This window comes from Cryptomeria japonica, chromosome 7, assembly GCF_030272615.1.
Source record: "Cryptomeria japonica chromosome 7, Sugi_1.0, whole genome shotgun sequence".
Classification (NCBI taxonomy): domain Eukaryota; kingdom Viridiplantae; phylum Streptophyta; class Pinopsida; order Cupressales; family Cupressaceae; genus Cryptomeria; species Cryptomeria japonica.
Genome location: NC_081411.1, coordinates 612,942,232 through 613,014,320, shown reverse-complemented (window position 1 = coordinate 613,014,320; position 72,089 = coordinate 612,942,232). Strand labels below are relative to the sequence as shown.

General features: G+C 35.3%; 2 protein-coding genes and 1 non-coding gene across 3 annotated transcripts; all 3 read left to right on the top strand.

The window, feature by feature from the left end:
* The first annotated feature begins 33,828 nt into the window (after positions 1–33,828).
* TRNAM-CAU (transfer RNA methionine (anticodon CAU)) lies at positions 33,829–33,900 on the top strand. The gene has a single exon. It is a non-coding gene; the product is annotated as a tRNA-Met (tRNA).
* An 8,942-nt stretch (positions 33,901–42,842) lies between these two features.
* On the top strand, positions 42,843–43,826 carry LOC131058827 (protein NODULATION SIGNALING PATHWAY 2-like). Its single transcript, XM_057992423.2, has one exon. The coding sequence runs from the start codon at positions 42,843–42,845 to the stop codon at positions 43,824–43,826; it is 984 nt and encodes a 327-aa protein (XP_057848406.2).
* Positions 43,827–69,564: 25,738 nt separating this feature from the next.
* On the top strand, positions 69,565–71,145 carry LOC131045043 (protein NODULATION SIGNALING PATHWAY 2-like). The gene has a single exon (XM_057978554.2). The coding sequence runs from the start codon at positions 69,565–69,567 to the stop codon at positions 71,143–71,145; it is 1,581 nt and encodes a 526-aa protein (XP_057834537.2).
* The last annotated feature ends 944 nt before the right edge of the window (positions 71,146–72,089 follow it).

The following is a 72,089-nucleotide window of genomic DNA, read 5'->3' as shown; positions in this document are numbered from 1 at the left end:
CACATCAGTGAATGTCTCCCAACACTCTCTTTCCATCATCCCACCATCCATAAAATTGTTAAGTCATTCATCCTCATGCACCCATCCTATTGCTCTTGGAAGCAATTTGGATGCCCAATCTAAAACGCATAAAGCTCAAAATCCACAAAAATCAAAGGATCAACATGTCCCCTCAAAACGACATGCTCAAAACAAAAATATGATCAGAAAGAAAGAAAAATAAAAAAGGCCACAAAGGCCCCAAAAGAAAAAATCAAAAACTATGTGGATTCCCAAAGAGGCAATGCATCCCAAAGCAAAATCAAAATTGGCATCCAAACTTGCTAATCCAAAAGCTCCATCCATTCATAAGTCCTCCAATCCTCCATCTAACACTCCTCCATCTTCAATATCCATTTTGGGTTCTTATGTCCCAAAATCCACCATCCGAACTCCATCATCCCCCTCTTCTATTTTGGGTCCACATTTCCCAAAATCCACACTTTATCCTCTATCTAATTCAAAATCATCTCCACCACCCTTCAAGGTGTGTGCCAATGTTGATCTTCCACAAATTCTTCAAAACCCCATCCATTATCCACCATCTACTTTTCACAATCCCATTTCGTTAGTCCAATCCTTTCCAAGTCCTTATCTTTCATTCCCTATCCATTTCATCTCCCCAATTATTGTTACCAACATCTATGAGCATACCTCCAGTTCAAAGCAATACTAAGGGATACCATCCATGGAGCTATATGCTTGAGTCCTCCCTTCCTCCCTCATGCATACACTATCTTCCATATCCACTCATCCTCATCCTCATCCTTATCCATCCAAACTATTCTAAAAATTCAAAATCAAAAATATAAAAAAATCAAGAAAAATACGAAAAAAAAATCAGAAAAAAGTAAAGAAAAACCATTTCATCCAATGGTGAAAACCACTCCTTGTGGCGCCTTGGGTAAGTACCATGATGAAACTTGGCAAACAAGCATCATGTGTAATTCCCTCCTTTTGCACTCTACACTTGGGGGCAAGCTTCACCCATGCAATCCTCCCATCCATCTACATCATATCTAAGTCCCTTCTCCTTTCCTATCTTTGATCTTGACTATCATATCCATATCCTCTATCTCATATCCCTCATCCTATCAAAATGAAACCTCCATTCCTATCTTTCGTCTTGATCATATAAAGGTAAAATAAGGTATATGCATGCATGCTTTGGAACATTCAAGCCTTAATCCTCTACCATCTATATCCATTACACATTATCCTTCCACCTCATACATCTTTATCCACCATCCTTGCATCCTTAATTCCACTACCTCTAATGTGGGGCTTTTCAGTCCTTTGTAGCATAGTCCTTGGGACTTCATCATCCTACCCTCCATCCTTTATTCCTCTATATCCTATACATATCTCCTATACATATCTATCCACTCCATCCAACTGTCTCCCTCCTTCCATTCATCCATTCTCTCACTAATCTTTGGTTCTCCCTTGTCATTGGTTCCAATCAATCAAATCATATCCACCAATCCACCCCATCCTATCCAATTTCTAATCCAATCCTATCTCATCCAATCATATTCTTCATCTCTTCCAATTTAATAAATAATCCCATCCCCAATCCAATCATATTCAATAATCCATCCCCCTTTTTCATCCTATCTAATCATTTATCCTTCTTCCAATCCTATCCAATCCATCAAACTGAGCTTTCCCCATCTACCCGAGCTCACATTAACTTGTTCCTAATCCAAGCACCCATCCATACCTTGCCAATCAAATCCAAGCAACAATCCTCTCATCTTCAGATCTCGCACATCCAGCTTGTCTTTTGTCATCCAAATCCATCACCTGCCCATTGGGATGTCTCCTTCCCTAGTCCGATAGTTTATCCAAATCCATGTCCTACTCTTGGCAAGAGATGTCAGTTGGTCATGTGCATGTTGTTTGCATGCTTGATCTTTTCGCTTTGTTTTCATCTTGTGTCCCAAGACTATACTTGTTCAAGACTGCCTTGATCATCCTATATATCTTGGTATGTCTTGGCTAGTGTATAATGAGGCATAGTTTTCATGTCATGGTGTGTTTGAAGGTCTTCCTTGTTTGAACCAGCAACCCTGCATTAGTGTTTATGAAAACTTGCATGATTGTGTACAAGGAATTCCTGTTTGACTAAGTGTTAGTCCACGTCTCGGATCTTCATATCATCTTGGTTCTTATAATCAGTGGTGTAGACTATCCATGGCAATATCAAATCTAGGTTTTCTCTCTATACTTGCTCAACGAGAAATCCAATCCATTTATCATTTCTTCGTCTCATTTCAGTCACTCCATCCAACCCATCCTAGTTCCCTCTTTCATTATCTTCATCCTTTCATCACTTATTCTTCTAATTCTTTTTGAGAGCACACCCATATTCTTCAAACTCGCATGTCCTCTCAAGGGGGCATATCACTGCTTCCTCATCATCATTTCACTACTTCCTCATCTCATGACTGGGGTATCATGCTACTAGTCCTTAACCTTTTCTTCCACTATGTTTTATTCTTCTTTGATATAACATCATTTCATGACGCTATATCAAAGAGGGGCAAAATGTAGACACCTAAAAATAATATTTAATTAATTTAAGCCTGTCAACATAATTAATTGACTTAATTGTGTTGTCCTTATTCTTCTCAATGTTAATTAAATCTAATTTAATTAATTCTGTCACTATTGTCCAATAATTAATTTATCAAATAAATTAATTATTCTGCTATTCTTCTAAAGTCCCCTCCAATAATTATTTCCTCGAAACCCACTTAGTTAATTAATAGTCATGTGATTCCTACAAATCATTTTTTCCTAATCCCACTTAACCTAATTAATCCTTCTAGAATCTCTCATAATCATGCTTATCATTATTCCTCATTTTTTAATTCTCACTCATGTCACATCAACATTAAGTCTCTCAAAGAAATTCAAATTTCTTTGAATCCCTCAATGCATCCTTATTTTGGAATTTTTAATTCCTCGTGTTTTGAGTTCAAATTTCTCCCCCCTTTTCCCAAGGAATTTTATATTCATGTTTATTTTCCCAAGGCACCCTTGATCCATTCCTTCTATCTCAAATCAATCTCAACCCTTCATGATCAAATCTCCATTGGCCTCCTCCATTGGCCTCCTCCAATTTATGAATTGGAGCCTCTTCTCCTCACAAATAAATCATCATCTTCTATGGCATTCTTATGCTGCTCTTTTATCCTCTCATCTCCTTCTAATTTTCCCTCTATCATGTCCTCATAATCCTCCATCGTACAAATCCAATCCAATAATCCACTTAACTTGTTGAGCATTTGGAGAGCATTCCACATCCATCAAGAAGGAGCCCATCCAATCAAGTTGAAGAAAGGCGCTATTCAACTCCACCGAAGGCTCAATCTGAGGGAGAGGTAAAATAGCAAGGTATAAATGATCTTTTGATGTTTTAGTGTTTTCTTGCTCATTTCATTGTGTTTTTTATCATTTAACCCTCTCATTCCATTTTCCCCTCTTCAGGCGGGATACACCTCTGGTGTGGGCTTCCACTTGGAGATGACAACCATTTTTAGTCATACAACATATTCTTTGTATTCTTTAAAATAAGCTTTGTAAAAAAGTGGGGTTAGAAATAAGCATCAATTCATTTTTTCCTCTCATTTTTATTTGTCTTTAATATTTTATCTAATTTTTATTTTAAAAAAATATTACTGAGAATTTCATTTTAAAATACCATTTAAAATGGGGTGTTTAAAAATATGCAACAAATTTTATTATCTACAGGGCCACCGACTCCACAAATTGCTGCTCAAAAAGCTGAGCAACCATTGTAAAATAAGCTAAGCAATTGCATAGAAGCATGTCCTAAGAGTAATAAAAATTAAAGTTGAGCCCACACATTATTCAAGATTTTCCTATCATATAAACAACAAATATATTTTATATGACATGAGGTTAATTAAGCATGAAGCATTTTAAAAATTAAATAAAATTATGAAGGTTGAGATTCGAGCAAAGAACAAAGAAACAAGATAGTATAAGGGTCTATGGGTGGAGCACAAATATTAATAATCTTATCCTTTTTTCATCTTCAAAAATGGTGATAGTGTAAGGGTGTGGAGTTGTACTAACAGCGTGATTGTATACTAAAAATTAAAATATTTAACAATAATTATTATTAACTTATCAAATCGATTTTCCAAGTGAAAACTATAAGACATTAAACAACTTTGAAAAATAAAAAGACCATAACCCTTTTAAAGGATGTTCTAGTGAATGTTTCACCATACTTGAAGTTTAATAAAATATTAATTTTATTAAAGTTATTTGAATCTTATAGCATGTTGGGTCTTGATAGAGAATAATTTGAGGCTCTTTAAGTAAATGTAATATAATTCTCCCCCTAAATGAGGAGTGTGGGACATTTAATCTAAAAAGAGGTCCCTTTATACTTAGTATGCTTGTTAATCTCTTTTGTTAGATGTCTGATTAAATCAATGGTCGAGGATAACCCTTCCTTGTTTGGATGGAATACAATTATGAGGACCTCCTTCTTTTGGGATGGAGGCCTTGTGAAGAAGATTGGTTTGCACTCTTGGATTTTTTTTACAATTTTTTTGTTGTATTTCACTTGCAAATATTGAGCATACTTTACAAGCATCTATTACTAATATTGGAGTATTCACACCTCCTCCCCACCTTTGAATAGAAGAAAATTTTCCCCATATTTGCACTTCATGTTTTAATAATCTTTGAGTATTTGATATTCACATTAGAGTTATCATAACTTCTTATCACCTTTTCCAATATAATTATTTATGGATTATATTCTTGTGTGCTCTAATTAGGTATGATTTATACACAATATAACATAGGTAAATGTTAAGTACCTCTAAAAATAATGTCCATTAATATGTTAATTCTCACTAGAAGTATGCATTAGATGAATTTGGGAGTTTTCTCCCAAAGGGTGGAAACAAATTCAGTATGTAATCCTTGTCTCATCTTTAGTCCATTCAAATGGGGATAAGATAAAAGTGTCTAGAGGTGGAATGGAGACATAAATGTTATTATCCTTGTTTCATCTTCAAATCATTCTATTGGAGATATAGTGTAAGGGTATGGAATTGTACTAACAACATGGTTATCTAAGAAAAGAAAAAAATATTGAATAAAAACTATATAAAAATTATTGAATCCACTTTCCAAGTGAGATCTATAGGACATTAAGGATTTTTTATTTTTTAAAGATGATAACCCTTTTCAAGGATGTTCTAATGAATGTTTCACCATAGTTGAAGTTTAATAAAATACATATTTTTATTATAATTATTTAAAACTTATAGCATGTTGAGTCTTGAATCCTCTTTAAATAAATGTAATAATTCTCCCTCCAAATGAGGAGTGTAGGACATGAAATATAAAATGAGGCCCCTTTATACTTGGTATGCTCTTTAATCTCCTTTGTTGGATGCCCAATTAAATTAATGATTGGGAATCACTCTTTCTTGCTTGGATGGACTACAATTATGCCGTCCTTCTTTTGGGAATGGATGCCTTATGAAGAAGACCAGTTTGCACTCTTGGAATTTCTTTAAAAATTTTGGTTTTGTTTCACTTGCAAAGATTGAGCATACTTTACAACCATTTATTACAAATATTTAAGTCTTCACACCTCCTCCTCACCTTTGAATAGAAGAAAAAAACTTCCATATGTGTGCTTCATATTTTAATAATCTTTGGGCATTTCTAATATGAGATGAGTTTATGGTTTTGAATTATTTGTGGATAGTATTCTTGTGTGTTCTATTACATTTATGTATAATATAACATAGGTAAATGTAACCTCTAAAAATGATGGCCATTTAAATGTTACTCTCACTAGAAAGATGCATTGAATGAATTTGGGAGGGTTTTCCACAAAGGTTGGAAATATAAATGATATTATCCTTTGTAGCATCATAAATTGTATCCATATATAATTTCTTCCTCACCTAGACCTCACCTTGGTGTTCTATCTTTCAATACCCGATGGTTGCTTTGATTCAACTCACACCTCCCACAAACCTTAATTTTCACTTGCCCTTCTATCTCCAATCCAAATGTGAGTCCCATTTCTCAAGACCAAGGCTAGGAGTGCCTTGGTCCTAGCTCAAGACCATGGCACAAAACTAACTTGGTCCTCCTAATCACAACCCAAATTTGGTCCTCACAACGGTCACATCAAGTGAGCACGAATTTAGGTCTTGTGTTGGCTTGCTCTGAAAAATTCAAATAGTTTTCAAATGGTTAATTATAAAAGAAGGCCCACCCCTCCCATTTGAAACCCAATGAAGTTGGATATCTCTCTCAATTACACTCTAGCGAATTCAATTCAAGTGAGCAAGTAGTCAAGCATTCATCAAGCATTGACGAAGAGATTTAGTCAAGTTTGAAGTATTCACGATGACATTTATGATCAAACTTCCATGAAGACATTTCTAAATGAAACCCGTGTGTGAGGATTCAAGAAAGCTTCATCAAGGTATACACTTCAATTACAAGCATTGAATTTTAGATCTAACTATATACACCTAAAAATTGGCTTGAGAGAATTAATTATATACAAGATATTTAATTAAAGCCTAATTCCTCTATCTATAAATAAATTCTTTAATTTATTTATATGATTCATGACATTTATTCTTCTTATTCCTAAATCATTTCCACGTCATTTATCAACTTATCTTATCATGCCATATCAAATTGCCACATCAACATTTGTCTCATAAATTCAATATTTTCAAATATTTAATTACTCAAATATCTTCAACAAACTTGTAAGGACACATAACATTTGCAATCGATTAGGGACACTTGGAATGCCCCTTTTCCTCTCCATCCTCCACATAGCACTTGTTTCCCCTTAAGGAAACATGATCCACATTTCTATCTAACTTCTCCATCTCCAACCCTCCATCTTCTCAAGTTGAATCCTAACCATCCATCTTTGCCACCTAGGACATGAACCTTGGAAAATCTATAAATAAACCTTCATTTGCACAAATAAAGGGCTAGAAGCTACAACATTATTTGCATAAAATTAAGAATTGAGCATTTTCCAACAATCTTTAAGCATTTCATAACATAGCATAGCATTATCATTAAGCATAGATCAATGAAGCATTTCATCATCATGTAGAATTAAGCTTGCATCTCATCTAGATTAATCTCATACAATTGTAGGAAGAAATTCTTGCATTTGCACTCAATATCAATTCTCTAGGTTGTCATTTTGAAAGCCACAAGTGCATGAATCTGAGAGCTAATATGGCTTGATAAATCTTTGAAGATAGAGGACAATGGGACATTCATAAGAAGGCTGAATTTGAATTTCTTTTTCTTAATTTGCTTTCAATTTAGTTTCATTGATGTGTTTGGGATTTAATTTGATTGACAAACATTTTGGTACACATTTTCTAGCGCCCACCATGGGGCTCTACCCTTTTTTTAAACATTTTCAACGCAGGTTTTTGACAGATACAGATCCGAAGTTCCGTTTTAACCTCTTCAACATAAAGTTTAGCACATTCAACATAAATTTTGGCGCATTTGATCTTTGTTATTGCACATTTAATAGTTTTTCTGGAACATTTGATAGATCTTATAGCGCATTTAATATTTTTTCTAGCGCATTTGATAGATCTTATAGCACATTTAATGGTTCTTCTAGCGCATTTGATAAACTATGTAGCACATTTAATGGTTATTTTAGCGTATTTGATAAATTTTGTAGCACTTTTAATAGTTATTTTAGCGCATTCAGTTTTTGTATTAGCGCATTTGTAATAGAGACCAGACTTTTCCTAAATCAATGTTTTTGTCTAGTGTGTAGGTGAAATTTTGACAATTAAGGACCAGATAGAGGAGAATTCAAACTACTAATAGTGTGCTGCAGGACCTAGCATGGAGATATTTTCAAAATAATTATTTATTTCTCTTATCCACATGCTTAAAATAGGCACATAGCTTAAGTAAAGGGTTAATTAAACATTGTCTACCGTGTTTGTAAAGTGATAGGAATATGCTCTCCCCTTTATTGGGTGACCAAAAAGCCAAACTCACTCTTTCAATTCATTGAATTAGGCTAACACCTTTTAAAAGGCATGCCCTCTCGAGAAGCCCATAAGGTCGGGTGAGAGGGGAACGACCTAAGTAGGAACGACTAAAGCTAAGTTATTCCAACCCACTATAATCAAATGTGGTTGTGATGAAAATCACCTCCAACAATAGTGTTCATCGATAGCCCTCCCCCAGTATCCTTATGATATGTAAATCCTAAATTGTTCTAAAGGTTGGGAGGCCTCTTGACGGAGTTTATCATTGACACACCAAACGAAAACCCTTACTACAAACAATAAGTGTAGAATCCAACTGAGTCAGTAACCAAACGTTATAGTATCATAGTGCAAGGGTGGGGAAGAATTTGCCCCCAAGATACTCACCATAAGGCTCTTAAGAAAATAATTCAATTGAGAAGAAATTCTCTTTGAGTCAACTTCTGGAAAAAGGCAAAAAAATGGGTGCACCCTAGGATGTGACATGCTTGTTTAAGTTGACAGAGATTCCAAGTTGTGAGTTGTGATATTATAATGACCCTTGAGAATAGAAGAGTCTAATTGATATGTCTTAAATTGTTCAAAACCTGTAGAAATCATTAGGATTTGAAAAGATCCTAGAACATACACTTGATGTTTAGATTAGCTAAAAAATCTACTGGTTTTTCATATGTGCTTACTATGCTTTTGTCAAAAATCACAAAATCATCCTGCAAAAAAAAAAACTAGAAACTGACATAAAAATTCGAACTATGCTCTGAGGAACAAGAGTAAACAATTAGTGACAAGCAAAAAATGGGGAAAGGGGTGGAGTCAAAGGGTAATGGGGATGATGAAATCAAACTAGACATCCCCCTCAATGTGGACCCAAGATAAAATAAAAATGAAGAAATGGATTTTGAAGAGCTCATGGCTGACTCTTTCAACAACTAGGAGAAGTGTTTTCGCTAGGTGAATAGTGAAATTGTTCTCTTAAAATAGGGCATTAATGACATAATCAACACATTCACAGAGAACCCTATGCCGGACAAAACTGATAAGATCCTAAGAATGACTCAAAAACTAACCAAAGATGTGAGGGTTATGAAAACCAAGCATGAGTCAAGAATTGATTATCTGGAAAAAATCATGGAGGAATTGAAGGGCAACCTCAAGTGTTTGATGGATATTAGCAAAGAGGATATGAATAAGAGTGTGAAAGGTCTCAAAAGGGTTAATGAGAAGAGTTTGAAGACAAAAATGCAAGATGTGGATATGCAGGTTTCAACTAGATCCTCTACTAGGACCAGAAGAAAGAACCAGGAGAGAAACAACATGAGATTCATCATGGAGGAGCTCAGAGACATAAAAAATAATATAATTAAGAAGAATACCGAGCTCATAAAATCTCTTGGCTAGTTTTTTGTTTGTTTTGTTTGTTGTTTTTATTTGGTTTTTTTGTTTTTGTTAGGCATTGTGGGATGTCTCCCCTATTTCTATAGTCGTTTGGCTATTGTTTATACCCTGGTTTGCTACTGGCTTAATTTTTTGTCTATGGATTTGGGTTTTGTGTTCCTAAAAAACTCGTTTATCTCAATAAAAAACAATTAGTGACAATATTAGTATGGAAATGGATATAGTCTACAAAGTATTGGTTGAGATGTTGGAAAATAAAATGTGAATATTGCGTGCAATCATCACCACATTGGTGTACCCATCCAAGAATCTTGAAGCAAATTTTTGAATAATAGTTTGTCGTTTCACTGTTTCAATGGTATCTTAACATTTCCCTCTTAAAAACCTTGGAGTTTAGCATAAGCTGCATGTGTGTCAAGTTTGGTATTGCAGTTGCCAATTTTCTTTTTGTAGAATATACAAGATATTTTTGGCAATCCATTTGAGTATATTCAGTAGTATGAATCATTTTTTCAAACAAATGATGTGCAAGCACAATTAAACATCTTGACAAAAAACCTTCCATAGGTTATATTATTGTGCATGTTGATTTTGTTGCCAAGGATCATGGAGTTTGGCTCAAATTTTCAAAGCCAACAAATCCTTTTAGTTAATTTTGGTCTTTGCTAAATAGTATTTAAATTAACAACACCCTTTTCTAGTGCAATTTTTTAGAGGACTCTCCTATTATACTCAATCTTTTCTATGGAAAAACTCAAAATGGTTACACAGGGGTTCACTCAATATGCAAAGATATATAGTTGTGTTTTTTTAAAACTGTGCAAAACAAGAAAGTCTAAAGAACCCTTTGAACTATATAATAAGTATTGGAGTTGAGGAAAAATCTACTCTACAGCTCCCAAAGATCACCTACATGCAAACCCATCACAAAAGGAGAGAAGCAAAAAAAATATGGAGGCCAGAATACATAGATCCAAAAAAGAGGAGTCATATTGATTGTGCAACAAGAATGCAATTCAATAATTACAGTTGTTATGAAAATACAAAGAGAGAATCCTTATAAAAGGATACTCAAAACCCTAAAGGTGAAAACCCTAAAGAATTATAAGATTCCTATATGTAGCTTAAGAATAGAGTATAATAGACTAGTAATTAAATAAATAATTATTAGATAATAAAATATTACTCTAACAATAAGGTTTCTAGAACTGAATATGATTATTACAAAGGCAAGAGTAGTAGCAAATGCTAGAGAAACACAATAAGAGCTTATCAAAAGTGAGATGTGTAGATCAAAACAACCCAGTTGTTGGTATGAATCATTCCAAAACCAGTTATGATATAAATAATAATTGCATCAATCTCATCATTCTGGGGAAACAAAACCATTTACAAAACAAAAAAATGTTTAAAATTCAACAACAAAGAAAACTAACCAAATATTGTAATACTATGTAGCACTAAATGAGAGCCCCAAAATTTTGTAGGTGACAATGTTTTGTACTTCCTCGGGGAAGAGATTTTAATAGCGGATAAAAAGTGGATAACAGTGAAGTATAGATAATGAATGGAAAAAAAACAGAGGAAAACCCAAAAATTGCTTGAGCAATCCTTTGCAAAAAAAAGATTAACATGAATCCATGAAAACTCACAAATGCGAGAAAAAAAAACACAAAAAATAGATAGTACATTTATCTTTCTATATTCTAACATTCTTATCTAATGCCAAGCATAAAAAATAGACCATATTGGGTGAAATTCATGAGCCAATAATATTACAGAAAATTAATTTTTTAATTATATTTGGTAAAAAAATCGACATCTATATTTTAATAAAGATTAATATTTGCTTGAATAAGAAAAATTTCCACCATTTAATTTGCCAAAAACCTAATTGTTCGCATGAAATGTGGAATCTGCATTTGCAACACAAACACTCAATAGATCATCACATGCATGGTTAGTTGATCAAAATCAATAAATGTAAAACCATGACAAATCGACCTATTGCCTCCTAAAAGATGCGAGTATAGATTTGCTCTCAGATTTGTCTAAGCAATACTAGTGACTTGACTACACCAAGACGGGGGATTTAATCTGTATGAATGCAAACTAGATGAATGCAAGATTAAAAAAATAATCTAGATTAATCCAAAATGATATAAGATACATGATTGTATGTGTAAAGTGGAAAATTGGATCCTAGTGACTCCCCGCCTAGGAGAGAGAAAGGAAGCCACTAGGATGATTTTCACTTGGAGATACTTTGCATTCAAAAGAGGGGCTTGAATCCACTAGATCCAAATCCGAGGGAAACAAGGATGTGAATTCCAAATGGATTGCAAGGGTTGAAGTGTGATTTACCCTCTTTTGTAAATGAGAAAGTTGACTTGTTGACTATGCGGAAAAGAGAAAGGAAATGAGTGAAATGAGGAGCTACCAGTTCGGGATCGTGTTGTAACTTCAGATCTAAGCTAATTAGATTGATACAGATCTACCTTGCAAATTTGGAGAAAAGTCGTCGGAACCGTGGTGGAAATGTACACGGTGCTCCAAAAAATCCACAAAACAAAAAAGGGTTATTTTGTCTCTACAAATGAAGCGCAAACCTGCAATTATAGTTGTGCACCTACAACTTACACACAGAAAAGAGAGGGAGAATGGTTGTGGATAGGGGTTTGCCTCAGTCAAATCTCGGTTGAGGAATCAACCTTGAAAGAAAGTAATTGCAAATGCTTGAATGTAAACAATAGAAATGTATACCTTGTAGATCTACTTGTAGATCTACAACTTGTTGATGAAAATTGCTTTGCTTCTTGAATGTAATCACAATTGTTGCATGGAATGGCATGTAACATGAAAAAACCCTAACACACATACATTCTTGAAAATGAATGTTGAAATATTGCTCCAATGGATGAATGAAGAAGACTTGAATGCTTGAATTCTTGAATGCTTGAATGCTTTATGATGTATATCTTTGCCTATTCTTGCTTACTTCATTTCTGCTTCAATTTCACCTTCTACAAATGAGAAAACCAACTCCCTTTTATACATGCCTCTGAAGATTAATTCATCTCACTAAAGGCTGAATCAGGGAGATTTAGTATCCCGAAGTGCAGATAGGGTCGGGGGGACCTATCTAGGGGCCACCCTAAGAGGGTGGTGCCCTTGTCCTGTGCTATCTTGGGGCCCGAACAAGATCCTGAGGATACCTCAAGGCTCAAACAAGAAGGGGTCGAGGGGTGAAAATGCAGAAAGAGGTCTTGGCTAGGAAGCAAGATGTCATCGCCAAGGTGGGGACCTCAAATGAAGTTAAAATTGTAGGAGGCACAATTTTATGACACTACATTTAGCCCCCACTTTAGCAAGAGTATGGATTACGCCACTACTACCAATAAAGTAGAAGAATGAGAGAGATGAAGATGAGAGATGCAAAGCAATACCGCAAGGAGCATAAGACGTCACTAATCTTGAGGAATGAAATCCCCCAATCCTAGGTTCTTAACTCACTCAAACATATGCAAGAGCACACAAAACAAAAGGAACAAGATGCAAAAAACAAAAACAAAGCACAAAAGACACACGACAAGACAAGACACAAGATGACAAACCAACTAGCCGAAGAGACCTCGATACTCAAATATCTCAACAACTAATCAGGACAGAAACACCAATGCCATCACATAAACATGAGTGATCACATAAAAGAGCAAAGATGACATCATCCATGAACCATCAATAGAAAAAGTATGGGATCATGAGAGGAAGGAGAGAGAGGACATGAATACACACTTTGGTGATCCATGAGAAGAAAGGTGAACAAGAGAAAAACCATGGACATCTTGCCCCTAAAACTAGGTGATCCATGGAGAGAAGGACATGGAAATCTAGCCCCCAGAGCCTGTCTGGGTGATCCATATAAGGGGGGAGAGTTGGAACACCATTAGTTCCACCCAACCTCAAGCGCGTATGTGTGCAACTGAGGTTCAAAGTGCCTCATAGGATTCTATGCCCGAGTACGCTACAACCTATATAGAATGTATGGTACAAGTGTCAAGAAAGGCGTGATATATCACTCTAAGAGTTTGTGCTCTAGTTCTAAGAATAATCACCCTACATAAGAGAAAAGTGGCATCATCTCTCTCTAAGAGTTTGTGCTTTGGTTCTGAGAATGACCCATTGTATAAGAAAAGAAGAATTGAAGACATCTCACTCTAAGAGTCTGTGCTCTGGTTCCGAGAATGACCCACTGTACAAGAGAAAAGTGACAACATCTTTCTCTGAGAGGCTTCCCCCTGGTTCCAAGAATGTCTCATTGTACAAGAAAAGTTATGACACCATTCTCTAAGAGGTCACCCTCTGGTTCCAAGAATGTTCCACTGTACAATGCATGAAAGAAGTATAGTATAAAGGAGCAATGTGGGTGCCCCCCCCTTAAGATGTCAACATAGGTTGATGTTGATATCTTAAGGAAAGTAGAACAAGGATACCTACCTTCATCACAAAGAAGATATATGTTATGCAACAATGTCATAAATCCAAGCAAGAGAGGGAATACTCTTCAAGCAAGGATAATATAGTTGAAAAGAGATATCTTGTTGTAAGTGTAAAGGTGATCCTTGGAGGAGAAGAGATCTTTGTTCAAAAGAAATCTACCCCCAAGAGGAGTTGTCTTAGACAAATATAACATCTTCTAGAATGAAGCACGGAAGAGAACAATAATGCAACCCTTCCTCCTATTACGAGGTGAAAGGGATTCTTGATGAAGGATGACTCACGTTTAGCCCCAAGAGGGATGGGTGAATTTATCATAGATCTACATTACCAAGTGGAAAAGAGGTTGTAATCAAGGACTTACACCTCTTGTATAAGAGAGAATCCTTGAGAAAAAAACCAACAATTTCGCACAAGGAATGACATCAAGTAATAAAGCTCACACCATCCACACAATAGGGAAAAGTGGATCCTTAGAGAAAGAGAGAGGGAGAGAGATCATTGCCCCCAAAGTGTAGGACAATGAGAAGAATTACACAACTTCTAGAGAGATATTACTCATAAAAGACGTACCATTTCAAGCAAGGAATGCATCCTAACCAAGGAACAAACATGCACTCCCATAAAGGATAACTCCATTCAAGAAAGGACATCAAGTTATGAATAACACAATAGAAGAGATAATTTTCAAAGAGAAAGAAAGAAGAAGATTTACAAAAGTTCTCAAAGGAGAGCTTGTTCATAATAGACATACCGTTTCAAGCAAGGAGAATATCCCACTCACGGAACAGACATGCGCTCTCATGAAGGAACACCCCATGCAAGAAAGGACATCAAGTTTATGAATAATTTACTCCATCAAGAAAATAGTGAAACCTTAGAAAGAGAAAAAGAAATACTCTTGCACCACAAGCACAAAGGAAAAAATAAATAGACTATTATGTTACTCACTAAGTATGATTGCACCTAAAATTCTACCACCATGAATGACAAGGAGCCCCCAATAGGTAGGCTAACTATGTCACATAATGAGGAGAAACATAATAGAAACTTGAATGTTATTTTGAATGATCATGATTAATATGCCATTCATTGTCAGATGTTATTTTTAGCATGCCTGAATCAATTGCAAGATTTTTAATAAGAGAAAAATTTGGAATATGAAAATCAAGCATCTTAAACTTGCTAGACAAGGTAGGAGTGAAATCTAAAGACCCCCAATCATCCTCTAAGAGTCCTTCTTTAAGCACTTCTTTGGTAGGAGATGGTGTATTTGAGTGAATTGAAGAGAGGATTGTAGGAACTAAGAAAGAATATGATGCTTCACTTATGTTCTCATCAATTACCTCATTAGTATATGTGTAAGGCACAACATGATAATCAGGAAGAATTTTTGGTTTCCTAGGAACATGAATGGCATTGATTTAATTTTTGTCAGGCTCTTGATTGTTGGGAGAGAGCATTATGATGAGAAATAATATCATCCTGTTTTTCTAAGGTATCTTTATGTTCAAGACACTCATTAGAAAAAAGGACTATCATATGTAATTAATGCTTCATCTTAAGAGGGGAGATCATGAAAAGAAGGTATGGTATCACTAGGATAAGTAGTCATAATATCATCCTCTTGCACCAAATAGTCATTATAAGGGAGGTACTTTGTAGGAGAAGAAGAAACACAATTCTCCAAAGATTCATCTTTAGGAGGGAGATCTTTGAAAGAAGTGTCCATATTCCCTTTTTGCACCAATGTGCCCTTACTAATGAGATTAATGTTGGGAGAGGGTAAATCATAACTATGAATGAAAGGGAGAACTAAATTATCATCATATGCATGAAAGGGAACATCATGAACATCTTTAATTTAACTCGAAATTGAATTAGCAAAATAAGATAAGAACTTCATATTCATTGGTGATCAAACAAGAATAATGTTCCCCCCATGCATGCATAGAAAATTTAATAAAAGAGGGAAAATGGAATTTGAATTTGAATTTGTGAAATTTGAATTTGTGTTCGACCTTAGAGGGTGTTAAAATTGATAAAGGACGACAATTTTTTGGATTTAAGCAGAAAAACACAATCAAGTTTGTCTCCTAAAATTTTGGGAAAAAAAGTCGAGGACCGTGGCGAAAGTGCACATGGTCCGACCAACGTTTTTCAAAAAAAATTTAGGGATGATAGGTATTATGATATTATTGTTGAATCCAAAAAATAGTTGATTTGGAGATGTCTAGATTGGTCAAATTTGCAGTCAAAGGTCGAAAATAGAAAGATCTTAAAAATTAGGATTTTATGATTTAACCACTGAATTTTTAGAATAAAGAGACAGATTTGAATTGCAATTTTGAAATAGAAATCAGATCTGAAACAAGTAATTAAAATTTTACACTTCACAAGCTTAATTTTCTCAAAATAAAAAATTAGGGTTTTAATGCAATTAACCTCTAAAATTTGCAAATAGATCAAACTTGGAAATGAAAATTTGAAATCCAAATTGCAATTAATCAGATCTAATAATGAGAAATCAAAAATAATGTGTAAGACGTCGGGTTCACCAAAATGTAAAGTGGAAAATTGGATCCTAGTGACTCCCCACCTAGGAGAGAGAAAGGAAGCCACTAGGATGATTTTCACTTGGAGATACTTTACACTCAAAAGAGGGGCTTGAATCCACTAGATCCAAATCCGAGGGAAACAAGGATGTGAATTCCAAATGGATTGCAAGGGTTGAAGTGTGATTTACCCTCTTTTGTAAATGAGAAAGTTGACTTGTTGACTATGCCAAAAAGAGAGATGAAATGAGTGAAATGAGGAACTACCAGTTCGGGATCGCGTTGTAACTTTGGATCTAAGCTAATTAGACTGATACAGATCTGCCCTGCAAATTTGGAGAAAAGTCGTCGGGACCACGGCGGGAATGTACATTGTCCTCCACAAAATCCGCGAAACGAAAAGGGTTCTTTCGTCTCTACAAATGAAGCCCAAACCTACAATTACATCTGCGCACCTGTAACCTACACAAATAAAAGAGAGGGAGAATGGTTGAGGATAGGGGTTTGTCTCAGTCAAACCCCGGTTGAGGAATCAACCTTGAAAGAAAGTAATTGCAAATGCTTGAATGTAAACAATAGAAATGTATACCTTGTAGATCTGCAACTTGTTGATGATGATTGCTTTGCTTCTTGAATGTAATCACAATTATTGCATGGAATGGCATGTAACATGAAAAAACCCTAACACACATACATGCTTGAAAATGAATGTTGAAATATTGCTCCAATGGATGAAAGAAGAAGACTTGAATGCTTGAATGCTTGATGATGTGTATCTTCGCCTATGCTTGCTTATCTCATTCCTGCTTGAATTTTGCCCTCTACAAATGAGAAAACCAACTCCCTTTTATACATGCCTCTGAAGATTAATTCATCTCACAAAAGGCTAACATCAGGGAGATGTAGGATCCTGAAGTGCAGCTAGGGTCAGGGGGGCTATCTTGGGGCCACCCTAAGAGGGTGGGACAAGGGTGCCACACCCCTATCCTGCCCTATCTTGGGGCCCGGACAGGGTCATGAGGCTACCTCAAGGCTCAAACAGGAAGGGGTCAAGGGGTGAAAATGCAAAAAGAGGTCTTGGCTAGGAAGGAGGAAGTCGTCACTAAGGTGAGGACCTCAAATGTGGTAAAACTGCAAGAGGCACAATTTTATGACACTACAATATGAATAATTAATCTAAGATGCTAATTATGCTAGATGATTGAGATAAAATTGCCTATAGTAATGATGCTAAAACTATGAATGCAAAGGATCTTTAGTACTCCAAAATGAGGGGTATTTATAGGAATTCCAAGGCCAAAAATGAGGTGCCAGAAATTGATGGTCCAAATTAGATCTGAAGATATCAAGGGTTAAGATTGAAAAAGTTGGAGAAGAGGTTGGAGGAAGGGACACTTGTAATCTCCGTGGTGAAAAGTGTCAAGGAACCTTTCTCATGAGAGGGCAAGTGTCCAAGGGAGGAGACATGTGGCAAAAGTGCCATGTGTCTCAAGGAGAGAATATCCAACCCATAAGAGGTTAGGGTTAGGATGTGCAAGATAGGATAGGGTTAGTTAAACCTAGGATTAGATAGAATGGGTTAGGTTAGAGGGTGGTTAGGTTAGGTGGTTAGAAGTTAGGAGCCATGTGCTCACTTGAATTTAGAAATTCAAATATTAGGAAAAGATAATTAATTTTAAAAAATCATGATTTGATTTGTTTCAACTAATTATGAGATTAAAAGAGTGAATTAAAAATGGGGGGAGGATTAATTAATTTAGATTAATTAATCAAAGGGGAATTATTGTAATGAACTTAATGAATAAATCTTTAGATTTATTTATAAGTAGATTGAATGGGGAAATTAATCAAATTATTTGCGAATTCAATTAACTATCTTCAGACCATTTTTAAGTGTATACATTAATTACTAATCACTAGTTAAATACAATCTATTGCCCATAATTCTATACCTATGGTAGAAACTAAATATCATAATTTTCTACAAAATAGGGGTTGACAACTTGCTACATCTACTAAAGATACATGAAGAAGTTTGACACAAGAAATCATGAGGGAAAAACAAACAAAAGTTGTAGACTGAAAACAGAGCTGCGAAAATTGAAGAAAAAATCTATTTTCTATTCAAGATTATAAATCAATGCAGGAATAAATTGATTAGAAATAGTAGGAATCATTTCTTTCTCAAAGAGGTAGGGAGAGTTAAAATAAAATTGTTCTTTGTTACCTTAAAAATAACAGAGCAGACCAGACACCTTGACTAGCATATTAGATGCCTTGAAGAAGAGAGAAAAAATTCAAATTCAAATCTAATTACGAAGACATGAATATTTAAGATGTTTGTCCAAGACAAGAGTGTTAAACCTTTACATGCAGCATGGGAATTTCTTTGAACTTAGACCACAATATGAGTATGTCGACTGTGTATGATATTGTAAATACATTGCTTTTGCCACTCAACATTATATAGGTTGTTGATTTGTTGATCAATTGTGTTTTTTTTAATGATTAGTTATATTGTTGTTGTTAGCGGTCTAGGTTTATATAACAATACATGAATAGTTGGTTATTTTGTTGATTTGTTATCAGTTGTATAGCGTTTTGTACTAGCATTTGAACAATTGTTTTTAATGTTGATTTGTAGACCACCCTTGTTCAAGTTAGTAATTCTCGTCTTATTCCAAAAAAAAAGAAGAAGAAAAGAGTATGTCGATATATCAAATATCAATATCATAGATGCCAATATAATTAATTTTTTATTCTTTCTATCATTTCCTCAATTTACTATAATGTATTGAAGGAAATGCAATCTCTTTCTCTAAGCTTTCATGTGGAAAAGGGATAAGTTTTTAAGTAACTAGGGGAAGCGTACCAGTAGTCGTTATAGCTAACTTTGCGCTCCCATGGATTCTAAACAATACATCATCCGTTTTCAATGCTTTCTTTTCTTCGCATGCGACTTAACTTCTTACAACTATTGTTTTGGCTAGTAATGATGCACGTTTTGGGATCCGATATGCACTCAAGGGTCAAAAAGTACACATTTCAAAGGGTTGCCTGATACTTGCCTAAAGATGCCCCAATAATCATGCACTTAAAATTGTCAATACTTATGCACAAATTCTGCAATAGTCGTGCACTATGGGTACCAATAATGGTGCACAAATGGGCTAGTTATGGTCTAAAAATGTTTTAAAATGAGTGGCTATCGGTACATGTAAAATTTATTAATGAATTTTCAATTATTTGTTTTTTAGTTTCTTAAAGTTAGTAATTGAAAAGTTGAATGTGCAAGAAATGAACGGTTATTGAAACACAAACTCTTCCCCTAATTAAAATTCTTTCTCTCTTCTCTAAATTAAGAAGTCAAACAAAAAATTATGTTTAAAAAGCATTTCCACATAAACATGGTTTTTCCTATGTTTTACTTGCATAATGATTATCTAAAAAGAACTTTAGTTTTCAAAAACTCATAAAAATTAGAGTTTTAAATAATAATATACTTTAGTTTTTAAAAAGTAGTTTTAATATTTTATTTTATTTTTGTTTAGTTTTTATTTAATATTTATTTTAATTTTAATTTTGTTTTCTTCAAAACATTATATAAAGACTAAAAGTATATGTTTTGAAATTAAATATAAATATACATATTTGTTTATAAATTTTTATCTTTTTGGGAATACCAAACATTAAGTTTATGTAATTTATATATTTAAATTTGGAAAAGAGGCTAATTGTATTGAAAACAAAAGTAGACGTTTTAATTTTTTTTAATAAAAATAATTATGTAACGTGACGTAAAAGTAAACAATAAGTTATAATTATAATATATGAATCTAATAAAAATCAAACTAAATCAGGTTGCAACACAAGTCCAAAACTTTTGTCAAATGTTCAAAATGGCAACATGTCTAGTATCTTGGGCTCATACATTTGTAGCTCTTGCTTTAAACAAGAAAATAGGTTTGTACCCTAGCACCCAACACTAGTCTCCTACCTATTTGGCTTGGAATTTTTTGACATGATGTGTGTTAGCCTTGGTTTCAACAATTGATTGTTATGTGTTGTTTTTTTATCAAAAATTAACCTCATGACTCTAAATAAGTAAGAACTTTAGCATTTGAAAAATATAATGATTTGAATTCTATGGAAAATGCTACCAAAATGAAGACCTAGCTCTATAAATATGAAAGCACCCTTGATCAACATACAAGACATGTTCTTGTTATCACTTTTGATGTTATGATTGAAATTCTTTGAATGTTGAAGGATGATTTGGAATCACTAACTAACAATCAAGTTGTACCTCTCCTTATATTATGATTATACATACTATAACATAGGTCATTCATTAGAATGTGTAACCTCGAATCATTTAAATCTTTCATTAGAAAATCATCTTTAAAAATGAATCAAAAAATATTTGAACGTTTTACCCTTACTGAAATTATATGTTGTATTATTATGAATTCTATAAAAAAATTAAGATTTAGATTAATTAAATTTAATTGCTTTGAATTATATTTAACTATTTTATTTTAATCTTTATCTTGTCTATTTAATTTGCATTTACATTAATTTAGGTTACATTTTATCTTGTCTATTTAATTTTTCTAGCAAATAAATTTTGACAATTTTAATCAATTTTATGCATTAATAGTCAATTAATGTTTTTATGCTCTTATTTGATTGTACTTAAAAAAAATTAATGGTATGTCAGTTAAAAAAATATTATTAAATTCCAAGAGCCAAAAATCATATTTTGATTTTGACCTTCTCTCATTTTGAAAATATTATTTTGAGCTAACATTTATCATAATCGAAACAAGTTTGAATATCTGCAATGCTTGAAAATTGGTTATAAATAATGATACAAATAATATTAAATGGAAACTAAACAATTAATTTCAATTTCAAAACAACATCAATACTTTTTATATTTTAAAATTAATCAAAAAAATATATTATCTATTACCCACTATTTCTTAATATAATAGAACGTGGTTTCTTGATAAGATGTGTTCATCCTTCACTGGATCAAGTTTGGTTGCCATGATATTTTGATCAACAATAGAATCTACTCTTTGTGCTATCACTTTTGAATCAAGATATAAAACTAATTAATTGGTACCACTACAAGTGAACCAAGAAAATGGCTTCAGAAATGATGACTCTAGGAAGCTAATATTATTTTATCTTTTGCTTTTAAGTTCTTCACACCTCTTAAATTTAACTACTAATTTTTAAATGTCAAATCTACTTTTAGAGGAAAGTATGTCCATAAGTTGAAGGGGTCATGGTCTTCCTCCTTTGAAGTCACTTGGGTCATGGTTTTCCACCATCTTCTCAAACATGATGTGACTCAATCTAATGATGGGTTATGATAAGATAAAAGGTGATGCTAGCTTTACGTTTTCTTTTGATTTTTCTTTTGTTATTATTATTATATATGAAATGTGAGTTGGATTTTATCTTGTTTATTTTTATATTAGTACTTGCATCAAAAAGAGGTGTAATGGTTATGTCGATAGTAATATATATTTTGAATAATATATTAGAGAGTATAAAATTACATAATGTAAAAATTGTATTTATTAGTGATAATTTTTTGTAACATAAACAAAAAGAATTAAAAATATTAAAATCTACATACAAATGAATGCAAATTAATTTAGAATATTTGAATTTCTTGTGTTGGTTCTCCATGCCTTTCACTACAACTCTACTTTTACCTTCTAAGTCCTTTGTTTAGTGTTTCAACATTTCTCATCTCAACATGCCTATTAAAATTTCCATCTATGACATGTCTTTCCCTTCAAGTTAACTATTTCCCTCTCTATTGCTTCTCGAATTTGAATTTATCATTGTGACATCTAGGTCTAATTTGTCACCTTTTTTTTTAAATGTTAGAAATTTTCAACTTTTAGCTTTGTCATCCTTGACACACCTTTCCCAAAAATGCACTTTTCTCTAAGCCATTTGTCAAAGTTTCAAATTTTATAATCATAGTATGAATGTCAAACTTCTCATCCAAAACATGTCTTTCCCTCCAAATTTGATTTTCCTAGATTTAACCCTAAATCTATCTTAACCCTAAGTGTTCCTTAATGCTAACTATAATTATAGTATAAACATAACCCTAATTCTATCTCAAACTCTAAATCCAACTGTACCTCTAATTCTAACCTTAAACTTAACTCTTATCCTAATTCTGACCCTAACCCTAACTATATCCCTAAATCTAATCCTAAAATTATACATAGTTCTAACCCTAACCATACTTATAACTCTAAGACTTAACTCTTTACTATAACCCTAACCCTAGTCATAGTTTCAAGTGTAAATATAACCCTAATACTAAACTTAACTATATCTCTAACTTACTTCTGACTATGTATCTAGCCCTAACACTAACTCTATCTCTAACCCTAAGGTTCATCCTTACCATAATTAAACTGTAAATAACCTTCATCCTATACCTAGTTCTAATTATGTACCCTAATTCTAACTTTAATCTTAATTGTAACCATAATGCAAATTATAACACTAACCCTAATTCTAATGTTTATCATAACTTTAACTATAAACCTAGTCCTGTTTCTAAAGATAATCCAAATTTTAGTTTATCCCTAACCCTAGCCATAAGTGTACCTTAATTTTGACATTAATAATAATTTTTATTATAACCTTGATTTCAACTCTAACCTTAATTGTAATTCTGAAACTAAATATAACCCAAACTCTAACTCCAATTTTAACTTTAATTCTAACCCTAATTCTAACCCCAATTTTAACACCATTCTAACTCTAATGGTTACCCTAATTCTAACCCCAATTTTATGCCCTTATTTTATCCTACTTGCAACCCCAATCTTAATTAAAACTATAATTCTATTTTGATCCTAACCCTAATATTAATGATAACCCTAATTCTATTTATAATAGTAATCTTAATGAATCTAATTGTAAATAATTAAATTATTCATTTGACATTTAATTGTTAATTATTATTACCTTTTAACTTATATTATTTAAATCGGAACCAAAGGGGAGGAGAGGTGTGAAGATGGAGCGAGCGTGAGTATTGCAGGTTTGAGCTAGGGCATCTGAGCCCTACCCCGTGGGGTGTCTGAGTTGGGCTATGGGCAGGGTGGGGGGGTTGTTTTTTTGCTTTCGTGGGGTGTGGAGGTTTTTGCAGAGGAGATCCATGGCTGGTGGCGGTGTGGACTGCGGTGTGGCGTTGGATTGGGTGCTAGAGCGGGGTGTGCAGGGAGTCTAGAGTATTGTGGTAGCAGTGGGAGGAGCTCGTGGGGTGTGGAGGGTTGTGGTTGTTTTCTCTGTTGGCAATATGGATGAATTTATTATGTGTTGCATTGATGTTTTGTCATTGATGTCAACACTATCTATTATGGTTGGTTACCGGCAGACAAGTTTTGGTTACCGGTAGAAGATCTTGTGTTACCGGTAAAGGTTTAAGGTTTTACCGACAGAGCTTTTATTGAGAAACTTTGACAGGATGCATAAGTGGTGTTGGTGCGGCTTCTAGATGGAATTCAGGATGTAGAAGGTGATCCTTGATCGTGCCTCGACTGATTGGAAACATCTCTTTGGTGTGGTGGAACCAGATTAGGTCTGGTACCTATCTAGGTTATGGACCGATATCATGTTGATGTGTTATCTACATGTTACTGGGATCTTCTATGGATTGGTTATTGTTGTTTTGGTCTAAAGCCGACATGGCATATCATTGTAATATGGATGTATGCAATAATCTTATTGTAATATCTTTTAGGTGGCCGACCTAATTGGTTTAGGCCTTAGGGTTTGTATAAATTGATGTAAGATCTCATTCTAGATCATGGGTATCCGAATGAAATATATGTGTCGTGGTCGTGGAATGAAATATCATATGCAAAGGAGATTTGTTCGATCATAGGTGATTGAATTGGGTTTAAGTAAGAGATCAAAGGCCTTCAATATTGAGCTTAACCGAGACTGTAATCAAGCATGGTAGATTCTATCTCCGATAGTTCATTCTTCTGGATTGTATTCCAATTATCTTGAGGTGGTTATAACCTCTTTGTAGTCAGTGAGACTCTTTTGTAATGAGCAGTACGCTCTAGGCAGTGTGCCTTCCTACATGTGCAGACCCCTTATTGTATCACATACTTTCTGCAGAAGTGTCATCTGACTGTGGGTAGGCTTCCCATCGTGGTTTTTCCCTTTACAGGGTTTTCCACGTACAAATCATGTTGTTATGTGGTATGGTTACATTGTGTTAATTCTCTATTTCATTCTTAAGTTTTATTGCTTACCGGTATATGTTTCTGCTATTCCGGTATTCAATGTTTATATGCTCTGGTTAAAGGTTATAAAGTGGTTTGATTGATATAATTTGTTGACATTTGATTCACCCCCCCCTCCGTTGTCCACTGGTTATCCTAACATTCTCCTCATGGCAGAGTTTGGGAGGAGTGTGTGGTTAAGGAGGAGTGTGCGGTGGGTAGGGTTTTGGGGTGTGGGTAATTTTATTGTGTCTAACCCTACTCCTTAGTGATGTCAATTGTTGGGGGAGAAGCCTCGGAGGACTCACTCGGTATGGATTTTCGAGGTGCATTGGGCACGAAATCCCCATCTCAAGGTATCAAGACCTTCGCTAATAATCTTTTTGTTCTAGATTCGGGGTTTAATAGTGCAGGTTTGTCCAATGGCTCTCAGATTTTGAAGATTAATGGTTGTCTTGAGAGATGCACAGAGAGGCCGAAATTGGTAATTCCGCTTGAGATGATTGTTGAAGATGTTGAATATTTTTTAAAGCACTCGTTATACTGCAATTTTTTGGGGATGAGGGTTTCTCTACAATTTTTGGAGAATTGGGCTTAGAGGACTTGGGCGCCAGAAGGGGAAATGGATATTATGTTGTTAGCAAACATTTACTTCATAGTCACTTTTAATTGCATGAATGATCACAATAGGGTCTTTGAGCGAGGCCCATATTTTTATAACCAGGGGGGGCTATTCATCAAACCTTGGCATGTGGGATTTAACCCCTCAGAGGAGCTCCCGAATTGGGTCCTAGTGTGGGTTTGATTACCTCATTTTCCAATGGAATATTGTTGGGAGGATGCATTGTGAATGCTAGCTTCATTGCTTGGGAAGTCTATTGGATCTTCAACACAAACCTTGGGGATAAAGGTAATGACTTTTGATCGTATTTGTGTTGAAATTGATCTTAGTAAGCCTTTGCCAAATGCTATAGATATGTGTGCGGGCTCTTATTCTTGGGTCCAACAACTTGATTATGAGACTTTACTATTCTGGTGTCGTCTATGTCATGAGTATGGTCATTTGCAGTGCAAGTGTCCTAGGTCTAAACCGAATGAGGTTCATCCTCAACAACCATCCTGTAACCTTGATGGGGCTGATAAAGGAAAAGCTTCCATGTCTAGTGAGGTTGTGGGTGTTGATGGATTCATCCCAGTTAAGACAAAGAATAGGAACCGAGGTCAAAAGAGGTATTTGCAGGAGAGACCGGAGGAGGATACCTTTAATAGATTTGAAGCCTTGGATGATCTTAACCAATAGGAGGTGAATCTATGGATGCTTCCTTTGGATCATAGTGCAACAGGGTTGATTCATGATAGTGTGAACTTGGATACTACCCAGGTTCTGCAGGAGGTTGAGAGTCAATAGATAGAGATGGATCAACAAGTAGTGGCTCAGGAGGGACCCATCTCTAGTGCTGAAGTGAAGATGGCTAGTGGGGATGTTTCTCCTGCAGCACATAAATTAGACTCTATTGGGGTTAAAAGTAATAATATCTCTTTACATCTGGGTCTTCTTCAGAAAGACATTAAAAAAGGAGCAACGAAGAAGATTTCAAAGGTTGGCAAAAAGGACTTAACTAAGATCAAATTGATGCGGGAAAATTTGGTTGAGTCGGGGTCATTAAAGACTCTGGATTCTCATTTTTTTAATCCTCCAAAATGATTGTTCTATCATGGAATGTGAGGGGCTTTGAACAATGGCCCCAGACAAAAAGTTGTTCAGGAATTGATAAGGAGTCATTCTCTTGATGTTCTTTTCTTGCAAGAAACTAAATTATCTATGGAAAGTATGTTGGATCCGGTGCCAAAGTTGTGGGGGAGAAGCGAATGTCAGTATATTGGGGGTATTTGGCTCCTCTGGAGGTGTGGCTGGTCTTTGGAACCCCTTGAGGATTCGTCCTATATGGTGGGTTTCTTCCAGATCATCTTTATCTGAGGTTGCCTCTAGTCTTGAGATTGGGGAATATATCTTGCTTACTAACATTTATGCCCCCACTGATCTTCATGGTAAACAAAAATTGTGGTCTCATATTACTTTTATGCATGGGTTTTTTCCTTTCCATCTTTGGATTATGGCGTGTGATTTCAATGCCATCTTAGAGTTGAGTGAGAAGAAGGGTGTTGTTATGCGGTTGGAGCCTTCTTCCTTCCTTCTTCGGGATAGTATATCAACCTTGAATCTTGTTGACATCAAGCTGGGTAATGGTCTTTTCACTTGGAGCAACAAGAGGATAGGGGAGTATTGGATTGCGAAGAGGATGGATTGCTTTCTAGTTTCTAGTTTTTGGGTTGGTGGGGGGTGGTCCACATGCTCTGAGATTTTAGATTGGAGAGGTTTGGACCACTAGTCCATCAAATTGGTGTCTTATTCTGCTCGAATCGCTTGCATTCCTTCATTCAAATTCCATCTTATGTGGCTGCGAGATTCTTCTTTGCAGGATCATGTTGCGAAGTGGTGGAAGAAAGGGAGGCCATCCTTTGGCACTACTATGTACACTTTTTCCAAGCAGTTGCAATTTGTTAAGTTTCATCTTAAACGGTGGAATCATCAATGTTTTGGTAATATTTTCATGCTAAGACAGCTGCTCAATTAGAGTTGAATGGCATTACTAGAGAGATAAGAGAGCATGGAATGTCAGAAGCCTTGCTTAGGGAGGAAGACAGGGTAGTCAAGGATTTAGAGGAGTGGGAGCTTAGGGAGGAAAATTACTAGAAACAGAGAGCTCCTATTGATTGGCTTCAAGTGGGGGATAAGAATACTACGTTCTTTTTCAATTTAGTGAAAGCAAGAAGACATGGCAATTCCATCCCTATTCTGGTTAATGATAGAGGTGAGAAGTGTTTATCCTTGTAGGAGATTTCTAGGTTGTCTATGCAATATTTCCAATTCCCTTTTTAGTGAGGATTCTCAAGGGGAACCGGAAGAGGAAAATCAAGTTCTTGTTTGTATTCCTTCTCTAGTTACTAGGGAGATGAATGAGCAGCTTACGGGACCTATTTTGTTGGATGAACTTGAGAGGATTGTTTTCCATATGAAGGGGATAGCTCCTGGACCAGATGGGTTTCCGATTGAGTTCTATCAAGAATTCTGGGATATTATCAAATTGGACTTATTGGAGGTGGTCCAAGAGTCCCAGAGGAATAAGCAGATTCTTTGGGCTTTGATTTCAACTTTCATTGCGCTCATCCCCAAGTGTGATGAGTCTAACCGGTTAGGCCAGTTCTGCCCTATATCTCTCTGTAATGTGATTTACAAGATTATTTCTAAGTCGATAGCGGAAAAGTTGAAGAATTGGCTTGGGGGTGTCATTTTTTAGGAGAAAAGTGGCTTTGTGGAGGGTCGTCAAATCTTGCATGGAGTGGTCATTGCTACTGAGACCATTCATTCTATGGAAGCTTCTAAGGAAAAAGATATGTTTATCAAGCTGGACATGGCAAAGGCTTATCTTAGAGTCCATTGGTCCTTTCTCCAGAAGATTCTTATGGCCTTTGGTTTTGCTGATGAATGGATCCAATGGGTAATGAGTTGTGTTTCATCTACCTCATTCTTTGTGCTAATTAATGGAGATCATACTGAGTTGTTTGGTGCGTCCAAGGATCTTCGTCGGGGGGACCCTCTTTCCCCATCCTTATTCATTCTTCTGGATGAGGGTCTGAGAGATTGATTAATTATAATGTGGGAATGGGTATTATTCATGGTTGGAGTTGGGGTAATGACATACCTCCTCGGTCCCATTTGCAGTTTGTGGATGATACGACCCTGATGCGACTAGCTAGGATCATAGAAGCTATAAATTTGCATAAGTCTTGGATGTTTATCTTGCTGCTTTTGGCCAGTTGGTCAATCAAGATAAATCTTCCATTCTCTTCTTCAACACACCTGGAACTATTCAGTTGAGGATTGCTCATATCTTGAGATTCCAGGTCGATTCTCTTCCTTTGACTTACCTGGGTATTCCTATCTCTGTTGGTAATCCTAAGGTCGAGAGTTTGAGCCTCTCTCACCCCATATTTTTTCTCCTCTATAAATAGATCATTGAAATTAAATGGAACCCTCCACCGAGAGGAATGCATTGATAGATACACAGGCCACACATAGATGAGATTAGATTTCGTGGAAGAAGAAGAATAAATTGGCCTCTCATTTTGTTAAAAATACAAAGAAAATTTCAATAAGATGGCCTACCATTCTTATGAAGGGGATACAATTCTTTCCATCCCTCTAATAGATGAAATATAACTATAATAAGACACAAAAATGGGTTTCAAAGAGGAGTTTTATAGGGCTATAACATGTCTTTGTAGGGGTGTAACATCGGGAGGTCATTTGATGGATGCTTCACTTTTGAGAAACTTGATTTTGATTACCCTCTTTCATGTTGGTTTGGTTATGTGATCACAAGATTATGACTTCAAATGCTTGATAGTGTATGTTTTTTATGGTTTAAAGTCTCATGAGTCTCTAGTGGTCAGTGTAATCTGACCCTAATAAAGTTCTCTTTGGGGGTTTCAATGCCTTAAACTATTGTTAGGGTGGTGGACCCTTCATCATCTACATTCTTGATGATACTATTATAGCGATTCTTGATCCACTTTCAAGGAGGGGATGTTGGTGTGCCTCCTCTAATTTGTATTGTGATTACCACTAGATAGTTGACTTTCCCAACTAGGTGTTCCTCTCATGTGTTGTCCTCAAGTGAGGTCTTGAAAAGGAATGCTTCACTCTCTCTCGTCAATTACAAAATATGGATAATGTGATTTCTTGGGCTATTGTCCAAAGATAGGAGAAAGGTCTTCTAAAAAATGTATCTTACTCCCACAAGAAGGTCAATGGTGTGAGAAACATCGGGCACATATGAAAAAACATGCACATGTTGAAGTACTGAATGCACTGGAAAATGTGAACTAAGGGCCGCCGAAGGACTCCAAAGAATTAGAAGAAAATGGAACGTGTCTGATCTTCACACATGCTGCCAGGTGAATAATCTAGAAAATTTGATATGGTACATGCCAAGGCAGTCCGAACTCATAAATGCTTTTTGAGAAAATTGAAATGAAAATAATCTCCCCGCAAAGGTGGAAAAAAGTAAATCAATGATGTGAACAACACAAATTTAAACAACCTCTAAATTAGCTCTGAGCTCGAACCCTTCAACATTTTTTAACTGAGAAACTGAGATTATTTGTTCTCCGTGAGGGAGAAGGAAACCCTAATTAGCTAAAAGGTCTGCTAGAGCATTTGCCTCCCTATAACAATGAAAGACTGAATATTCTTCAAACTGAAAAAGGAGTTGTCTAACTTCTTGAATAATGTATTCAATTTTCCAATTGAATTTAACTATTGAGAGGATTGAAAGGGCCGAAATTGTGTTCATGGAATCTCCTTCAATATTGATCTTTTTAACTTTATTGTTGATGGCCAATCTAATCCTGAACAAGAGAGCATGAGCTTTAGCCACATTATTCGATGCATTTGCTATTTTGGCCATACCACAACTAGAGATAGTTCCTAAATGATTTCTTAAGACATAACCTAAACTTGATACCCCAGGATTGCCTTTCAAGGCCCCATCAAAATTTAATTTATAGTGACCCGGATCTGGAGGTTTCCACTTGATCTCTTTTTTGATAGCAACCTTGGGTGTGTTGATGAGTAGAATTCCTTTAAAAGGTAGAGATATAGCTTGCCAGTTCAAGAGAATTTTATTATCCCAAGAAGTGAAGATTGAATGCAAACCTTTCTTTTTCACTACATGGGCATTGGCAACTTCTGAAATCAAGGCTTCCAACCTCTTGAGAATGTCCGAGAAATTATTAGACTCCTTTCTAAAAATTATCTTATTTCTTTCCCTCTAGAGGCTCCAAATCAGAACTGCAGGAGCCACTAACCAGATACAAGAGAAGAAAGAATCCGAGCGAAGGAGGGGCCAAGAGTCAAAAATTGATGTAAGATCTGTTGGGAGGGGGGTTGACCAATTAAGTTTTGTGTGAAGCCAAGACCAACATTGGTATGCAATGGTGCAATTAAGCAGAAGATGATTCGTAGATTCTGTCACCTCATTACAAAAAAGATAGTTGAAAGGAGGAGCTAGATTTAGTGTTGACAATCTCTCACTTGTTAAGATCCGACCTTTAAGTGCCAACCATGAAAAAAATCCCGCTTTTTGGAGACCTTCGTCTGCCCAACAAAATTGAAATATTCTAAGAGGGGGCACCTGTTCCATTTGCTCCACTGTTCTAAAACCTTGTTTGACTGTGTAATTTCCAAAGTTTGAGGGGAGCCAAATGAGTTTGTCCGGAGAATCAAAAAAGGAGATAGATCTCCTATTGAGTTCTGCAAAGAGAAGTTGTTTTTGATTTAAGGGTGCAAGATTATCAAAAACATCCTTCCACACTTGTCTAAGAACACCATCACCTTGCACCAAGTGAAAATAATCACTAACATTTTTGCCCCATGAACTGGAGAGACATCTCTTAATTTCTTGAAGCGCATCTATACTAGTCATGGGGCGGTAGCCATTCCAAGAGTCCTCCCAAAATAATTCTTTTTGACCATTGTGAATAAGTCAAGAAAGATTTGGTAAGAAAATGAATCTACATGATATCTCTCTCCCCCCCCCCTCTCTACCTCTATCTATATATTACTTCCTATTTCTTTATCTTTCTATCTCTCCATCTTCCCCTCTCTCATTTTCTCCCATTTTCTATCTCCTTTTCTCCCTCCTCTCACTCTCTCTCTCTCTCTCTCACACACACACATGCACGCACACACACACCCTCTATCTTTCCCAAGTATATATATCTCTCTATCTCTCCTTATTTATATTCCCTATATCTTCCTCTTTCTATTTTCTATTTGTCACCTACTGCCAATAGATCAAATGTATATATCACTCATTCTAGATCTATTCATATACATCTATCTCCTCATGTCTCTCATTCATTCATACACCTATAGACACCTTTCTCCCTCCATATCTTTATCTCTATCTCTATCTCTATCTCTTTATGTTTCCTCTCTTGATACCTCTCTCTATTACTTTTCTTTGTCACCTTTTTCTCTCACTCTTTCCTCCTTCACATCTCTCTCCCTATCTCCCTCTCCCCATACCTATCTATATCTCATTATGTCTACCTCTCTTTCTTATTCACAGGTCTCATCTCTCCTACTCTCTCTCTATACCTCCCTCTCACTCCTCTCTTTATCTCTTTCTATCCATATCCTCTATCTCCTTATCTCTCCTCTCTCTCTCTCTCTCTCTCTCTCTCTCTCTCTCTCTCTCTCTCTCTCTCTCTCTCTCTCTCTCTCTCTCTCTCTCTCTCTCTCTCTCTCACACACACACACACACACACACACACTTCTCTCCCTCCATCTCTCGTATTATATATATGTATCCCCTTCTCTATCTTTTTCTACCTTTATCTCTTACCCTCTATTTATATCTCTCCCTCTCCCTCTCTTATATTAGCTCTCTCCCTTTCTCTCCCCCCCCCCCCTCTCTCTCTATTTGTCTATCTCTACTTCAATTTGTTTGTATGTCTCTTTGTCTCCCTCTTCCCCCCCCCCTTCTCTCTATATGTATCTCCATATCTCTCTCTAACTCTCCCTCTTCCTCTATACATCTCTCTATGTCTCTCTTTGTCTCTCTCTGTCTCTATCTCTCTTTATCTTTATCTCTCTCTCTCTACCCCTCTCCATTTCTCCATCCATTTGTATCCCTTTTCCTCTCTCGGTATATCTTCCTCTCATCCTCTATTTCTTGACGTCTCCCTCTTCCTAAACCTTTATATCTATATCTATTTGCCTCTATCTTTATTTGTCCATATTCTTTCTTCCATCTGTCTATCTCTATCTTGTTATCTCTCCAAATCTCTCTACCCCTATATCTCTCTCCCTCTCTACCTCTCTCTATATATCAAGTTTTCTATATATTTTTATTTTTATATCTCCCCTTCTCTCTCCCTCTATATAATTATCTCTTCTATTTCTATCCATCCCTCTCTCCCCTCTCTCTTTATCACTCCATCTTGTTATTCTCTTCATTCAAAGATTTTGTTATAGCCATGTTTGTATCTCTAAGTGGATGCATACTTGATTTGAAGCTATCAATTCTCCATTAAAATCTCTACTGCACAAACAATTTACCATTTGATTAATGACCTATCAATTAATCTCATGTACTTCACTAATGTATGCAAAAAATAGACCATATTTTTCCCTAATTGGCCTTCCACACCTCCTTGACATACCCATTAATAATTGAAATGGTATTGATACATTGCTCTTCTTTTTTATGTATTGATCAAACACTTTTAACACAAATAAAATGGCCACCCTGTCGGCTGAATAGCCATTTCACCAAGGATTCCAAAGTATGTTCATTCATCTCTACTTAATCTCGCCCTGTTTATAATAAAATCTGAATTTTGAGATAATGACACAAAATGTAAGTGAAATCAAACGCGGCTAATCTGACCTCCAAAATGGCTCACTAACCTTCGTGTTGTACACTTTTTCGAAAAATAAAAAATGCAACTAATTCTGTAAGTTTTGACTAACCTTCGTGTTATACAGAAATCGTTACTTTTTAGAACCAAGTTTAACCACAGCAAGTGAGATCTGCTATAGAAGAATTAATGAATGATGGGATATGATGGACAAATCACTCGTGCCCAGTCCCCAAGGCCGTGTACGATGTGCTTCAATCAATGTACAGTACGATTTCGAACAAGTTAAAGGAGTAAATACACTCATTAACTTAGTTATACCTATCATGTAACATGGGCTCACTGCAGATATGCGAAGCCATGAACGAAGACATGTGCTTGGATTTGGTCACTGAGGATTGTGCTCATTCAGGATGGGACTGATAGGTCACCCAGAGATGTGTTTTTTTCTTAATGCATGTAGTACTAATATTGGAATAAGACACCTCCGTACAAATCAGAGTGGCGCAGCGGAAGCGTGGTGGGCCCATAACCCACAGGTCCCAAGATCGAAACTTGGCTCTGATATTATCGGTAGTGGTATACGTAGCAATTTTTATCCATTCATTTTGCACTTCATTAAACGATTATGCAACCATATTCAATTGCGTTGTCTTTTTGCAACGATGTTTAACAGGCAAAATCCTTAAATGTAACTCTCCTCGTGTATGCAAGGAAGGTAAGCTAAACAAATCAAACCAGCAAATTTACTGCTCTTACTATATGCAAAAGTGTGAAATAATTAATTTTATACAAATATTTGAAGGTTTAAACTCTATTTTATTAATCATTAATTGTGGGTTCAATCATTTATTTTCAAGTATATTATATTACATTTTATTTTTTCAGTTTTTTTATATTAATCATTAATTGTGGATTCAATCATGTGTATCTTATCTTGAATTTATCTTGAATCTTTTATTTACGTGTACATGGATTCCATATGTTTTTATTTATATATGTATGCAAATCCATTTTTATATATGTGTCTTGATTCATATATATATGCTTAGATTCATTCTTATTTGCATCCTTAAAAGAACTAAATAATGAATTTGTAAAATATATATTAAACACTAATGAAATTGAGTATATTCAACACTATTTATTACTTAATTATATTTTTTTGAAACTAATACTTGACTCAAATTCTCTATATATTAGCTACTAGATTTCAAGCAATTAATGTTATTAAATCACGTTCTTATGTACATTACATAGTCAAATGTAGAATCCAACTAGACTTAATTTTTTACTCTTTATATCTTGTGTTTGGTAGAAACTAGGTCTTATTTCTTGAACGTTATTTTTTTATTTTCTAAATTTTAAAAAATGGAGTTCAAGTCAAATGATCTAAATGGATGAAATTTACACATGTTTCATTTATTCAATGTATAAAGTTTAAGAATGCAAAATTACATACATTTCATTAATTATATTTTGTTTGTTAAGAACAAGAAAAAGTAACTATATAACTTTTTTAACTTTCATATTTTACAAATGAAGTCTATTTATAGATTTAACTCTAACATTGTTCTACTAAGTATATATATGTATATAGATAACTTCTAGAATTTAAAATAACTTGAAAGGTGCGCACAAATATGTTTTTTTCTTATATATGGTACATTTGCATGTTTGTGTTTTTAGGTTGAAAGCATGAAATTTTGAAGATCTGAATATTTTTTGTAATGGGGAATAAGAGGATTAGATCAAGGTTGTATGATCATAAAAGGGACGATAAGATGAAAGGTCATACAAAACGTAGCCAACAACAATCCGTTGATGTTCAAGATCAACATGATGATGTTCAAGAAACATCTACTCAGGCACGAGATGAAATTGGTACAAGCTCAAGTTCAAATTTTTTTTCTAGTTGGAAAATTTGATGAAAATGGATGAAGATAGTCTTTTCGTGAAGGCAAAAACTCGGTGAAGAGGGAGGGCAATTTCAACCGGGAGGAGCTTTCGCCTCCGTGGGATGAGGTCTGCTATATCGCTATGAAATACTTCACTCTAGAGGGAAGGTATGGAATCTTTTACTATTACCACATCCCGTTCCTTAACCACCTTAGAAACAAGGATTGCATCTCCATTTTGTTTTTCCTTCTTCATTCGTTGGATTCAAATATTAAGGATATTGTCGAGGCCAAGAAAAAAGAAAAGACTTCCCCATTCTGCACTAGGGCCTCATCCTTCATCTCTACAATTTCCACCTGGCCCTTTGCTTGCCCTGAACTATCTCCATCCAGAATGTGGTTGATAACCGGCCCCCTGCTATTGCTACTGTTAAACTAGATGCAAGCCCTCCTCGATTACCTAAAATTGGCTCTTGCAGCAAGAAAAATAAAAAATGCCCTCCGAAGGATGTTAAAACCCCTAAGAAAGTTAAAATCCAAGAGATTGATTCCGATATGGAAATTACTGATGAGGCCAACAGCCCCCGCCGTTCAGTGAGACTGGCCTCCAAACCCCCTGAAAAATCACTAAGAGACCCCTCCTCTTCCCATGAAACTGGGAATTCAATCCCTTTTGAAGATTTTTGTCCTATGGCTCATGCTTCCATATCATGTAGCTACATGAATTTGGGTTTGATAATACTGAGTGAGTTGGACAAGTTCAATAATCTCACCATGATATATGCCACCTCTAATTAGCTCGTACAACCCATACCATCCTCTCTTGAATCATTGTATCACCTATTGATATTATGAAACCCTAAAGTAGATATTTTGAGAGATAAATAAAAAAAATAAAAATAAAGTATACAATTCACTGGGATTTAAATTTTTGAAGAGTTTCGTCCTATGGATCATGCTTCCATATCATGTAGCTACATGAATGAATTTGGGTTTGATAATTACTGAGTGAGTTGGACAAGTGCAATAATCTCACCATGATATATGCCACCTATAATTAGCTCATAGAGGCCATACCATCCTCTCTTGGATCGTTGTAATACTTGACCCAGCTTTATTTGTACAAAAATTTCGTGTATAATAGCAACCCTACAGAGCTTGGAAATTGTAGCCCACTAAAGTACCTAATGTTAGATACAAGCAAGTCAGAAGGATTCATCTCTTAGATATTGGATAGCTTATAGAAATTACAGGTTCCATTCCTAATCAATAATTCTCTGAAAGATCATATTCCTCCATAATATTTTGAGGCCAAAAAACTATATAAAGTGTATCTATACTACAATAACCTCACATGAAACACAACAACAAATATTACTATTTTCAAATATCTTAGATATGTATTTTTATTTGATAATTAGTTGTTTGACTCAATGCCCCTCACATTGAGTGCCCAAAGCAATCTCACTATGATCAGCTCATGAAAATGATACTTTTGATAGTTGTGATCCCTTTTCCTTTTACTTTTTCATTAGCACTAATCGGATTCATGACCTCAAAGTTCATATGATTAAATTTGACTATGGTTTGATGTAAACTGATTTGTGGGTACGCAACCCTTTCTAGGGTCAGTGTCCCAGACAGTTTCTCTGCGGTTGCTACCCACGAAGGTAGCGCTTAAGCGAAGGCTCAAGATGGCCTATTGCTTGTGGCCTAAACAAAATAACTAGAACCTAATACTTATCATGAGCGTCACCCAATCGCAAATCACCAATATCCCTTTGAGGTGAATAAACAATTAAATAAATAAAGTAAATTTCACGAGAGCTCTTAACTTGACCATCCCTAAGAGGGGTTTACTATGGTTTATCTCAACGGATGTGGAATTCATTTAAAAGTTATCTTATTAAATTATCGATCCAAGAGGGATTACCCGCCCCTTGGATTTTAACTTCCAAATGTCCCTTATTACTCCCCGACGATTTATAGGGATGATGCCACAGACGTCGTTAATGCAGCTTTATTAGGCGTTAAGTGCAGTAGTTCAACACGACGACATTACCCGTAAGCATGACCCAGAGGCACCATATATACCGAACGCTGCTAGTTTTGGTTTTCCAACTTCCTTTATTTAGTTTTCTAACTACGAATAACAAAATGAAAGCGTAAATAATGGAAGTAACTACTTGAAGTGTAATTTGCATACAAATGAAACTTGCATAATAGTAATTGCATGAAAGATATAGTAATTCGCATGCTATGAACGAAAGCAATTAATCCATGATGTAAGATGACTTAGCGAGTCCAAAATGACGATTAAATCTAAATATTTATAATAAGGTAAGTTAATCTCCAAGGACCAATCAAGTGTCCCAATGATTTCTTAATTTTTAGAAGAATATAGTCTACAATTTTAAAGTCTATTAGGGATAGTTTAATTACAATCTTGCTACACATTAATCCCATTTTTAATTGAAAGTCAATATCCTTAAATTTACACTAAGGAGAAAAAAAATCATCATATCCTAAATGTCATTATTATCAACTTTTAAAAAAATTAACTAAATGGTAATTAACTTAGATTATCATTTTTTTTTTAGAAAACAAATTAAACTTCAATTTTCGAAATACTAAAAAAAACAAATTTTAAAATTTAATGGCAAAGGCTTGCATTTGTTTATGATAATAAGGAGGGCTGCGGGGTGGGGACCACGGGTCCCATCACCCCTGCGGCCCTGCATGCGCAGGTCCGCAGGGATGAGGGGATGTCGTGGGCCCCCACCGTACCCCTGCGACGGTTTATTGAAACCGTCCATGCAAACAGCGACCCAAGCACATGGAAAGCCGTGCGTTACGGAGGCATAAGGAGATTTTTCTACGTTCGATGGGGTTTTCTTGCTTTTGGGTTTTTTATTTATATATGTATATATATATATATATTTATATATATATATATATATTTATATATATTTATATATATATATATATATATATATATTTATAAGTACATAAATGTTATAATGCATATATATATATATATATATATATAAGTACATAAATGTTATAATATTATTATTATCATTTTTTTTTTCTTATACAGGAGTATTATAATTATTTTTAATGAGTTATTGAAGATTACTCAGAGCAGGGTAATAATAGGTAATTAACAATGTTTGTAGATTAATTTTCAGGAAATAAATGAAGCAGTAACCAGAGGGATTTTTTTTTTTTCCATTTCCTTTGTTTTCTACACAGGGAAATTCATTCACAGAGAAAGAAATAGATTATTTCACACAGAGAAATTCTTTCACAGGAAAAGGAATGGTTTATTTCTTTTCTTTTTCACACAGGGAAATTCTTTCACAGAGGAAGAAATAGATTATTTCTTTTGTTTCTTTTCTTTTGTTCTCTACACAGGGAAATTCATTCACAGAGAAAGGAATTCATTTCTTTACACAGGGAAAATTCATTCACAGAGAGGGGAGATTTATTTATACACACAGGGAGATTTGTCTACAGAGAAAATTGTTTGTACACACAGGGAGATCTTATTTTTATCAAAATAAACTGAAGATAATGAATCTATTTTCCATTTACTCTACTTCTTTCAATCTGAAACTAATTTCTTATCAAAATTAAAACAATGAATCTTATTTTCTACAAAATCAGAAACTAAGGATTTAAACAATGAATCTCATTCTACAAAATCTGAAACAAATTTCTTATCAAAATTTTAAACAATGAATTCCATTCTCTACAAATCTGAAACTAATTTCTTATCAAAAATTTAAACAATGAATCTTATTTAACAATAAATCTCATTCTCTACAAAATCTAAAAACTAATTCCTTATCAAAATTTCAAACAATGAATCTCATTTAAGCCATAAATCTCATTCTTTACAAAATCTAAAACTAATTTCATATCAAGAAATTTAACAATGAATCTTATTTAAACCATGACTCTCATTTTCTACAAAATCTAAACTAATTCTTTAACAAAATACAAATGAATTTCATACTCATAATTAATCTAATCAAATCTAATCTACCATAAAAATGAGATGCATGAACTAAGTTGAAGGAACCTGGATGCTTGAAGATGGTGTAGAGTCTTCCTTGATCCTCCAAATTGAAGAGAAATCCTCCCAACAAAAATCTTAGCTGCCAATGAAAGTGGACTACAAAAGAGAATTCAACTTGCAGAAATTTCTTATGGAATAGCTAACTCCCATTTTTGAAACTTGTACCTATTTTATAAAAGAAATTTCAAATTCCCACTACCTAATTATTAATTGGAAAAAAAGAGATTCTCTCCCAATTTGGCCTCCATGCAAATTAATTAGGCTTAGTGGGAGGAGTTACATGCAAGGAGGTGGGGAAGCCTCTAGAAGCTTCTTATTCCTCCTACAACATGTGCCTTAATTTGGGTGAGGGAAATTAAATAACAAATTAAAATATATATGCATTTTTCATGTGTGTGTGGTTTATTATTTTTATTCCCTTACAATATTCATTCAATAATTCATCCAAAGAATATAAATAGAGTTTTGTATTTAGATCAAAAAAAGTGATAAAGGAGGGTTGTGACATCTAAATTAAGAAGTCAAACAAAAATTTATGCTTAAAAAGCATTTCCACATAACATGTGGCTTTTCCTATGTTTTACTTGTATAATGATTATCTAAAAAGAACTTTAGTTTTCAAAAACTCATAAAAATTCAAGAGTTTTAAATAACAATATACATTACTTTAGTTTTAAAAAAGTAGTTTTTATTATTTTATTTTTTTTTTAAAAGTAACATTAGTTTTTATCTAATATTTATTTTAATTTTTTTTTTTTTTCTTGAAAACATGCAATAAGTATATATTTATAATATTTAATTTAAGACTAAAAGTATATGTTTTGAAATTAAATATAAATATACATATTTGTATGTAAATTTTTATTTTTTTGGGGAGTACCAAACATTAAGTTTATGTAATTTATATATTTTAATTTGCAAAAGAGGCTAATTGTATTGAGAACAAAAGTAGACCTTTTAATTTGTTATAATAAAAATAATTATGTAGCATGACATAAAAGTAAACAATAAGTCATAACTATAATATATGAATAGATAATAAGAATCAAACTAAGTCAGGTTGCGACACAAATCCAAAACTTTTGTCAAATGCTCAATATGGGAACATGTCTAGTATCTTGGGCTTATCCATTTGTAGCTCTTTCTTTAAACAAGAAAATAGGTTTGGACCCTAACACCCAACACTAGTCTCCTACATATTTGGCTTGGAATTTTTTGACATGATGTTTGTTGGCCTTGGTTTCAACAATTGATCGTTATGTGTTGTTTTTTTAATAAAAAATTGACCTCGTGATTCTAAATAAGCATGAACTTTAGCATTTGAAAAATATAATGATTTGAATTCTATGAAAAATGCTACCAAAATGAAGACCTAGCTCTATAAATATGAAAGAACCCTTGATCAGGATACAAGTCATGTTCTTGTTAGCACTTTTGATGTTATGGTTGAATTTATTTGAATGTTGAAGGTTGATTTGGAATCACTAACTAATCAGGTTGTACCTCTCCTTATATTATGATTATACATATTATAACCATAGGTCATTCATTAGAATGTGTAACCTCCAATCATTTAAATCTTTCATTAGAAGATCATCTTGAAAAATGAACCATAAAATATTTGAATGTTTTACCCTTATTGGAATTATATGTTATAGCCTTTCAAAGATCAAGTTCAGAAATATAAGACTAATTTGTAATTGTGCACGTATACTTGAGCTCTAGACATGTCTTGACAATCTATGGTATTCTAATTTGCAATTTCACCAAATGTGAGATCTTTTTCTCTACTTTTCATGAAATATTAAAGGACTTGGCAGTATTGAAAAATAATTAAAGGAATCTTAATTAGCCACAAGGAGGCAAATTCTCGTAGATCAACCCGAAAATACTAAGAAAGCATCCAAGTATGCAATTTTATTGCATTAAATCAAAATTCAAATTGATGTTAATTATTATCTAGAATGCATGAACAATTGAGTAAACTTGATCTTTTTGGATGATTACATTGAGTGTATTGAATGTTTTTAAATAGTAGCACATGGCATTAAATTGTGTCAAACATGTGTTTTCTTGACTCAAGGTAAAAAAGTGAAGAGGGCCACTTTGCCAAATTTGAACTTTGAATTTTACATTAGAAAGGGAAAAATTGTGCTACAAAAATTGTCTTGGAATGGGGTAGCAATCAAATCCAAGTGGCAAATAGTTATATGGAGGTAGGTTCATAGATAAATGTAATATGTAGGTGGATGAGGTGAATGTTTAAGAGTATGTGTATATATGGATAGGGTAGGGCTACATGTATAGGGATGTGTGTGTGTAAATGGATAAAAAGGCTAAGACAATGAGCCCACTTTGTACAAGATCATAATATTGGTCATTGTGAGTATGTATGAAGACATTATCTCAAAATAGACATAAAATTAAATGAGAAATAGTATAGATATGCACTTTCACCATTACAATATTATAATAAAACCAAACTTAAACTTATTTTTGGTTGATAAAATTATTTATTAATTATATACTCTTTTATAATTTTTTATTGAAAAAGTTGTATATTAATTATAAACCAATATACAATTTTAAAGATCGTTATAACGTATTTAATGGATTGTGCAAATATTTGTCTTAGATAAGTTAAAAAAGATACATTTCATCTCAAATTGTTCCTTTCATGACACACTCTTTAGTAGAGCATGATAATTTAATCAATATCACTAGATTTCCACAATTCATTTGTAGTGTATATAAATCAATATACAATTATAAACCAAGAACATACCAAGAACATGACAATTTAATCAATATCAGAACATGATAATTTATCTATATAGATTGTGCAAATATCTTATTGCCTTAACTAAATAAACAAAAGTATATTTTATTTCAAACTGTTCCATTTAAAACGCTTTTTCCATTTATAAATGTTTCTCACGCCAATTTATTTTAGAAAAACAAATAAATAAAATATCGTACCGTTGTTAAAGACGTGCAATGAAGCAAACTGACAATTTTACCTGGTCAAATATTCGAAAGCAGTAGACAAGACAAATTTCGGACTCTCGGTCGCTGTTTCAAAATTCGCATTTGAGAGGATGTTGAGATCTCCACTTTTGGCCTGCTCATCATAAAAACAATCCTCTCCAACAGATTTCTATCTTCTAGAACAAAATTGTTCTGATTCCCAAATTTCTGCTTGAATCACACTAGTATAAATAGGCATTGGTAAGTTTGTCTCTGCAAAGGAAGAGGAAATCAAAATAATCATTCTGCATTTACAATGGCATTAGAAGTCTATTCCTCCTGGAATTTCAATGAACTAGACAATTTCTTCTCTGCTGCAAATTCAATCGATACGTCTTGGGAGCCCTGGTCCAATTGTGCGTTTAAAGAAATAAATCCGCTCGGAATGTTCAATTCATATACATTTCCGTTCCCTGAATGCCCTTCCTCAGTCGGAATCGATCTTGAGCACTGCACTGAAATGCTGATTTCTAAGCCGGAAACAATCATGACTCCATTCAATGAAAATATCTATACAGAAAAACACTCTGTTTTGCCCTAACGAGAGCGATATTCTCTCGTCTATTACAGAGTCTAATTTTCAGCATGACGAATGCTTAGTAAATCCACTGGGTCCTAATTTTATGAGTATTGAAGAAGCGCCTGTTCAATGTGAAGCTTCAGAGCCTCAGATTGTTCTTCCTTGTCATATTGGAGACGAAGCGGAGAAGACGAGAATTATAGTGCAGAATTTGCTGAAAGCATGGGCCGAAGCACTGGAGAGAGAAGCTTGGGATTTAGCAAAAGTTCTTGAGAATCGGCTGCGACGGAGGATGTCTCTGACAGGAAGCCATGAGGAAAGAATGGCGTACTATTGTCTTGACAATTTCAGAGACCCCGATGCATCTGAAAGTGCAAGCACTAGATCATTGAAGGAGCTTTGTACACAGACCAGTATGACTGCCTTTCAGGCACTCTGTCAGCTCTACCCTTACGCAAGATTTGCTCATTTCACTGCAAACCAGGGCATTCTAGAGCGTTTCGCCTCAAATAATGCAAAGCGAATGCACATAATTGACTTTGATGTAGCAGAGGGCCTGCAATGGCCGCCATTAATGGAAGCCCTGGCGGCGGAAAGCCCTAAAACTCTGGAGCTGCTTCGCATCACTGCTGTTCTCTGGGACGATGACGTGGCTTCCGGCTCGAAGACGGGTTCGAAACTCGCCGGCTACGCAGCTTCTGTGGGAATTCCCTTGTATTATGAAGAAATCAAATTGGAAAACCTCAGAAACCACATGTTATCCGCCGCAGAACATGAGGAACAGAGTAATATTTCCATGGTTTTCAACCTGATGCTGAACTTGCCACATATGCGGTGCCAGCGAAGCAAAGCGCAGATTGTAAAGTTCCTGTCGGTTGCACGTGGCATGCCAGAGGCCTTCGTGACGTGGGCTTGTGCTGGCGTGGCAAGCGAATGGAGGGGACTACAGCGGCCACTTCAGTGACACGATGGAGTACTTCTGTGCCATGCTGGAGTCCGTGGAGGCCGGGCTGCCCGACGAGGCTTTGGCCAGGACTGTAATGGAAAACACTTTCTTGGCGCCCAAGATTTCCAGAGCGTTTTCGTGTGGTGGAGCAGAAATGAAGGAAACAGAATTAATGGATGGCAGGCTGTGTGAGCTGCCCAGAAAATGTGGATTTAGTGGTGAAGGGGCTGAGATTAGCGAAGAAAGCATGGCGCAGGCGAGGGATGTGTTGTCGTTCCAGAGAGGATGGCATTACAACCTACAAAATTTAGACAACCAAATAATTCTGAAATGGCGGGATACACCTCTGGTGTGGGCTTCCACTTGGAGATAAAATCCATTTTTATTTATACAACATATTCTTTGTATTCTTTTAGGCATAACAAAAGTTTACATAATACCTCTAACCGTGTGTCTTCATGTCGCGCTTAGAGCAATTTCCTTAAAATTTAAGGAGTTGAGTGTTCTCACATAAATTTTTAATTAAGGGAAAAGGATAAATTGAAATCTTTCTTTATTTTAGTGGAGTTGCTTAGGAATTCAAAAATGTGAGGATGGAACTAAGCAGCGAGTGCTTCTTAGGGAAAATAACAAGTGGCTACATCATTTTTTCTCTACTTTTTTCTCGTCTTTAATATTTTATTTATAAAAAATATTACTAAGAATTTCTTTTAAAAATACTATTTAAGAGGGCCGCCTAAAAATATGTAGCAAAATTTATTTACTACGGGGCCACCAGCGCCACAAATTGCTGCTAAAAAAATTGAGCAACCACTACTAACCAAAATAAGCAAATCAGTTGCATGGGGACTTGCCCTAAGAGTAGCAAAAAATTAAAGCCCAACCTAAAAATTATTCAAGAATTTCCTTTCGTATAAACATTAAATTTATTTTATATGAATTGAAGGTTAATTAAAGGCCAAGCATTTTAAAAAATAATCAATTTATAAAGGTTGAGATTCAGGCAAATAACAAAGAAACAAGATACACTTATCCTCATCTTCTAGTTTAACATGTATTGATGCAAACTAACTTATGGTCAAATTGAATGTGTTTAAATGAGCTGCAATTGAATCACCATCTTTCATCTTTAAAGAATACAATCATCTTTACTCTAGGGAAAGTAAAGATCAGAGTGTATCCATTCTAGAACATGATCTCAGCCTCGTCCCTTACGATATGAGAGCCTCGCTATTTGATAATTCTTTTTGTTATCATTTGTCTTGTTGTTTAGATGAATTAGAATGGTTTTTTTTTTTTTTTTTTCATTTAACTATCAAACATGGGGCAAAAGTAGTTTGAAACCCTTTTTACTAGGAGGGAAAGGCGGAGGGGTATTTATTCTATCAATTTTTTTTGGAACACGATCCTAACCTCATCTCTTATGATATTGGGGTGAAACGGCCTTACTAGTTGGCGTAGCCCTTGACAAGATGGATGTAAATACATGTACATATCTTCTTGAAACCTTTTTTACTAGAAGGGAAAGACAGAGGGGTATTTATTTTATCATTTTTTCTGGAACATGATCCTAACCTCATCTCTTATGATATTGGGGTGAAACAACCTTACTAGTTGAAGTAGCCCTTGACAAGATGGATGTAAATACATGTACATATCTTCTTGTGTGTCAACTTTTAGTGTCCCAAGCTTGAACTGGTCTTTATGGATTTTATTATCTTTTGAATTTTTAATCATCAAAACCTTTGAGTGACCTAATAAGATCTATAAAACATAAAAAAATTAATAAGGAATTCATCACCTTTAATGTAAACTTAAAAAGGAAAGAGAAAGAGATAGATATAATGCATATCATAAATGTTAGAGATAGTTAAATAAAGGAATAATAAACACCTTCAGGAAAGCAATAATCTCTATAGAAATCAAAATAGTGATATACTACAATAATAATTTCTTGTATGTACAAGACCATATAATCAATCAAATGTATAAATTGTTTCTTTATTGTGGTGTGTGTAGAATAAATGTAAGTAGAGAAACATGACAATGATAATCATGAATGAAATCAATAACTTAAATCAACATTATTGACAATTAAATTTTAACCACTCATGTCCAAATAAAAGTTCAACATTGTAGGATTGAAATACTTTAAGATTAATTATATAATTAACTAATATCAAATTCATCAAAATCAATAATAGGTAATATAATGATGCATAAATATTATAGCACAAGGAGTTTTGTAATCTATGAGGGCCAAACTATGGTGTCCATGGTGTACTAGGGAATCCAAGATCATCAATTAAGTAGAGAAGAGGCTAAAAAGTGATAAAATCTACTCCAAAAACATAAAAAAAGAGCTCAATAAAAACCTCAAGATGTATGCCTCTTCAACAAAAATTAAAAGGAATTAAAAAATAATTCAATGTTTTCAAGTTCAATACCCTACCCAACATAACAATTAGGTATGCTTATAAACAATATAACCTAGGTAAATGTGACAAGTCTAAAAATGATGGTCATTAATATGTTACTCTCGGTAGAAGGATGCATTGAATGAATTTGGGAGGTTTTCCTCCAAAGAGGGGAAACATAAATGATAGTATCCTTGATTCATCTTCAATACAATCCAATAGGGACAATGTAAAAGGGTCTATGGGTGATGTAGAGACATTAATAATCTTATCCTTGTTTCATCTTCAAAACATTCTAATGGTGATAGTGTAAGGGTGTGGGGTTGTCCTAATAATATGGTTGTATACTAAAAATTAAATATTGAACAATAATTATTGTTAACGTATTAAATCCATTTTCCAAGTTAGAATCACAAGACATTAAAGAACTTGAAAAAAAAGAATGATAACCCTTTTCAAGGATGTTCTAGTGAATGTTTCACCATACTTGAAGTTTAATAATTTGTTTATTTTATTAAAATTATTTAAGGCTTATCGCATGTTGGGTCTTGATAGATGATAATTTGAGGCTCTTTAAGTAAATTTGATGATCCTTCTCTTAAATGGGGAGTGTGGGACATTTAATCTAAAAAGAGATCCCTTTATACTTAGTATTCTCATTAATGTCCTTTGTTGGATATTAAATAAATCCATGTTCAAGGAACACCCTTTCTTGTTTAAATGAAATACAATAATTAGGACCTCCTTCTTTTGGAATGGAGGCCTTACGAAGAAGACCGGTTTGCACTCTTGGAATTCCTTTACAAATTTTGGTTGCATTGCACTTGCAAAGATTGAGTATACTTTACAAGTATCTATCACTAATATTGGAGTATTCAGACCTCCTCCCCACCTTTGACTAGAAGAAAAATTTTCCCATATGTGTGCTTCATGTTTTTATAATCTTTGAGAATTTGATATTCACACTAGAGTCCTTATAACTCCTTATCACCCTTTCCAATATGAGATGAGTTAATGGTGTTGAATTATTTGTGGATACTATTCTTGTGTGTTCTGATACTTATAGATGATATAACATTGGTTTTAATGTGACCTCTAAAAATGATGGCTATTAATATATTACTCTCATTACAAGGATGCGTTGAATGAATTTGGGAGGTTTTTCCTTTAAGAGTGGTAACATAAATGATATTATTCTTGCTTCATCTTCAGTACATTCTAATGGGGACAAGGTAAAAGGGTCCAGAGGTAGAGTGGAGAAATAAACAACCTTATCCTTGTTTCATCTTCGAAACATTCTAATGGGGATAGTGTAAGGGTTTGGAATTGTACTATCAACATGGTTACAGTGTAATAAAAAATATTTGGCATTGTAGATTGTGCCCCCAAATAGTGAAATCCCAATTTCAGTCTCTATTAGGCACTTTCTTTAGTTTCCACTCCCATGTTGTATTGGAAGAGAATGAGCCCACTTTTGTACAAAATCATAAAACTTTTCATCGCGTGCATGGGTAAGTGCACCAAGATGGTGAACAAAAAGGGGGGTATAAGTGGCCACTTTTTTTTCTTCTGAAAACAGGTAAACCTAAACTTCAAAGAGATATTTGAAGGTCATGCACTAAAAAAATAGGAGTTGAGAAAAGAATAAGAATTGTAGTGGTCTAAATCTAGTTTCTAAAATACTAAAGTTAAAATTGGATAAGATTAAGAGGGTCAAACCTCTCACACACGGAAAACAGTTCTTGATTTTTTCAGAAAAATATAACATAGTTGTTTTTCATGCGCTGCACAAAATATATAGTTAGATTTACTAGTTTGCAAAATCCTTTAGTAGGATGATAGGTAAGAGTGAGATCTAGAAGTTGTGTATTTTTTTGTAATTTTCCATTAAGTGTTTTTATTTTATGATTTTTTGAACTGGCCGCATCTTGAAAATTTGGTACCTGTTCGTGCGTTGGGCATAACTTGCATCAAAATAATCGAAAATGCAAACTTCTTTTATTAAAAGTGTATAGAATCTAGTGTAGAACAATAATATGTAATTTATTTTGAATTTCATCAAGTATATTAAAAGTTATTAAAAAATGGTAGACATATGTCTGTGAGGACTATCAAGGCACTGGTAAAGAAAATTAAAGTTTACTATGCTAATGTTGTCCAAAAATAGAAAAATTTACATGGTCAGAAAATTGAGAAGACGTGTGAAATTATGGTGGTAATTTTAGAGATACCCACTTGATCATTTGTACACTTGATGACGACAAAGTGGAGAAATCATGTTGGAAGATGAAAAAACGTGTAAAGGGACACAAATGGGGGGAAAATGGACTTGCAAGCCTTAGGGTCATTTTCCAACCCTCTATCCAAGCCAAAACCCGCACGGGTTTTGATAAACAAAAATTATTATTCACAGTTCTTCATAACCCGCACGGGTTTTGAAAAACAAAAAGTACTATTCACAGTTCTACATAACCCGTACGGTTTATTAAGACATAATAATTTATGCTTGTAAACTTAGCATTTACTACACATATGTACAGACATACATATATAATATGTGTTTATGTATATATATATATATATATATATATATATATATATATATATATATATATATATATATATATATATATATATATATATATATATATATATATATATATATATATGTTTGTATACATGCATGTCTCTCTTCTTTTCCTCTCACTCTCGTCTTCCTTCCCCCATCACCGTATTTGTCTATTCTGAGCCCTAATTGTCCTCCTTGAGTTATTTCTCATATCTCTCCCCCTCACACCCTTTTCTCCTTCATTCTCTCTCTACCTCATGTCTCTCACCCTCTCCTCCGTCTCCTGCTCTCTCTCTCTCTCTCTCTCTCTCTCTCTCTCTCTCTCTCTCTCTCTCTCTCTCTCTCTCTCCCTATATCTCTCCCTCTCTTCCTATCCCCTTCTATCTCTAACTCTCTCTCCCTCTCCCCCTCTCCTTTTCCCAATCTCTCTCTCTCTCTCTCTCTCTCTCTCTCTCTCTCTCTCTCTCTCTCTCTCTCTCTCTCTCTATTCCTATCCCCTTCTCTCTATCTCTGACTCTCTCTCCCTCCCCCTCTCCTTATCCTATTATCTCTCTCTCTCTCTCTCTCTCTCTCTCTCTCCTCTCTCTCTCTCTCTCTCTCTCTCTCTCTCTCTCTCTCTCTCTCTCTCTCTCTCTCTCTCTCTCTCTCCACTTCCTATTTGGTTCCTAGTTGTATATAACCCGTACGGGTTATGCAGAACTAAGGCCAAAACTTCTAGTTCTACATAACTAATGGGTTTCTAAAAAGTATAATGTTCCTCAAAACCCATATGAGTTTTGAGGAACTTTTGATTTTTTATTATAAAATATAATGTTCCTCAAAACCAGTATGGGTTTTGAGGAACTTTTGATTTATGGGTTTGAGGAACTTTTTGTTTTTTTAATTTGTTTTTGGCTAGGCTTGGTGTTACCAAGCCTAGCAAGTTTTTGAATTTCCAGAACATGCACGAGTTATGAAAAATCTTTTTTTTTTGCATGTGGTCACTTTTCTATTCACCATCTTGGTGCACTTACACTAGTAGGAGCCACCACCAGAGCATCCTCGAACAAACTCTAGGTAAAGCACACCTTAGAAGCACCATTCGAGAGCAAATCCCCAACAAATCTCCTTGTAAACAAGCTTTGAATAAGAAGCTGGGGAGCATAATACAAAATCTATAACCAGTATGTCCAACAATTGAAAAAGCAAAAACCCAAAACCCACCTGAGCACCAACCACATCAAAACAAGTTGAAGGAATGATTGAAGGGGCTCCTACATAGGAGCCAATGCACAAAGAGAGAGTAGGAGAGGCTGCAAAAGGTCGAGCCCTGTAATAACACTAACAAAGAGGAGAAAAAACCCCTTCTACCTCCCCCTTAACACCCAAATGCTTATGGGAAAGAACAAAAACCTAGGCAAAGAAAAGAGCCAAATAAAGACCAACAGAGACCTTATCCACAAAGAGGCTCCATAGAATAAAAAAAAATTGGAGATGGATTTAGGGATTAGAGTAGAAAAGAACCTTTGTGAGTTGAGCCCCCAAAAAAATCAACCCACATCTGCCAACAAAAAGCAAAGGCACCAAGGAACCCCATAGCAAAGCCATCCTCCATCACACCTTGTAACCTCTGATCATTTAAATCTTTCAGTATAATATCATCTTCAAAAATGAACCATAAGATATTTTAATGCAAACAAAAAGGTCCTTTGGTCAAAGTTCCTTGCCTTCAATCAAAGGTTACTAGCACATGGAATGGATAGGGCATTTGAAATGAAGGTCTTTATAATGAATCAAAATCTTGATTTGAAAATGTTCTAACTCTTTCACATTGTAAAACTCTTTTATTCATAGGGACCAACAATGATACATGGCAAACCTAGGTGTTATTTCCGAGACTCAAAGTATTTGGCACGGGGAAGGTAATATTAATTTTGATATTAAAAATCTTCTAAGAAAGGATAGATTCATGGGAAAAGATGAATCGCACAATCAATCATGAAAGGATAGATTCATGGGAAAAGATGAATCGCACAATCAATCATGCTAGTTTCAATGAGTAATCTTTACATTTATGGAAAGGTAATGATGACCTGGTGGAATGGCAGAATCTTAATCAAAGATATTAATATTCCGCACACTTTGTGGGTTAAAATTTTCAAAATTTCGAGAGGCAAAGTGGAAGGTAAGCTCCGAATTTGCAGAAGAACAAAGTTGGTATTGTGAATTTGAAAATGGGAGGATCTAAGGAGAGAAGAACCAGATAACATGTCCAGATGGAAGGAAACGCCAAAGGTTTGGACTAAGCTAGAAAAAAGGGTTTATGACGAATTTCATGGAGAAGCTGATCGACTATAACAAAGGCAGGGTTAATCTTGCAGTCACCAAAATTAGTGAAAACTGGACCAAAACTGTTCTTTCAAAATTCATGCGGTGAGGTTCAAGTTGGATGCGGACCTCATAGTGACAGTAATTGGTATACTTCAGAGATTTGAAAGTTTCTAATAACGCGGTTAATATTTTTCCACGTAAGGAGAAGGAAAGAGCAAAAATTGGTAAAGCTACGGGAGGGTATTATGATGCGTCCAACATAAAGAAAATTTGGGGTTGTGTGTTGAATGCTATCATGGAATACATTACTATGGAGGGTCGGTTTACCAGGGTCCACACATACCATTTCATGTTGTTAAATCATTTCAGGCATGAGAATAGGATTTCCTTGCCCTACTACCTCTTCAAGTCATTGTCGAGATCTCTTAATAGCACAGTAAGAGCCCTTCGACTCCAGTGCTTCATTATGGCCTCATTTTGCTCATTTATGAACACTGCAAAATTCTTGCTATCCAGGAAAATAAGAGGTTGTTTGCATCTCCGGGAAAGGGTAAGAGAAAGATGGAGGAAGGCGGGCCAAGCAAGGAAGAGTCGATTCAGAACAAAAAGAGAAAAAGAGTTATTGGGTTGAAAATTCAAGATGACAAGGAAACTCAAATGGAGATGGAGAATGTTTTAGAGGATATTGGAAAAGACGGCAGTGAGATGGAAATGAAGGAGTTTGGAGGGGAGGAAAGTTGGAAAGAAGAGGATGTGGGGGAAGAGGAAGGAGAAGTTGAGGATGCTTCCAACCAAGATAGTCCTACCCGCAGTGTTAGTTTAGTCAATGTCGATAGCCAGCCATGGGAGAAGGAGGATAAAATTAACGGGGAAAAAGATATGGATTTTGAGCAGGAGAAGGACAAGGAGAACCCAAGCAAGGATAAGGAGTTTGCTGGAGAAAGGTTTAATTTGGATAATCTCAAAATCTCTCTGATGCTAGAATGGGCTTTGATAGGTGGACTTATGAAGGTATCAAGAACCTTGAAAAAAGTGGGAAGCACTAGGATGAGGAGAGGAAGAAAGATGAAGGGATCAGAAGCAGAGGATGAAGGATTTGGAGGAAAAAGCTAGAAGATGGAAGCTCAGATTGAGAAGCTGGAGGAAGGAAAAAATGCAATGAAAAAACCTGTTGGTTATGATCCCGGATATCTTGACTGTTGTTACAAAGAACTTAGAGGAAATCTCTAAGGTCCTTGAGGGATCCAACACTCCTAAGCAATTGTGGACCTTGATATGGATGAAGATGCCATTAAGATTGGGACTGCAGAAAGTGCTCTTGGTGGAGCTGCAAAGAGAACGAGGGCAAGCATGAAGAAAGTTGTTGTGGCTTCTCCAAAGGAATCCCTAAACTTGGGATAATATTAAAGAATTGTATGGGATTAGCGGAAATTTGGCTAATGCCCTGAATAACATCTAGTTGCTCCTCTTCTGGTTTTTGTCTGTTTTTGCTGGTTGTTGCTAGTTTTGTGGGGTTTTTGTTGGATATTAATCATTTCTTCTGCTGGATTTTTAGTTGTTTGTTCCATCTTGTTGCTTAATGCTTTTATATCTTAATGATCTTTTGTAAGGGTTTTGGGGCCCCTTCAAAACCTGCTTTTACCTTAATAAAAAACAATGATACATGGCTTTATGCTTTTGACATAGTTGCACGTGGGATCATAGAGGTTTACCAAAATTTAAAGGAAAGTATTTACTTTCAATGATCTTAATCTAGGTTATTCCAATAAGATACATGTACTTAAGAACATCCTTTAACCTCAATTAATAAATTGGTAACTATAAGAGTGATAATAAAAAAATTAATGCTAAACAGGAAATGAAATGTGATAGATAGATATACTCAGCTCAAGGAATGAAGATGGATAATTTCGATGTAGTTTCATAATTTGAATATCTTAAAACTAGAACTAGATCTCATGCATTTATGCTTCACCTCAAGTTTTGCATAAGATCTATCTTTTCTAAGTTAGCTCTATATATATTCAGGATACTTCTAAGAGTGTGGATCTAATCTTCTAACTTTTTGTGTGAACTCTCCCTATAGTTCACCTAACTCATTAATATCTACTCTATTAAAGGATAGGTGACATTTTAAGCTTTAATCCCTACATTTTAAGATCAACAATACCAAGATCTAATTATTAAATCCATTAGTATAGGTGCCTAAATATATGAATTGTGTATCTATGGTTGTGTATACATAGACATCAAAGACTATGAAACTTTAAGCTCATCAAAAGAGGTTGTGCAAAAGTGTTGAAAGATCATAAAATATTTTTTAATTTGTAGAAAACTATAGGTCACCATTTTCTAGCACCAAACTATTAGCAACATTGACAATCACTTAAATATCAAAATATAGAATATGTTCGAAAGGCATGCCCCAAAGGCATCAAACAACATAATCACTAATAAATTTGCATCAAGGTTCAACAAGAAGAAATCAATTATCAGCTCAACAAATTCATCGCCACACTTCATCTCTTTTACTATTATTAATTTAGACTCAAGGCTTAACTAAAGTGTATAGATGTCCTAAACTTTAATCCTTACATTGTAGGTCTAACCACCAAGTTTTATTTTATGTCAAATACATATCAATTAAATAGACTATGTAAGTGTTGAAGGTATCAAAAGTCTAATTATACAAGATGAAATTGTGCTACCTAGATAGAATTGTAGACATGGTCATATCCAATACAACCTACTTCTTAGATTTCAACCCATGTCTCAATCACTCCACTCTCAAAGCTAGTAAAAAATTCTTGTTCCTAATCTCTATTGCATACTGTCACATTAGTCAAAGTTCTTATTATATCAAAATCGGAGGTAAGCCACCCAATTCCATCTCATTTTTAGCTAGTTAATCATACTCAACTTATTTATATATTTAGGATTTTGAGTCAAAGTTAATTTATTAGTCTTAGGTAGATATGTAGGAAGTATTTTATTATCTATAATAATATTTTTTAAAAATTGGTGAGGATAAATTTTGTGAATAAGTAAAACTTATGTTATATTTATATGAAAAGGAAATGTTTTCTAAAGGGTAATCTAGGCTAATTAAATAAATGTAGCTAAGTAAGCACAATCAACCCGAGTTAAGGTAATTATAATTCAAAATAATATTGATTTTTTAAAATTTTAAAATTAAACAAGGGAATGATTTTGATGTTGTACTCTTTCAAATATCATGTTCATAAATTTAGGAATAATTTTTAATTGTGCATGCATACTTGAGCTCTTGACATGTCTTGGCAATCTAGATGGTATTCTAATTTGCAATTTCACCAAATGCGAGATCTTTTTCTCTACTTTTCATGAATATCTAAGGACTTGGAAATATTTAAAAACAATTAAAGCAATATTAATTAGTCACAAGGAGAGAAATTCTCCTAGATCAACCCTAAATACTTAAGCAAGCATCCAAGTATGAAAATCTACTTTTATTCCAGTAAAATCAAAATTCAAGTTGATGTTAATTATTATCTAGAATGCTTGAACACTTGATTAAACATGATTTTTTTGGATGATTAGAACAAATGTATTGAATGTTTTTAAATAGTAGCACATAGCATTAAATTGTGTCAAACATGTCTATAGTTGGCTCAAGGTAAAAAGGTGAGAGGGCCACTTTGCCAAATTTGAACTTTGAATTTTAAATTAGAAAGGAAAAAAATTATACTACAAACTTGTCTTGGAATGGGGTAGCAATCAAATCCAAGTGGCAAATAGCTAAATGGAGGTAGGTTCATAGATATGTGTAATGCATAAGTGGATAAGGTGAATGTTTAAGAGTATGTATATATATGGATAGGGTAGGGCTACATGCATAAGGATGTGTGGTTGTGTGTATGTAAATGGACTAGTATATAGATCTTTATAATCCATATACAGTATGCTGAGATATATTTCAACATTTAATTTAAAATTACTTGACAAAATTATAAAATACAAATATAAAAATTAATATATATTATATTAATATACTATTATTATTTTTAATTATATAGATTTATTATAATATTTTTATATTATTAATATTAATATTATGTTATTAACATAGAATTATTATATTATTTTATTATTAGATTACAATATTATTGTTATATTAAAAATTTTGTATTCATATATTTTCTTTATATTGATATCATATTATATTTATAAGATCATTAATATTATCAATATGTAAGCATTGTTATCATTTAATTATAAAATACAAAACTCTAATCCTATTCTATCCATAATATTATGAAAAAAAATTATTATCTTTTAAGATTTAGAGTAGAAATGGTCAATTATAGTTTATTAAAAAAAAATGAAATGTCATTTATCTAATTATTCGGATTAGAAATATTGTTTTAATGCATATAGTTTGTGGTGACAAGTATATATTGTAAGGAGTCAACTCTAGTCCCTCTCACTTAAATTCCATTATAAGAAAGAAAAACCATAATATTTATGTTATTAATGAAACTGTATATTATTTTTTAGATTATAGCATAGTTCGACAGATAACAAATATTTATTTTATATAAAACAAAGCAAAAGAATTTTGAAGATGCTAACGGAATAATAAAAAATATGATTGCTACATAAATATACATACACTCAACATCAAGAAGAATAATAAGTAGCTATAAACGTTAATAAAAAGGAGAACTGGGCATTTCCCAAAATGTTGCCTTAAATCAAACAGTTCTAGGGGAAAGGACCCAGTAGTTGTGCACCCTAACTTCGCGCTTCTCAAAATCCTACTTGGAAATTTCAAATCACTCCGATTTTTTTATAGTAGCTTACTTGGCAAGTCCCCTGCTTATAACTAAGGTTTCAGGGCCACATCAGCATGCTTTTTGCCAAGGTGTCCAAAAACAACCCCAAAAAAAAAGTGAGACCAATAGGCATGCAAAAGAGACCCCAATAGTTGTGCAACTGATGTGGCATCACCTGATTGGTTACTTTTTACAATATTGGTACATTTCTTAACAACTATTGGTACATTTCCTAACAACTGTTGGTACATTTCCTAACAAAAATTGATATTTTTTGTTTCAAACAATGGGTTTTATTTGTTCAATTTTCGGAACAAAAGGTATCAACAACCCTCACAACAATTGGAAACATGCTCAACTATTGGGTCCTTTCCCCTAGATATTCAATTTTTTGCAATGTGTCCCCTTTCACTAGTTTTGAAACTATCTTCCATAACTACCAAATTACCCAAGAAAATTGTATTTAGTCCCGCATAATTATGAATGATCACGATTTACTAGTTTTTACGAGATTTAATGTTGTGTTTTTTATGGAAATGGATGGTGGAGGTCCATATATTTGTCACTGTAGACTTATGCTTCATGGCATAATCAAAAAGACTAAGAGAATGAACATACTTTTGTAAAAGATCATAATATTTGTCATCGCGTATATGTATCAAGACATTATCTCAAAATAGATACAAAAAAAATTAGAAATAATATAGTGTAGACACCTAAAATTGTCATGTCTAATTAAATAAATATTTTATTTATTTAATTATCTAAGCCTAATTCTTCTATTAATTAAATAAATCTTTATTTATTTATTTAATTCATTTATCCTCTTCTAGCCTTATTTCTCATTTAAATAAATACATTTATTTATTTAAATTATCCCTTTCCATAAATTAAATAAATATTTTATTTATTTAATTGTCCTACTTCTTCTATTAATTAAATAAATCTTTATTTATTTAATTAATTCATTAGCTTTTTCTACACATGACACATGTCATTCATCTCTTAATTCATACACTACCTACCTCTTTCATTATTTTACTATTTTCTCTACCTACCCTCTAATCCTAGCCGACCTCTCTTTTTACACCTCTCAATCTTAACCCTCCATTTCTTATTGTGTCTTCTATTTAAGGAGATGTTTTCTTCATTGTCAAACCCTAATGACTAATGACTGATTTTGGAATACTTGGCTACACTACGATCCTACTTGCAACCACATTCCGTTCTTTGTTGAGCTCTTGTGCATATAAAAATCTGACAGCAAATATATCAAGCAAGATCAATGGAGATAGGAAGAATGGAGATCAAAACCCTATTGGACATGTGATGGTATAATCTTTGTGATTTTGAGTTATTTTGCATTGTCTTAGGTAATCTTCATATGTTATGGTGGATCTTTGTTGATTGTTAGGCTAGGGTTTTGTGGTTGAATTCATTTAGCCTTTCAATATTGTTGTTTATTGTTATCCATTTTCACCATATACATTTTGGCACGCCCGGTGGGACTCTTGTCCCTTTGCATTTAACAATTTTTGTTGCAGATTTGGCATTTTTGAAGTTGCAGATCGGACAATTTCGACGATATTTTAGGTTTTTCCGCGTCTGCGAGTGTTCGGATCGCGTTTTTGTGTTTCAGAAGCGTCTGTGATAGCGGGAATCGCGTCTGTGTTTCTGTCAGGTTTTATTTTGCAGGTTCCCGAAAGGTGCGTCTGTGATTCAGAACCGCGTCTGTGCGTTATATTATCGCGTCTGCGTTCGGGAGTGGCGTCTGTGACCTCTGATCGCGTCTGTGAATTACAGAATCACGTCTGTGTCATACAGACGCGTTTGTGTCTGGTATAGCAGCGTCTGTGCTTTCTGTTTAGCAATTTCAATTTTCTTTGATTCGGATTTTCGGATTTTGTACTTAGGGTTTCAGATCTGGTTTATTCTCGGCTAACCCTTGCAGATCTAGCTAACCTGGTTTGTGCAGCTTGCTTTGGAGGCAAAAAAACGTTTTTGTCGAAGGCCCCTTTTCACAAAGTCTTTTTGGGTTTTCTAAAATTTACCTAACTTGTGTGCTTGCAGGAAGGGGTGATCATTTGAAACAACCCAAACTACTAACAATTTTGTTGCAGGGCCTTAGCTAGGGTTTTGTAATTTTATTGTGTGCCTTGTTTTCATAGATTAGCAAACACTTCCATTGGTGCACTAAAATTGAATCATTGTCTTTTGTGTCTTGAGCAATAGGCTCTTTTTGTTTGATCTTTAGAGGGCCTGTCTTCCCGTGTGGTCAGTAGGACTACTAGTGAGAAGAGAACGACCCAAGTGGTAGCGAGGAAAACCCACCTCATCCAAACCACTATAATCAAATGTATTCATGGTGAAAACTATGAATAACGTGTGCTGATTAGTTCATACCGACACTATGTCTCCCCATAAACCCGTTTGATCAAATTTATTTGATCATTTGTAGGGCGTAACCCCTACCGGCTGGGAGCCTTCTGTATTTACAGAGCTGAAAGTGCCGCATGTATGGCCACACGAGCGGATGCCCTTACTAGCACCTCTTTGTTTTAGATGCCCAAATCCTTCTAGTTGTTGAGGCAGGAGGTCGGACCTCTGGTAGCGGCCCACACACATACGGTTCTTAGTAGAGATACAAAGTTCGCCATGGGGAGTTTTCATGGGGACTGATGCTTGGCTGACCCGAGAAGTGAGTGCCGAGGGTGGAGCCAGTGAGGTCAAGCATCTAAGTATCCGCTCTGAATAGCGTAGCCTCGGGGGTAAAACCCTATGTGGGATCAACAACTATTGTCTTGGCCAGCCCTAAGATTTGTGCTTGTCTTATGCTAAACACTCAAACATTCAAGACAAAACAGCAAAACATTGTGTCTTTTGTGTCTTCAAGTGTATGCAAAAACTTTTTACATCAAACAACACACTTTTGGAGTCTAAACAGTTTACAAACATTGAGTCATCAACATTGTGTCCTCTTGTCACGAAAAACAGTCGAACAATCAGATTTGGTCACAACAAAAACAACTTCACAGATAGGAAAAATTGCACTAAGGTTACAGAAGCGCGTCTGTGTCTGTTAAAACCGCGTCTGCGTCGGATAAGCGCGTCTGTGAAGTACAGAATAGCGTCTATGTTTTTATCAGCGTCTATGTCAAACAGAGAGGCGTCTGTGTCTGGAAAACGCGTCTGTGAAGTATATAGAGGCGTCTGTGTCAGGATTTGAAAACTTTAATAGTCAAGCAAACAAAGAAAATCAGTTTCGGCATACTTGAGCTTCCTAGGTTGTCTCTTCGGGCTTCATCTAGCATTCAGCCTGTTCTAAGGTCTCATACGGTCTATCATTGCTTCACATCTCATTTTACATCCACAATTGTCTAAACTTGAGTCAAAAGGTCACTTGCTTGTCCTCATCATACTTTGTCAACACACTACATACTAGTACACTTTGCTAAGTGGTCCCTCATCAAGGTTTCTTACCTTTGGGTCTCATTTGGTCTTACTTAGAGTCAAGGTCAGCTTACCTCATCAAGAGAAACTATCCTCTCTTTGGAAGTCACACCTACTCTACTACTTACATACTTGGTCTTACACTTTGGACATTGCAAGTACACCTACAGATTCATTTACACTCCATACAACTCTTGGTCTTCCATACTCTTGTCATTTTTCATCTAGTTTCACATCTTGGTCTAACACCTAGTTCATGGTTGAAACCCGCCTTCAAAAATCTAGGAGAATAGCTAAAGAAGCTCAAGAATCTGTAAACATGAGTTCTTATGAGTATGACAATGATCTATTCTACAATCCTGAGCACACTACATTACCAGACATGAATGTTTATAGACACAATCCAAATGTGGAAAGCGCAAACACTATAAACAACAATGCTACACACAATGACACAGTGGACAATTCTTCAATACTATCAGCAGACATACAAGAATCCATAATGGATCCTCAATTCAATAGATTGGTTGAAGAGATAATGAGGAGAGATCGTCAATACTTTTTAAACATGATGGCACAAAGTGGAGCTAAAATACCACATGATTTTGACTTATCTCAACTTATGGAAAGTCGACCCTCACAACAAACTCAACCTAACATGGATCAAAGGAGACCAAATAGTGGAGGAAATAGAGGATCGAATAATATGATGTCGGAGTCACCATCAGCTTTGCTTCAAAAACCAGAGGTCTCACATACACAAGCTCAAACATATGATACTTACACTCAAGGACCATCATGGAGGCCTTATGCTCAATCACATGCTCAAGGAATGAATCAATCAAAACAAGTGGATACTCAAGGACATCCTCAAAATTTTGACACAAGGAGACCTCATGTCAAAATTGGGGGAAACACAATGGAAAATGAAAGGCCTATTGAACATGGTTTATACACACAAAACAGATATGGGGTCCCTCAACAAGAAGTTATGCCAAGTGCTCCATATATGTCACAACAATATAGACCTCCATATGGACATGTCTACGATCAGTATCATCCATACATGCAACAAGCTCCTCCTCAAATGGGTGTTTCAAACATGGGGTATGCTACAAGAAATCCATCTCCTCCCAAGAATAATTTGGAGCAACAAATTAGAGATCTACAAAAGAAAATGGAGGACATGAGTACACCAAAACCTACATACACTATGAGAGATATATGTCCTTATCCCTTTGATAAGAGCATTCCAATGCCTCCATTTCCTCCACACTTTGTAACGCCAAAATTTGACAAATATAGAGGGAGAGGAGACCCCAAGGCACACATAAGACAATTCTTCACAGCTTGCATTGAGGTAGTGGCAGAAGAAACATACTTGATGAGGTTGTTTCCACAAAGCTTAGGCGATCAAGCTATGGAATGGTTTTCTCAATTACCTCCTGGTATTAAGTCATGGGGCGACTTAGCAGAGACATTCATTCAGCATTTCTCTTACAATATAGAAACAGATGTCTCAGTTACTACCTTGTGCAATACGAAACAAAAGGAAGGAGAATCTTTCGCAACATTTTTACAAAGATGGAGAAATTTAGCTAGCAGATGCTCTTGCAAAATCCCACAGAAACAAATGGTAGAAATGTTCACTCAAAATGTTAATAAGGCTATTGGCTATGATCTCAGGAAAGCTTGTTTGTCTACATTCAAGGATTTTATTGAAAAGGGCCTAGCAACAGAAAGAGTCTTAATTGAACAAGGAGTCATTAAGATATTCAAAGAAAACAAAGAGGACTTTAAAGGAAAGGACAAACCAAAATTTTGGAATAAAAACAAGAACACAGTCAATGATGGTGTTGTTGATGCCAACACAGTGAGACCAAAGTTCGTCTTTTCTGGATCAAGTTCTACCAACAATCAGGTGAACACTCAAACAACTTCTAGACCACGAAGGAAGTACACTCCATTGGGAGAACCACTTGAATCAGTATTCAAAAAGCTTGTAGCAAACAAAGTAATTACAGTTCCAGATTTTCCTCCTTATGAACCAAAGGTAAAACCAAATTGGTGGAATGATGATGAGTATTGTGAGTTTCATAAGAGCAAGGGTCACAAGACAGGTAATTGCCATCGATTGAAAAACATTGTGCAAGATCTCATTGACAGAGGAGATATAGAGATTGAGGGACATTCATCTAATCAAGAACATGAGATGTTTAAGGAACCATTCCCAAAACATGACAAAGGAAAAGGCAAAGTCACAGATGATCAAGCCAATTACACTAGAGCACCTTACAATTATGATTCTACTATCAATCACATCTCAATGGACAATCATATCTCTACCATTACTATCAAAAACAAAAATCCCGAGAATCCTTCTCAGAGACCCAAAATTGTCCTAAAAGGTGTGGGATCTTCGTCCGAATCTACCTCTGAATGTCATGTTACAACCCGTCGAGGTAAGATCACGTTGCCAGGTGCCTCCACTAAGAATACCAATCTTTCATCAACCAAGCCTGAGTACGACCTTGTAGAACAACTAGGGAAGACACCTGCACTCATCTCTATTCTTGAGCTCTTACGTATATCTCCTGCACATAAAGCTATCCTTGACAAAATCTTGAGAGATACTGCTGTCCCTACTGATCTGAACGTGGACCAGTTTCAAGCCATGGTGGGATACCTATCCGTTCCACACTCCCTCACATTCATAGAAGCCGATGACGCCTCCATAAGTCAGCCACATAATGCACCTCTAAATGTTGAAGCCTTCATACATAAACATCGAATAAAGCGAGTCCTGATAGATGGAGGAGCAGGTCTTAATATTTGTACCTTGAGTACCATTAGACAATTGGGATATTCTGACAAAGCTGTGAATTCTACAAACAAAATTACCATCAAGGCATATGATGATGAAGAGCGTTCATCCAAGGGCACAGTCACCTTACCTCTCAGAGTTGGGCCAGTTACGAAGGATGTGGTTTGTCAAGTCCTAGACATCGATCTTACATACAACATACTCTTGGGACGTCCATGGATTCATGAGATGAGCGCAGTCCCATCTACATATCATCGATGTATCAAGTTTCCACACAATGGAGTTGAAGTGACCGTCAAAGCAGATCCAAATCCATTCATATATTGCAACAATCTGCAACCTCAATCAGAAATAACAATCCCAGTCAATCGCGAAGCTATTCCTTCATCGGCATACATGGATCCTGAATCCTTAAAAGCTTCTACATCCAAACAAGCAGAGCTAAAAGAAAAGTTCAAGATTAAAGACCTGGGATGTGGTGAGTATATATTTCATGTTGACCAACTCCCACTATCTCCTAAGGTATTCAGTCTACAGGAACAATCTATAAACAATTTGCAAGGAATTGGGTGTGAACCACCTAGTGTTCTGGCTACTAAGTTTGAATGCAAATCTCCTCTAGTGGTGCAAGCATCTCTTGATATCAATAGTCCTAAGAGTGGTTTCAGTGAAGAATCTAATGAGCGTATCGCTAGCCCTCTTGAGAACTCACATAGCCTTACCATATCATCCACTCATTCTATTTCCACTCCACTTCTAGACTTGGATCAACAAGAATCACAAAAGCCCTTACTTATTGGGGATCAAAAATCAAGCTTTGAAAAGAAAAATCTAAAATTCAAAAATAAAGAAAAGTCCTTTAGTCCAAATCAAAATCAAAAGCTATTGGACTCTGCAAAAATCAAAGTCAAGGATAAAAATCCTATGAAGCAAAAAGAGAAAGAGTTGATCTCCCCTAATATCAAAATAACTGGGGGCAAAAGTTCTACAATTTCAAGTCATAAAGAACACTTGTTGATCCTAAGTCTCCATCATGCTATCCTACTTTCACTTCTTTTCGCAATCATAAGCCTTCATCACTCATCTACTTGTTCCACACATCCTTTCCCTTCCGGTGATACATCATGGACCTTTAATGGAGCTTCCTCGAAGGACTTTGTTATCAGGGATGCCCAAACTTCTTCAGGTGACACGCATATGGGCAAACGTAGTCCACACACTAGTAATTCTATCTCAGTTCCTTCATCAAGGAAGACAGTCACTCAAGCTACACATCATGCAGTCAAGGAACATCACAGCTACAATCACAAAGTCAAGCCTCGCACATTTGAGGTGGGTGACTTAGTTCTCAAAGAAAATCCTAAAAATCAGCAAGACGGAGAGAAGAAGGGCAAGTTTGAACCAAACTGGCTTGGTCCTTACATTATTACAGCAGTATATGGCTCTGGGGCATATCAGCTCTCAAATACAGAAGGTGAACCTTTGGAGGATCCTATCAACAACATGCACCTTCGCAGGTTTTACACATAGCTCTTCAGAGTATCCTAATTCGAAAACACAAAAAAATCAAAGAATTTCAAAAATACAAAAAAATTATAAAACAAAACAAATCGTTACTTGGTGAAAACCTGGCAAACAGGCGCCTTGTAACACAAAAAACATTGAAAAATCGAAAAAAGTAAAGAGAAATAATTTCGTCCAACGGTGAAAACCACTTCGGTGGCGCCCTGGGCAAGTACCATGGTGAAAACTGGGTCACCAGCGCCATGCGTAGAGACATTGCTCCTCCCTCCTTCAGGATTCACTTTCATCCTTTCACTTCGCACACACTCACAACCTATTCATCCACAATAAACTTACCCATTCCCATCATGGCTTGTTATTGATCTACCTGAGATTGGTTAGCCATCCATAAACCTCCCTTTTCACATCCCTTTCCATCCATAATAAATCAGACCCTATCTGTGGCTAAGGCAAAATCCTACGTCTAGTGATGGGTGTGGAACTGAGAACATCACATGTTTCAAGGAGTACAGTTTCTTCCAGCTTCCTTCAGTCTGTCCGCACACAATCCACAATAAAGCAACATTTGCATCACAGATCCGCAATAAATTTTCATCTTCTCCGCAATAAAGTATTAGTTTCATGGATTCAGTCAGTTTCAGATGAGACACAGCAGCAACAATGGGCTTCAACAAAATCAAATCTTTCAACAGACTCAGACAACATATGGTTTAGTGCTATCTATCCTTTTTGTGAAAGTGAACATTGTGACCACAATCAAATAAGACTTATACAAGTGACAAGAGACACTAAACTTGAGGACTACAGTGGATGTTGGTGTCGAGTCTTGGTTTTCTTTTGATTTTATCTTTTTGGTGACATGTCTTTTAGCTTTTCCAGGATGTCTTTGACTAGAGATTCTATCTCCAGGATGTCTTTGACTAGAAAGGCGAGGATGGGGTATCATCACCTATTTGCATTTGTTGTCTGTGGATTGTCTTTTAGTAATGCTATGACTTGTCCAAGGATATGAGGACACTGTGAGTCTAGTGTGAACTGGGGCATTCCTTGTTTGTGACTGTCTTATCTCCATGCAAACGGGTACAATGACTTTCTGGGTCGAACATATGCCTCGATTGTCATAACCTATTTTGCCATAATAAAGCTCAATGATGATAACGCACAAGAAGCTCTTTCACTTTCATATCTTCTGTCTTTCATCCCCCTTTCTTGATTGACTTCCATCGTCCTTCTCGAGTCCGTGTAGCCTACTATCACATGACTGAGTATAATGACACACCAAAAACATTTGCATTTCATGTAGCTGCACCTACATCACCACATATAAGCATTTCATACATACATATAGATATCACAATTGCATCACATCCTGCATACAACACATGTTAGCACATCTCACATTTCACATTTTCATTATGTAAATAATCATTTGCATTATCATATTCATTTGCATTACATACATTCACATTTGCATCATGCATCACATATACAACATAAAAGAACAAAAATATATTGCATTGCATCATATAAGCATCCATATCATAAAACATGTATCACATAAGAACATACATCACATAAGGTACACATGCATATAGCTGCCGCAAAAATGGATCATCTCTCATATATAATCAAAAGTGTCATGATACAATGATGTTAAAAGAATCATATGGCTACAATCACCCGTAGGTGTCTACATCATTATACAAAATGGTACAAAACTGATACAGAGGAACTCATTGATCACTCCTGCCAACACTATTGGTAGTGCTAATCCTATCCATGTCATGGTATCCCATGCCACGTGTCCTGCCCTTATCTCCAATCTTGGATCCTAGAACACTCATCTAAGGGCATCCCTATCTCCGTCTCGATCATAGGGTACTAACTCCCCATCGATCGGTATCCGTAGAATCCTATATACATCCTCCAGGGTGACTGTCATCTCACCCATCGGCAGATGAAACGTACAAGTCTCTGAGTGCCATCTCTCAGCCAGCGCAGTCAGCAAACCCATGTTTGCCCGAAACTCAGGCACATACAACACATGTCTCAATCCCATAGCCTCAATCGCAGCTCGGTCCTCAAGTGTCAACTCAGGTCGCAATCTCTGTGTCGACGATAATCTCTCCCCTGACTCTAGCATCGGCAAATACTCCTGTAGTCAAACAACTCAATCATGTCAGTTATCGTGGCATTCACTGTTCATCACAAAATGCTACTTGCTACCTAAATGCATATGCTTACCTATCCTAGTGACACTCACTGTTCATCACAAAGTGTTGCTCTCTATCCTAGTAGTGCTCCCTGTTCATCACAAAGTACTACGTGTGTGACATTCCCTGTTCATCACAAAGTGTTACTCACATTCGCACTCCCTGTTCATCACAAAGTGTTGCCTATCTTGGTGCTCCCTGTTCATCACAAAGTGCCTTGATCTATCCTAGTCTTCCTAGAGGACCTGCTTGAGTGTATCCTCTCAGCAGCTTATCCAATCGACAGCGTATGTTCATCACAGAACTGCCGATTTGACCTAAACGACCAAACTATGCATTTTTGACACACAAACGCGCTTTAAACTCATAAACGCGCTTATAGACTGCACAAACGCGCTTCTGCAACACAGACGCGCTTTCTGAACACATACGTGCCTAAATCTTTCATAAACGCGGCTAGGGAACACAAACGCCCCTAAAGAGCACAAACGCGTCTGAAATTCGCAAACGCGCTCGCATTACTCACAAACGCGGTCCCAGGCATAGACGCGCCTAAACCCGACACAGACGCGCCTGTTGGACACAGACGCGCCTGGCACTGACACAGACGCGGTTGCGCATTTTTGCATTTTTTTAACTACCCTATTCCTAGCGCATTTATTGCTACCTATTGAGCATTAATGACAAAACTTGAAATGCGTGAAAGTACGAGGAGGTTTTCTGGTACTTACCGGCTCTCCTGCATCTGCTGGTCGCTGAAATCGGCGAACACGGTCGAATCTATGAACGAAGGCCATCGCTGCTGACTGCTGCTGCTCTTTTCTCGCTCTGCACTATGATCTCGTAAGGGTGTGGATGACAATGAGGATGTCTTTTGCCCGTGGTCTATCTTATAGCCTACCCTAGCCCTCGCCTTCATTTCTCGAGTCAGTATTCTTCATCCCGTGACTCTGTCACTTTATCCGGTCAGTCCATTCTTTCTTATCGAGAGATTGTCTGCAATCTTTTTAGTCATTTTCATCCAATCTCTCGAGGGGGCATATCATTCCCATTCTGGGGCAACTCTGTATCAGTTCATCTTATCTTCTTTGAAACAACGCGACAAGCCGCATTGTCTCAAAGAGGGGCAAAATGTAGACACCTAAAATTGTCATGTCTAATTAAATAAATATTTTATTTATTTAATTATCTAAGCCTAATTCTTCTATTAATTAAATAAATCTTTATTTATTTAATTAATTCATTTATCCTCTTCTAGCCTTATTTCTCATTTAAATAAATACATTTATTTATTTAAATTATCCCTTTCCATAAATTAAATAAATATTTTATTTATTTAATTGTCCTACTTCTTCTATTAATTAAATAAATCTTTATTTATTTAATTAATTCATTAGCTTTTTCTACACATGACACATGTCATTCATCTCTTAATTCATACACTACCTACCTCTTTCATTATTTTACTATTTTCTCTACCTACCCTCTAATCCTAGCCGACCTCTCTTTTTACACCTCTCAATCTTAACCCTCTATTTCTTATTGTGTCTTCTATTTAAGGAGATGCTTTCTTCATTGTCAAACCCTAATGACTAATGACTGATTTTGGAATACTTGGCTACACTACGATCCTACTTGCAACCACATTCCGTTCTTTGTTGAGCTCTTGTGCATATAAAAATCTGAGAGCAAATATATCAAGCAAGATCAATGGAGATAGGAAGAATGGAGATCAAAACCCTATTGGACATGTGATGGTATAATCTTTGTGATTTTGAGTTATTTTGCATTGTCTTAGGTAATCTTCATATGTTATGGTGGATCTTTGTTGATTGTTAGGCTAGGGTTTTGTGGTTGAATTCATTTAGCCTTTCAATATTGTTGTTTATTGTTATCCATTTTCACCATATACATATAGATATACAACTTTCACCATAATAATAATAATAATAAGGGGTTGAGCTTAGTTGGTTAAAGCATTGAGTTCTCAATGTGGAGACCCATGTTCAACTCCCATGAGGGACATCTTTGCGGAATTCTAAGTTGTGACTCTTGGTCTTCCATTGGTTGTATTTGTCGCATTGTTTAAAGTGGATTTCTAATTTGTGACCCTTGGTCTTTCAATTGTTGTTTCTAGTTTGGTGCTCGAAAGGAGCTGGTATTTGTAATAAGTTTGTAACATGGATGCTCGAATGAGAAAAAATGAGCTTTGTGAACTATCCTTCTATGATACTTAATACAAATAATAATAATAATGGTTCGATACGCTTTGAGGGAAGTTGACATTAATAATCAAATAAGAAGTTATGTTTCAAGTTGTTGTCAATCTATTTATAATATGTAATGATTTTAAACATTCTAACATCGATCTTGGTTGTAAGGTGTGATAAGGTTCTTATGCAGAACAGTGGAATGGTTTGTTCCAAATCTGGCAAGATAAGAGTAAAAGAATTCAGGTTAGAGCTATTTTTGGACATCATAATCAAGGACATCATTATCAAGGAAGGGTTGAATCGCAGCGCATAGGAAATTGTGTGAATTATCCAGGGGTTCATGTATCTTGTACTTTATTATTAGCTTTCTGTAGCATTAGTTTTCTGATCCATTGATGGATCTGGGCTAGACCAGAGGTTTTCTTCCCTCCATTCTTTCCTACCAGTGCCCACACTGAATGGAATTGTAATTATCATTTTTAATTAATAAAATTTCTCTGGCTTAGGCCTTTTACCGATCAATAATAATAATAATAATAATAATAATAATAGTAATAATAAAAGAAGTTCAAGTCAACATATATATAAAATAAGATAAATTGAATATACATACATACATACACACACATACACATACGCATACACTCCTCTCTAATAAAAAAATATATGTATTGTTATGTATATTAGTTAATAATAAGAAAAGAAGAAGAAAAATCAAACATAAATCTCTTTTGATTGATAAAATTATTTATTAATTATAAATCTTTTCATAAATTTTTAATGAAAAAGTTGTATATTAATTATAAACCAGTATACAATTTTAAGAACGTTATAATTTATTTATATGACAAGCAAATATTATTTTGTCTTAGATAAATAAACAACAGATATATTTGATCTCAAGTTATTTCATTCCACGCAGTCTTTAACAAAACACTATAATTTATCTATATATAGATTGTGCAAATATCCTGTTGCCTTACGTAAATAAACAAGAATATATTTTATTTCAAGCTGTTCCATTGAAAACGCTATTTCGATTTTTAAATGTTTTTCACACCCATTTACTTTTTTAAAATCAATATAGAATCGTACAGTTGTTAACCCGTGTTGTGCAATGCAAGCAAACCATGAGTCCATAAATTTACCAGGTCAAAAATATTCGAAAGCAGACAAATTTGAGACTCTGGTCGCAGTTTCAAATTAGCATTTCAGAGGATGTTGAGAATTCGACTTCTTGGCCTCATCATCATGAAAGGAACCTTCTCCAACAGATTTCTATCTTTTAGACTAAAATTATTCTGATTCCCAAATTTCCGCTGCTGTGGACCTTCACAATTCTGTGTAACAACTATAAATAGGCATTCGTAAGTTTGTTTCTGCAAAGGAAGACGAAATCAAAATAATTAGTCTGCAATTACAATGGCATTAGAAACCTATTCCTCCTGGAATTTCAATGAAGTAGACAATTTCTTCTCTGCTGCAAATCCAATGGATACCTGTTTGGAGCCCTGGTCCAATTGTGCGTTTAAAGAAATAAATCCGCTCGGAATGTTCAATTCATTTACATTCCCGTTCCCTGAATGCCCTTCCTCAGTTGGAATCGATCTTGAGAAGGTTACTGAAATGCTGATTTCTCAGCCGGAAGCAACCATAACTCCATTCAATGAAAGTATATATGTAGAAAACACTCTGTTTTGCTCTAGTGAGAGCGATATTCTCTCATCTATTACAGAGTCTGATTTTCAGCATGACGAGTTCTTAGTAAATCCGTTGAGTCCTAATTTTATGAGTATTGAAGAAGTTCCTGTTCAATGTGAAGCTTCAGAGCCTCAGATTGTTCTTCCTTGTCATGTCGGAGACGAAGCGGAGAAGACGAGAATTATAGTGCAGAATTTGCTGAAAGCATGGGCCGAAGCAGTTGAGAGACAAGCTTGGGATTTGGCAAAAGTTGTTGAGAATCGGCTCCGACGGAGGATGTCTCTGACAGGAAGCCATGAGGAAAGAATGGCGTACTATTGTCTTCACAATTTCAGAGACCCCGACTCATCTGAAAGTGCAAACACCAGATCATTGAAGGAGCTTTGTACACACACCAGTATGACCGCCTTTCAGGCACTCTGTCAGCTCTACCCTTACGCAAGATTTGCTCATTTCACGGCAAACCAGGGCATTCTGGAGCGTTTTGCCTCTAATAATGCAAAGCGAATGCACATAATTGACTTTGATGTAGCAGAGGGCATGCAATGGCCACCATTAATGGAAGCCCTAGCGGCGGAAAGCCCTAAAACTCTGGAGCTGCTTCGCATTACTGCTGTTGTCTGGGATGATGACGTGGCGTCCGTCTCGAAGACGGGTTCGAAACTCGCCGCCTACGCCGCTTCTGTGGGAATTCCCTTGTATTATGAAGAAATCAGATTGGAAAATCTCAGAAACCACATGTTGTCCGCCGCACAAGAGGAGGAACAGCGTAATGTTTCCATGGTTTTCAACCTGATGCTGAACTTGCCACATATGCGCTGCCAGCGAAGCAAAGCGCAGATTGTGGAGTTCCTGTCGGTTGCACGTGGCATGCCAGAGGCCTTCGTGACGTGGGCTTGTGCTGGCGTGGCAAGCGAATGGAGAGACTATAGCGGCCACCTCAGCGACACGATGGACTACTTCTGTGCCATGCTGGAGTCCGTGGAGGCCGGGCTGCCCGACGAGGGTTTGGCCAGAACTGTAATGGAAAACACTTTCTTGGCGCCCAAGATTTCCAGAGCGTTTTCGTGTGGTGGAGCAGAAATGGTGGAGAGAGAATTAATGGATGGCAGGCTGTGTGAGCTGCCCAGAAAATGTGGATTTAGAGGGGAGGGGGCTGAGATTAGCGAAGAAAGCATGGCGCAGGCGAGGGATGTGTTGTCGTTTCAGAGAGGATGGCATTACACGCTACAAAATTTAGACAACCAAGTTATTCTGAAATGGCGGGATACACCTCTGGTGTGGGCTTCCACATGGAGATAATAACCATTTTAATCCGTACAGCATATTCTTTGTATTCTTTTAGGTTTACAAAATATCAAACATTATTCGATAATTTCTTCTCAAATGAACATTAAATTTATTTTATATGACCTGAAGGTTAATTGAAGTCCAATTATTTTTAAAAATAATTAATTTTAAAGAGTTGAGATTTGGGCAAAGAACAAAGAAACAAATACACTATCTTCATTTTCTGATTTAACATATACTGATGTAAACTAATTTATAGTCAAACTGAATGCAAATAAATGAAATCACCATCTTTTATCTTTAAAGAATGCAATCATCTTTTGAGATATAATTTATTGGACAAACTTTTAGTTTGATAAATACCACCTATCCTCTTTTACAACTTGTATGTGTAGTCGACATTCAAGAGGATGGAATCTGTGAGACACAATTGAATAGTTTAGTTCCTGTGCCTTCTCCAACTTAGATTCTAATAATCATTGGTCATTGTAGATGAATTTATTCCTTGTGAAACCGACAACCACTTCTCTCTTCCAAGAGATCCTCCATTTCATTTTCCACATATTGTAGCTCGTACAATTGAATTTCTCAATATCTTGGAGAGAAGGAGAGGTCATGATTTATAATCCTCTTCATAAATTTGCAAAAGATCACAAAACGAAAGCTCCTACTACAACCAAAAACCCTTCAACATAGAGAAACACATCCCCCTCTCAACAAAATCATTTGCTCTTACCAAATGTTGAAGACAAGGTAAAGAAAGCTTGTAATATTAACTTATGTATGTGTATGCAAATCTAAAAAATTAAGATTACCAATCAAATTTATGTATGTGATTGCACATTCAACTTGACAAAAATCAGCAAACCATATAGACATGGAATTTATGTGAAGAAACTATTTTGAGAAAAAATCCATATGAGATGGAGGTCCAGAAAGGAATTTATAAATAAACA

What these genes read in the sequence shown, in the direction of transcription:
- LOC131058827 (XM_057992423.2), top strand. Translation starts at nt 42,843, where the DNA reads ATGAAAATATCTATACAGAAAAACACTCTGTTTTGCCCTAACGAGAGC.
- LOC131045043 (XM_057978554.2), top strand. Translation starts at nt 69,565, where the DNA reads ATGGCATTAGAAACCTATTCCTCCTGGAATTTCAATGAAGTAGACAAT.